The 72,089-nt window shown below is 43.5% G+C and overlaps 1 protein-coding gene across 1 annotated transcript; it reads right to left on the bottom strand.

The window, feature by feature from the left end:
- Positions 1-24,383: 24,383 nt before the first annotated feature.
- Positions 24,384-69,524, bottom strand: LOC124591664. The gene is made up of 5 exons (XM_047131758.1): positions 69,471-69,524; positions 69,043-69,350; positions 55,329-55,514; positions 29,244-29,474; positions 24,384-24,685 (listed from the first exon to the last, which is right to left on the bottom strand). The coding sequence occupies exons 1-5, from the start codon at positions 69,522-69,524 to the stop codon at positions 24,511-24,513; spliced, it is 954 nt and encodes a 317-aa protein (XP_046987714.1). The 3' UTR covers positions 24,384-24,510.
- Positions 69,525-72,089: the final 2,565 nt, after the last annotated feature.

The raw sequence follows: 72,089 nt of genomic DNA, 5'->3' as shown, positions 1-72,089 counted from the left end.
GGAAAATTATGTGCGCTATAGATGCTGAGATTGGTTCCAGAAGCACAGCTGTGAATTGCAGACATTACCTATGCATGGATCTGTGTCAGACTGTAGCAGCAATGGTAATATTTAATTGTAGTTACACTGGTAATAATTTAGTTCCTGGCTTCCATTATCCTTGTGAGTCTAGTATGTATTTGATGATCTATAGACAACTTTAGGGGTTTAACTGTGAATGCACTTTAGCGATCTGTGCAAAATAATTTTACCACTGAAAGTCTCGCCTGCAGAAAGAAAAGGTGGATGGTGCTTCGATACCGACAACAGTAATTTGGTGGGTACATTCGGTTAGAGGCAATCATAGTGCTCGATTCATTCACGTCCTTTGTGCTGGGATATAGGAGCCTCTACATAGCAGTGAGAACATTTGCGTATGTTGAGAGCAGGGAGCGTAACATGTGATGGAGTGGGTAGCACGTTACATCCACGAGGAAGACTGCATTCGACATTATTCTGCGTTATTTTCGTAAACAGGTTCCGTTAGGGCAGGAATTTTTGTGCATACAGGCTGAGACATCAAGAAAGCGAGCGTTAACTATTTCTGGGGCAGTATACAATTTGTGTGAGGTCAACCCAGTTATTGTTTTTTACACAGTCACGTGATATGACTATAAGACTGAGAACATTATTAGATGCGTTTGCGAAGGTTTGTGGCTACTCTGCCATCAACAGTGAAGACAGGCGCTGCCGTGAAGTGCCCCGCAAACAGGGGCTGCGCCTTGGAGTTCTGTGACTTCAGTATAACAGCGGCTGTATACCTGAAAATAGATGCAACTTCCAACTGCATTCGGCGGTGGCTCGCGTGTGTTACAGATCGTGGGTCCCTGGCTGGTCGCACCAGCACCAGTGTCTAGGTGAACACGTATTTGGATAGCAATTTCCCTGCTGTCAATCTCGCTTCCCACGCTCGGGTTCCCGGGTTCGATTCCCGGCGGGGTCAGGGATTTTCTCTACCTCGTGATGGCTGGGTGTTGTGTGCTGTCCTTAGGTTAGTTAGGTTTAAGTAGTTCTAAGTTCTAGGGGACTTATGACCACAGCAGTTGAGTCCCATAGTGCTCAGAGCCATTTTGAACCCTGCTGTCAAGTATGAAAGGGGCACCACCACCTCATGTGTGCGGGCCCTTATTGGGCGTCTGTGTGTGGTTTGACAGCTGATAGCTGCGTCACTTGGCAGGGGTTGTCGCTAACCTCCCGTGGGCTCTAGTGCATAGGGGGTGGCGGTGGTGCTTCTAAGTGTTGATTGCATTATTTTGCGCGTAGGGCTGTAGGCTGTGCTATGCGTTATTTGGACAGTTTATGAGTACTGAGCATGTCTACACATCACTGTGCTGCAGTTTTCAGGTCTGTACTGAAATTATTTCGGTAAATTAGGAGTTGTTTGTGTGTCTGCAGACTGTGTATTGTGACCCCAAGCACATCAGGGGGAGTGTTTTGTGTCAGTGTGATAAATATACTCCATCCATAAATAAAATGTTCCAAAATAAACAGAGCGCACTCCTTGCTTACTCTCCCCAGCAGCCCAGCACAGCCTGAATCATTTTTGTGCCATTTTCCCCCTACAGATCACAAACTGAGATAAGGTCGCAGGAGGGATGACAGTGCCCTCTGGTGGCAGTAATGTGTACTAGGTCAGTTGGAGTCTAGATCTAGTGGTGGAGACATTGCTTGCAAAATAAAAACTTATGTCCATCATAGGCAGAGGCGTTTTCCTGCCAATTCCCCCACCATCTTGGATGGCGCCATGTGCTGTGCACATTATCACACGTTAGTGCATGTTGCACTGAGATGTCAGTCGGTTGAGGATCCTGGTGGAGAGTTTAACTATTTCCTTCCAAGTCAAGGTGGGCAAGCCACTCACGAATGTTCATTACAAGTGCACAGTAGTTCTTTCTGGTGGTGTCAATATGTACTAGGCCTCACAATCTATGCCGCCATCTTTAATAACGGTAGTCGCATCATAAGATGACGTCATGGACGACAGCAACCTCTGGTGCAAATACTGTGTACTAAGTCAGTTAGGGTCTGCAGCTCTTGGTGAACACAATGTATGGCGCCATCTTGGATTATGTCACAGCTGACAGAGCCCTCTGGTGGGGGCGCTGTGTACTAAGTCAGTTGGAGTCTGGAGCTCTTGGTGAACACATTGTATGCGGCCATCTTGGATAATAGTACTTGCATCATCACCTGAAGTCACAGTAGCGCCCTCTGGTGCTGGTGCTGTGTACTATGTCAGTTTGAGTCCAGATCTCTTGGCGAACACACTATTTGCCGCCATCTTGGATTATGTCACAGATGAGGGCGCCCTCTGGTGGTGGCGCTGTGTACTAAGTCCGGAGCTCTTGGTAAACGCACTGGATGGCCGTACTGTATGAAAATGATTAAATAAAGACTTATGACCATGTCATTTTCCCAAGTATCTTTAAGAGGAGGTGGCAATCGGGTGACTGAGGTTAGTACAAGTGTCCTTTCTGTCACGTCATTTCCTTAGCTTAGTAGAGACACGAATTGACCTTTGTTTACCGCCAAAATTCAAACTTGGCGGCATTTCATAGGAAGAATTGACAGTCGGGAGTGGCCGAGCGGTTCTAGGCGCTACAGTTTGGAACCGCGCGACCGCTACGGTCGCAGATTCGAATCCTGCCTCAGGCATGGATGTGTGTGATGTCATTACGTTAGTTAGGTTTAAGTAGTTCTAAGTTCTAGGGGACTGAAGACCTCAGAAGTTAAGTCCCACAATGCTCAGACCCATTTGAACCATTTTTTGACTTAGTTTAGTGGAGGTGGTCCAAGTGACCTATTTTCCTGCGATTTTCTTCGGTGTCATGCACTGTCCTGTTTCTTCGTCATCTGCAGAGCTAGTTGGCATATGAACTTGTACTACTGTAGTAGGTGTGGGCTTTGTATCTATCTTGGCCACAATAATGCGTTCACTATGCTGTTTGTAGTAGCTTACCCGCATTCCTATTTTCCTATTCATTATTAAACCTACTCCTCCATTACCCCTATTTGATTTTGTGTTTATAACCCTGTAGTCACCTTACCAGAAGTCTTGTTCCTCCTGCCACCGAACTTCACTAATTCTCACTATATCTAACTTTATCCTATCCATTTCCATTTTTAAATTTTTCTAACCTACCTGCCCGATTAAGGGATCTGACATTCCACTCTCCGATCCGTAGAACGCCAGTTTTCTTTCTCCTGATAATGACATCCTCTTGAGTAGTCCCCGCCCGGAGATCAGAATGGGGGACTATTTTACCTCCGGAATATTTTACCCAAGAGGACGCCATCATCATTTAATCATACAGTAAAGCTGCATGCCCTCGGGAAAAATTACGGCTGTAGTTTCCCCTTGCTTTCAGCCGTTTGCAGTACCAGCACAGCAAGGCCATTTTGGTTGCAAGGCCAGATCAGTCAATCATCTGGGCTGTTGCCCCTGCAACTACTGAAAAGGCTGCTGCCCCTCTTCAGGAACCACACGTTTGTCTGGCCTCTCAACAGATACCCTTCCATTGTAGTTGCACCTACGGTACGGCTATCTGTATCGCTGAGGCACGCAAGCCTCCCCACCAACGGCAAGGTCCATGGTTCATGGGGGAGGGGGGGGGGGGGGAGGGGGGGGGGAGGGATTTCATATCGATTCCGTATTCCTGGATTTCCGGAAATCTTTTAACACTGTACCACACAAGCGGCTGGTTGTGAAATTGCGTGCTTATGGAATATCGTCTCAGTTATGTGATTGGATTTGTGATTTCCTGTCAGAGAGGTCACAGTTCATAGTAATTGACGGAAAGTCATCGAGTAGTGTTATAGGCCCTTTGCTGTTCCTTATCTTTATAAACGATTTTGGAGACAATCTGAGCAGCCGTCTTCGATTGTTTGCAGACGCTGTCGTTTATCGACTAATAAAGTCATCAGAAGATCAGAACAAACTGAAAAATGATTTAGAAGAAATAACGGAGTGGTGCGAAAAGTGGCAGTGGACCCTAAATAAGGAAAAGTGTGAGGTCATCCACATGAGTTCTAAAAGAAAGTCGTTAAAGTTCGGTTACACGATACATCAGTCTAATCTAAAAGCCGTAAATTCAACTAAATACCTAGGTATTACAATTATTAACAACTTAAATTGGAAGGAACACATAGAAAATGTTGTGGGGAAGGCTAACCAAAGACTGTGTTTTATTGGCAGTAAACTTAGAAAATGTAACAGACCTACTATGGAGACTGCCTACACTATGCTTGTCCGTACTCTTTTAGAATACTGCTGTGCGGTGTGGGATCCTTACCAGATGGGACTGGTGGAAAACATCGAAAAAGTTCAGAGAAAGTCAGCACGTCTTGTATGATCGCGAAATATGGGAGAGAGTGTCACAGAAATGATACAGGATTTGGGATGGACATCATTAAAAGAAAGGCGTTTTTCGTTGCGGCGGAATCTTCTCACGAAATTCCAATCACCAACTTTCTCCGCCGAATGTGAAAATATGTTATTGACACCGACTTACATACGGAGGAACGATCACCACGATAAAATAAGGGAAATCAGAGCTCGTACGGAAAGATATAGGTGTTCATTCTTTCTGCGCACTGTACAGGATTGGAATAATAGAGAATTGTGAAGGTGGTTCCATGAACCCTCTGCCAGGCACTTAATTGTGATTTGCAGAGTATCCATGTAGATGTAGAAGATGGTGCTTGAAGTGATCGCTGTAGCAAGCAGAAATCTACAGATACCAGAAATTCAGTGCTGGCACCTGGTTTGACCAGAACCGAGGTGGAATCGCCCTACACGTCAGGAGCCCGAAGATAGCGTAGTAAATCGCTGAAACTGGTAGCCAAATAAAATGTTTGGAAATTAGGCGGCTGAAAGGTGTTTGATTTGACATCCTGAACCGAACAGCCGAGTCCCGCAACCATCTCTGGAAAGATGAACATACAAAGACTCCATGCACTTCCACTTTCGGTAGTACAACTTGAATCGCAGAAATCTGCGCTCATTTCATTCTGGAATATTTTTCACCAAATGTCTCTCTTCTTTCGTTGGGCAATAATGCCAAGGCAGCTTTATAGATGTTTGTCTCGTTATTTGAAAGCCCAAAGTCGGCGAGAATGGTGTATACTTGCGAAAACTGTTTGCTACAACACTTGGACGTATCATCTGTTGACAAGTCTTATTTACTTCTTACAGCCTCTCTCCCTGCTCTTCCGGGGTAGCCGCGCGGTCTGAGGCACCTTTCACGATCCGCGCGGCTGCCCCCGTCGGAGGTTCGAGTCCTCCCTCGGCCATGAGTGTGTCTGTTGTCCTTAGCGAAGTCAGTTTAAGTAGTGTATAAGTCTAGGGACCGATGATCTCTGCAGTTTGGTCCCATAGAAGCTTACCACAAATTTCCAAAAATTTTCTCTTGTCTGTGCATCTTAGAGATGGGTAGTTCGCGAACGAACGGGTGCAAAGGAACGGTTCACCAAGATGAACGAAAGGACCGAGGAACGAATTCCAAGGAACGATCGGTTTATAGTTCACTTCGGTCGCGGCGGTCTACTTACAGTTCCCGGGAACGAGGAACGATCGGTTCATAGTTCACTAGTTCACTTCGGTCGCGGCGATCACTTGGGCAGTTCTCGTTCCAGCCTCGGTCGCGTGCTCGCCTCAGTCTCGGTCTCCCTCGGCCGCACTCGTCGTTCTTCGCATGACCACCTGTCTCAGTTCCACTGCCGACTGCTCCTAGTTAGTTCAGTATCCAGTTGCTCGTTTCGTTCACTGCGCTCGCCTATTTTACATGTGTTCCAAACTTTTCTTGCACTTGGCTCTGGCTATTCAGCGTCCACGACCGGTAATCAGAGAGTATTTTATAGTTACGTAAATTACATAAAAGTTACGTTGTATGTAATAGGTACGTCTTTTCAGGTAACAAAAGGGCATTTCAGCTCACTTCATTATATCGATGAACAGCAGAAGACATACTTATAACAAGGCAAGTTTTTTTTGTTATTCATATATTTTTTGGTTTCATCGACTTGATTTGGCAACTAACTTTCAATAATTTGCTTAATTTGTAGTGTAAGAAATTCATATAAAACGATTTTCGTGTATCTTTCATATACAAAACATTACATTTAGGAAGGCTCTAATTATTTTTAAGTTTAGTTGTTTCCAATTTGCATTACCTGCTAGTTTGGTTTCTGTGAAAAAAAAAAGTGGGTTGTGGGTCATTCTGGCTCAGTAGGAAAAGCGGTGCCTCTCCATTTGAAAAGACTCAGATTACCATAAAATCGTATTTACTTATTATCTCAAAAACAATTGTTCAGAAGGAGCTTTCAAACCAAAAACTTTATTACTGCGAACTTTATTATTATTATTATTATTATTATTATTATTATTATTATTATTGCTGCATTAACTTTAATAATGCGACATAGAAACCTAATTTTTACTAAGCGTGTGACGCAAGTATGATGAGAAAACCACATTTTATTTTATGCTTCCAAAGAGTCTGTCCTTCGCCTACGAACTCAGAGACAACGTGAAGTATACACAGCGTGTAAACGATTATTGTTTAGAACGTAGCATAGCTATGTAGCGGAAGCCGAAACGAAGAATTTTATACAAGACACTTGTGGTCTATTAAGTTGGGAAACAGCCACAAACAGGTTTACAAGACTACATGTGCTATATAGCCCATGCGCGTCGCGTGAGATTTTCATGTTCTCTTCTCCAGCTCTCTACACATCGACATCGGTTGTTTTGCAGTTGTTGCTTGCATTAGCTTATTATTTCTTCACTGCCTAATTATTATATGTTTGTCTGTTTGTTGTATCTGTTGTATCTGCTCGTAACGGGTAACACATCGCCCGTAATTGGCGAGCAGTCTGTACTCGGGGCCGGTTTTCCGTACGCCACCCTATATTATTTCCCTGCGATCAGCCACACAACGCTACAGTTGGCTGAACGAGAGGTTCTGCACAATCATAGAAATTACTTCTAAAAGTGTGTAAGAATTCTGTAATGAATTAAAAACTCTATACCCCCAGGGGGAGGCAAGTGCCCCCTCTTGGTGCCCTCCATCCTTCAGTCACCTACACTCCTAGTTTTCAGCTTTTCGTAAGGACCGTATACCAAGCACAAATGAACGGTGAACGAGTAAAAATGAACGGTTCGCAAAAAAGAACGATCAGCAGTGAACTAGTTCCCAAGAATGAACGAGTTTGCCCATCTATAGTGCATCTCTCTGATTTTCCTGCGATTTTGCCCCTGCTAATATAAAGTTCTCTTAGTTGGTTGCTGCTCATATCCTCGATTATGCAGGCAACCCAGCTCCTCTCAATATATTTTGGAAATAGAAGTCTCTCCCTTTCGTGCCCTTTTCTTTGCCTGGTTCAAAGTCTTCCTTACTTCCGACCGAGTGTCATCCAGAACTCCAGACTTCTATAATCACTGCATGGAACCTCTCCTGTGATGGCTTGTTTGTGATTTGCCAGGCCTGTTTACTGTATCCTTCGCACTCTCACATTGGTTGAAAAATGGTTCAAATGGCTCTGAGCACTATGGGACTTAACAGCTGTGGTCATCAGTCCCCTAGAACTTAGAACTATTTAAACCTAACTAACCTAAGGACATCACACATATCCATGCCCGAGGCAGGATTCGAACCTGCGACCGTAGCAGTCGCGCGGTTACTCTCACATTGACGGACAATACAGAAATTGTGTTGCTTTTGAATACTACATGCTTCAAGCCGATTTATTATCAAGTGACTTACGTGGCTACATTCACCAAATGGAACCTTTCCTGGGAAGCGAGTAGCTTGTTTCCAATGCACTACTGCCCATTTACTCTAACTCCCGCACACTCACATTGACGACGCGACATGCAGGCTTCTCTCCCAGCGACTAATACGGCTACAGTCACCACATGCAACCTCTCCTCAGAGTTCAGTAGCTTGTTTCCGATGCACCACTGCCCGTTTACTGCAAGCCTTGGTCCCTCACATTGACGATGTGACACACAAATTGCGACGCGGTTGAGTACTCAGGCTCCACGCCGACTTCCCTGCAAGTGACTAATGCGGCTACAGTCACTGCATGGAACCTCTTCTGGGTGTCCAGTTGCTTGTTTCCGGTGGACCACTGCTTTAACCCTCGCACTCTCACGTTAACGGTGCTACACAGAAATTGCGTCGAGGTTGAATGCTACGGTTTCCATGCCGATGTTTTCTCCAAGCAACTAATGCGGCTACCGTTACCGCATGCAATCTCTCCTGGATTTCCAGTAGCTTGTTTCCGATGCACCACTGCCCATTTACTGCAACCTTCGGACGCTCACGTTGATGATGCGACACAGAAATTCATTTGCGATTGAATACTACAGGCTCCATGCCGACTTCTCTCCATCGATTAACGGGGCTACGGTCTCTTGAATGGAACCTCTCTTGGTAAGCTATTAGCCCGTTTCCGATGCACCACTGCCAATTAATGTAACCTTCGCACCCTGTGATTGACGATGCGACAAAGAAATTGCGTCGAGATTGAATACTATAGGCTCCATCCTGACTTGTTTCCAAGCACCGCATATGGTATGGCAGACCAGTATTCGATCGAGAGGACACGAGGTACTTTGTACCGCAGCCTAAAATCGGCCTCTTGCCTCATGACGATAATAGGGATGTTTGTGATGACGGGATTTAAAGTCTCCCATACTTACACTACTCACTTGTAACGAGAAAAGGGCTGGGGGGAGTGAGAGGGAGCGAGCGACAGAGAGAGAGAGAGAGAGAGAGAGAGAGAGAGAGAGAGAGAGAGAGAGTGTCCGCAGAGTAGTAGTATAACACTTTTATCATATTGTAAGTTATTTTTGTGTGTGTGTGTGTGTGTGTGTGTGTGTGTGTGTGTGTGGGAAAATAAAGGGTAAAATAAGAAAAAGTGAAAAATTTATATATATGCACACCATGTGTGCGAAAGAAAGAATAACCATAAACAGAAAAAATATTAAAAAAGTAGAAAAATATATTTATATAGTTGTTCATACGCAATGTTATGTCTAGCCTCAAAATATACCGGGTGATCAAAAAGTCAGTACAAATTTGAAAACTTAATAAACCACGGCATAATGTAGATAGAGAGGTAAAAATTGACACACATGCTTAGAATGACATGGGGTTTTATTACAACAAGAACAAAAAAGCAACAAAAAAAACGAAGTATTGCTAGACGCGTGGAAGATCTCTTGCGCGCGTCGTTTGGTGATGATCGTGTGCTCAGCCGTCACTTTCGTCACTCTTGGCCTGCCAGGTCCCTAGACCTCAGTCCGTGCGATTATTGGCTTTGGGGTTACCTGAAGTCGCAAGTGTATCGTGATCGACCGACATCCCTAGGGATGCTGAAAGACAACATCCGACGCCAATGCCTCACCATAACTCCGGACATGCTTTGCAGTGCTGTTCACAACATTATCCCTCGACTACAGCTATTGTTGAGAAATGATGGCGGACATATTGAGCATTTTCTGTAAAGAACATCATCTTTGCTTTGTCTTACTTTGTTATGCTAATTATTGCTATTCTGATCAGATGAAGCGCCATCTGTGGGACATTTTTTGAACTTTGTATTTTTTTTGGTTTTAATAAAACCCCACGTCATTCCAAGCACGTGTGTCAATTTGTACCTCTCTATCTACATTATTCCGTGATTTATGAAGTTTTCAAATTTATACTGACTTTTTGATCACCCGGTATATTTACTCAGCATGTGCGTGTCGTGAATAGAATAGCTTTTAGATTTTTCAACTGCCACTAGTCATTCAAGTCACAATATTTTTTGAATGTACAGTCTTAGACATAAAAAGTGACCGCAGGCCGGCCGTCACAGAGACTGAGTCCGAGTCGTTCACTTAAGGTGGCCAATAAAACCGACCGCCCCTGACAACGCTAAGTCCGGCCATCCACACAATGTGGCAACACTGTTACATGCGGAAGTGTCAGCAGAAACTGTTGTCTACTTGCGAGAGATGGTTGTGTTGGGTGAGCCCGTGGTCTAGTGGTAACCGTCACGAATTCTAATCTTACAGTCGCGTGTTCGCGTCCAGTTCTATAATTTTCTTTTTGTCTCTTTTCGGCCGTCGTCTTAAGTTTTGAGGCTGATTGAGCATCGGAGATAATTGGCTTCACATTCTACCCACAAGCAATAACTAATACTTCCAGAAACAATTCCGCAGAACAGCTCGTGGCTGCGTCGCGATCACAACAGCTTACGCTCGAGTGTTTCCCCGCGCTGCAGCGGCTACCGGCCTCCGGCCAGACGCCACCCGCCGCCTGAAGTTGGGTGCCAGTGTATGTATCAACTGCCATTTTCGAATCTGAAGTTCTAGTTATCATCTTGCAGTTAAGCATTGGATTTTGCATACTTGAAAATCATGAACTACTGTTAAGCGTTGTAAAATTGGGTCGCAAGTGGAAAAAGGTGTAACATCTGCCACACAATATTTACTTTTGGTATAATAAAGGGGTGAATGCAGAGGAGGCAGCTCGTAAGATTTGAACTGTGTGTGGAGTGACTGCTTTTGGAAAAAAATATGCCAGATAAAGAAGTTCTTGCTTCAACAAAGATCGTTGTGGCTTGAATGATTTTCCACATTAAGGAAGTCTCGACTACTGATATAAGTGATGGATTACCATTTAACCATCATGCGACATTTACGTTCAGCAGACAAAGTCCAGAAGTCTGATGTAGGTGTACCGCATGCACTAATTCGAAACAACAAAAATCAACGAAGTGCCTTTTATTGCAGTTCTGCTTGACCGTCGTCAGGTCGCTCATTGAGCATTCCTACGCAGTACTGTTACTGGTGACGAGTTATGGTGCCTTTATCGTTAACTGCCTAAGAAGAAATGAAAGGCTGAGCCCCACCAAAAGACGTAAACTCGAGCAAAGAGTAGTGTGCACAGAATGTTTTGCATCTGCTAGCTCCAAATGTGTGTTTTGCACAACGAATTCTTCATCAAGGGTTTGTCCATCACAGCTGGAATTTGGTGTTAAGAATTGAGACAACTTTTGTTCGCAGTGTAAGAAAATCGGCCGACAAAACTACATCACGTCTGATACTACATGATAATGCACTCTGTTGATTTGAGAAACAAAACTAGCCATAAGCTTGATAGGGAAGTCATCTTTTAGGCACTTGTCCCTCTGATCGTTTACTCATAACCTTTTACCTTTCCCGCTTTTGATCAATCAACCGTGAAGGCAATTCATTTCTAGACGAAAATGCTCTTCAGACTACACTGGCTTAATGACATCGTTAGATCCAGTAGGTTTCTACAGGAGTAGAATTGGTAAACTACTTTAGCATTGTCAGATTGTTTTACATATTGTGGACGAATATACTGTTGCTGATTAATTTCTCTTTGATGATTACTGTTATGTTCAATAAACTAACGTAAAACGCAATTAAATATTCACTTTACTAAAAGCAAATTGAATTCAACTTACTACAGAAACATCTCGACGCCAGTCTACCTTAATAAAGCATTAAGCACTTGTAACACGATTGTGCCTATTTTAATACGAATTAGTAGGATATTACCGACTTTTGACGCCGAAAAGGTATGTATTTACTTCATGTCCTGTATCATACTCAAGTCTTATGAAAATGTGGCAGTTCATAATTCAAATTACGTATTCACAACAACAGAATATATGTCGGCAGAAGTCAAAAGTGGAATTATGAATATTCGTAGTACCATAAGGTTTTCGCTCTGACGCTAAGGGGGTACTGAATGTAGGAAGACGACTTTTGCTCGAGAGTTGTCTTACGATTGCCTTATTGAGTTTCTACCTACCTGCTTCTAGCTCTGCTACGAACGGAATTGAAAACATGGCTTTCAGCGAATCTCGAAAGGCGAACGAAAGCAACTTGCACCTGGTAGGCAAGAACATTACCTCGCAGCTAGCGAAAATGTGCGGCAGATGTGCCTTACTTATAGGCCCAGTAGCCCCCCCCCCTCATGATCCGTGGACCTTGCCGCTGGTGGGGAGGCTTGCGTGCCTCAGCAATACAGATGGCCGTACCGTAGGTGCAACCACAACGGAGGGGTATCTGTTGAGAGGCCAGACAAACGTGTGGTTCCTGAAGAGAGGCAGCAGCCTTTTCAGTAGTTGCAGGGGCAACAGTCTGGATGATTGACTGATCTGGCCTTGTAACAATAACCAAAACGTCATTGCTGTTCTGGTACTGCAAACGGCTGAAAGCAAGGGGAAACTACAGCCGTAATTTTTCCCGAGGGCATGCAGCTTTACTGTATGATTAAATGATGATGGCGTCCTCTTGGGTAAAATATTCCGGAGGTAAAACAGTCCCCCATTCGGACCTCCGGGCGGGGGCTACTCAAGAGGACGTCGTTATCAGGAGAAAGAAAACTGGCGTTCTACGGATTGGAGCGTGCAATGTCAGATCCCTTAATCGGGCAGGTAGGTTAGAAAATTTAAAAAGGGAAATGGATAGGTTAAAGTTAGATATAGCGGGAATTAGTGACGTTCGGTGGCAGGAGGAACAAGAATTTTAGTCAGATGAGAACAGGGCTAAAAATACAAAAACAAATATGGGTAATGCAGGAGTAGGTTTAATAATGAACAAAAAGTAGGAGTGCGGGTAAGCTACTACAAACAGCATAGTGAACGCAGTATTGTGGCCAAGATAGACATGAAGCCCATGCCTACTACAGTAGTACAAGTTTATATGCCAACTACCTCTGCAGATGATGAAGAAATTGATGAAATGTATGATGAGATAAAAGAAATTATACAGGTAGTAAAGGGAGACGAAAATTTAATAGTGATGGGTGACTGGAATTCGAGAGTAGGAAAAGGGAGCGAAGCAAACATAGTAGGTGAATATGGATTGGGGGTAAGAAATGAAAGAGGAAGCCGTCTCGTAGAATTTTGCACATAGCATAATTTAATCATAGCTAACACTTGGTTCAAGAACCATGAAAGAAAGTTGTATACATCGAAGAATCCTGGAGATAATAGAAAGCATCAGATATATTACATAATGGTAAGACAGAGATTTAGGAACCAGGTTTTAAATTGTAAGACATTTCCAGGGGCAGATGTTGACTCTGACCACAACTATTGGTTGTGAACTGTAGTTGACTGGAATACTCTCTTTCAAATTCTGAAGGTGGCAGGGGTAAAATACAGGGAGCGAAAGGCTATTTACAATTTGTACAGAAACCAGATGGCAGTTTAAGAGTTGAGGGGCATGAAAGGGAAGCAGTGGTTGGGAAGGGAGTGAGACAGGGTTGTAGTCTCTCCCCGAAGCTATTCAATCTGTATATTGAGCAAGCAGTAAAGGAAACAAATGAAAAATTCGAAGTAGGTATTAAAATCCATGGAGAAGAAGAAGGGATCGGTTGGTAGGACATGTTATGAGGCATCAAGGGATCACAAATTTAGCATTGGAGGGCAGCGTGGAGGGTAAAAATCGTAGAGACCAAGAGATGAATACACTAAGCAGATTCAGAAGGATGTAGGTTGCAGTAGGTACTGGGAGACTTGCACAGGATAGAGTAGCATGGAGAGCTGCAGCAAACCAGTCTCAGGACTGAAGACCACAACAACAACAACAACAACAGTCTCTAAAATAGATAAACCGCAACACAAGAGACGAGAGTAGCTGTATTTCTCGTGTGGAACGACGTGGACTACAAAGCATCAACTGATGTCCTTTTATCACATCTCAAGAGAAAATCATTCACATTATTCAATTGAAATGTCATGATAATATCAAGTGAATGTAGCAGGATAGTTCTGTACCATCAAGGAGGTAACTCGTCGGTCACAGAGTTGCCGTACATATTCAGTTATACTTCCAGGAAGGATACCACCTGATGTGTTCTGTGGGTGACCTCGAAAGTGACCACAGGATCGCGTCAAAGCTGTGGGTGGCAAGGGCCGGAGTACCCTCATTATAAGTCAGTGAGTCTTATTCGCACTTCTCTGTCTAGGTTTAGGGGCTAGAGTGTAATTACTTGTAACACAACGATGCACTAAGTGCAAACGATACGTCATAAATTAATAGCTCCGAAATTATTTATGTTTTACTGTCTTAATCGGAACAAAACCTTGGAAGCGTATTCACCAGAAGCGATTCACAATTTCGGATCTTCTCCAGTGGTTGACTTGACAACGTATCTTTGCTATACATTATTGTTATTGAGATACCTGACATTGGCACACCCTCCAGAACACAGACGTGACCTAGCTTCTTGTTGTTAGCTTTTCTGACGGATATTCTGCCGTTGCTCGAAACGTGAAGACTTTAATTTGAATTCGAACATCCCATACGGCGAAAATATGATGTTTCTATTCTTCTAACTTTCAAAAGACAGTTACAATAAGCGGCAGAAAAGCGCCTGTGAACCAACAATTAATAAAGCGGTCATAATTAGTGGAATGTGGCCAACTGGTAACTGTGAAAAACTACTTTTTTCATCTGCTCAGCACCGCAGTATGAACTTAAGAGTTTCGTAGGATTACTACACTTTATTGCGTTGTGATCGTTTTCAATGACAGTAGAGGAGGAACAAAACCATCTGACTTGAAATATACTTTTCCAGCGGGATTTGAATCTTTAGCTGCAGTTGCAGTAGTACATCCAGTGAGGTATCATGAATGTGAGCATTCACTCATTGCTGTAGTATAGGCCGAGGCGGAAAGAAGCAGCTTTCCCACAAAGTAAACGATGAGAGACACCCTAATTATCGCATAAAGTAACCGACCCGCAAACGAAAGTTTTCCAAAACCGCTGTCACTTATTAAACACGAATTGTTCAGAAAATTACAATTATATCCAGTGAAAAGAGTAGGTTAATGCAGCTCCAGTCCGTCACTGAGTTGCCACATACTTTCCGAACACCACTTAGGATACAGGGTGGTCCACTGACAGTGACCGGGCCAAATATCTCACGAAATAAGCATCAAACGAAAAAACTAAAGAACGAAACTCGTCTAGCTTGAAGGGGGAAACCAGATGGCGCTATGGTTGGCCCGCTAGATAGGTCAAATGGATATCAACTGCGTTTTTTTTAAAATAGGAACCCTCATTTTTTATTACATATTCGTGTAGTACGTAAAGAAATATTAATGTTGTAGTTAGACCACTTTTTTTCGCTTTGTGATAGATGGCGCTGTAATAGTCACAAACGTATAAGTACGTGGTATCACGTAACATTCCGCCAGTGCGTACGGTATTTGCTTCGTGATACATTACCCTTGTTAAAATGGACCGTTTACCAATTGCGGAAAAGGTCGATATCGTGTTGATGTATGGCTATTGTGATCAAAATGCCCAACGTGCGTCTGCTATGTATGCTGCTCGGTATCCTGGACGACATCATCCAAGAGTTCGGACCGTTCGCCGGATAGTTGCGTTATTTAAGGAAACAGGAAGTGTTCAGCCACATGTGAAACGTCAACCACCACCTGCAACAAATAATGATGCCCGAGTAGGTGTTTTAGCTGCTGTCGCGGCTAATCCGTATAGAAGTCGGCATGGAGCATGTAGTAGTCAATTGCGACGGAATCTCTGTGTTACATTGTCACTGTGGTGGAGCGAGGGTTACAGTAAGCGGGGAGTGGTTCATTAGAAACAACCTACCGCTTTCCCAGGAGAGCATTCGTGCGGTCACCGTAGCACCGTCACTCGCTTGGAGAGAAATCACCATAGAAACTGTAGCATTCAAGCTCGACGTAATTTCTGTGTAGTATCATTAACGTACGTGTGCGAAGGTTAAAGAAAATGGGCAGTGGTTCATCGGAAACAAGAAACTGGACTCCCAGTAGAAGTTCCATGTAATGACTGTAGCCGCGTTAGTCGCTTGGAGTGAAATCAGCATGGAGCCTGTAGTATCAATCACGACAGAAATTCTGTGTCGGATTGTCAATGTGATGGTGTGAGGGTTACAGTTAATGGGCATTGGTGCACCGGAAACAAGCTACTAACCTCCCAGGAGAGGTTCCATTTGATGAATGTAGCCACGTAAGTCATTTGATAAGAATTCGGGATGAAGCCTGCAGTTTTGAAAATCGATACAATTTCTGTGTCGTCCGTCAATGTGAGGGTGTGAAGGATACAGTAAACGGGAGTGGCAAAACAGAAACAAGCAGCTGGCACCCCAGGAGAGGTTCCATGCGGTGACTGTAGCCGCGTTAGTCGCTCGGAGAGAAGTCGGCATGGTGCCTGTAGTTTTCAATCGAGACAGAAATTCGGTGTCGCATTGTCAATGTGATGGTGTGAGGTTTTACAGTAAATGGGCAGTGGTGCATCGGAAACAAGCTACTGGCCTCCCAGAATAAGTTCCTTGTGGTGACCGTGGTGGCATTAGTCGCTCAGAGAGAAGCCGGCATGGAGCCTGTAGTATTCAATCGCGACGCTATTTCTGTGTTGCATCGTCAATGTGATACTCCGAGGGTTACAGTAAATGGACAGTGGTGCACCAGAAACAAACCGCTGGCCTCCCAGGAGAGGTTCCATTTGGTGACCGTAGTAACGTAAGTCACATGAAGATAAGTCGTCATCAAGCCTGTAGTATTCAACGCGACGCAATTTCTGTGTCGCATCGTCAATGTGAGGGTCACAGTAAACAGACAGTAGGGCATTTGAAACAACCTACTGGTCTCCCAGGAAAGGTCCCATGCAGTGACTGTGGCCGTGTCAGACGCTCGGAGAGAAGTCAGCGTGGAGTCTGTAGTATTCAATCGTGATGGCATATCTGCATCACATTGTCAATATGAGGGTGCGAGGGTTACAATAAACGGGCAGTGGTGCATCAGAAACAGACTACTCGCTTCACTTGAAGAGAAGTCAGGATGGAACCTGCAGTACTCAATCGCATTGCAGTTTCTGCGTCGCATCATCAATATGAGGGTGCGAGGGTAACAGTAAATGGGCAGTGGTGCACCGGAGACAAGCTACTGACTCGGAAGAGAGATTCCATGCGGTGACCGTAGCCGTATTAGTCACTTGGACAGAAGTCGGCATGGAGCCTGTAGCATTCATTTGTGACAGAAATTCTGTGTTGCATCATCGATGTGAAGGTGCGAGGGTAACAACAAATGGGAAGTTGAGCATCGGAAAAAGGCTGCTGGCCTCCCATGAGAGATTCCAAGTGCTGAAGGTATCCACGTTAGTAGCTTGGAGAGCAGTCGACATGGAGCCCGTAGTATTCAAACGAGACGCAATTTCTGTGACGCATCGTCAGTGTGCCGGTGTGATGGGTTAATGTGCATGATCTGTGGTCTGTCGGAAACAAGCTACTGGACTCCGAAGAGAGGTTTCAAGCGGTGAACGTAGCTGCCTTAGTTGCTTGGAGAGAAGTCAACATTGTTTCTGTAGTAATGAAACGCGATTCTTCTCCTTACACGAGGCATCACAACAACGTTTCACCAGGCAACGCCGGCCAGCTGCTGTTTGTGTATGAGAAATCGGTTGGAAACTTTCCTCATGTCAGCACATTGTAGTTGTCGCCACCGGCGCCAACTTGTGTGAATGCTCTGAAAAGCTAATCATTTGCATATCACAGCATCTTCTTCCTGTCGCTTAAATTTCGCGTCTGTAGCACGTCATCTTCGTGGTGTAGCAATTTTAATGGCCAGTAGTGTAGTTCGCGCACGAGAAATTTGCTTTGTGCAGGACCCTGGATTCTTGTTTTGACAAATTTTAAAAGGATAGGATGATCTCCTTCACATCATAGTCCAAAGGTGGTAGGTACATTCTTTATAAATTCATTTAATGTTGACTTAGTGCCATCAAAGGCCTGAGGGATCAACTGTAACGCATCGCTTATTGAAATACTGCTCTCAGTATCGGCAGAGTTAGGGGTCGTCATGACTCGCTGTGTTTGTGATGCGAAGTGCTGAGTAGAGGCAAGCTGGCGCTGCTCCATTGTGGTACGTGCAGATGCTGCCCTTGGAGCCGAGTTGCTACCACCTGTCCAGAGCTGCGCTATCTCGGGCCGGGCGTGGTGTCGTGTAGCCCGCAGCCGCTGGAGCCGCTGGAGGCGCCTGCTGACGCCCAGGCGGTCCTCCCAGGACCGTGATACGGATTTAGGGCAGTGGTTGCCGGAAGGGCCTACCACTTTAAGCAGATTGAAGGTTACGTTGGACTTCAGGGATGGGATTATTCTGGCAGAGTTTACAGGTGGAGGAGTCAGGTAACTGGCAGAGACCTTCCGCCTTCTATTAACTGTGATTCATAACAACAGTGGTGGAAGAACCTTTGTCTGCAGGTCTACATCTACATCTACATTTATACACCGCAAGCCACCCAACGGTGTGTGGCGGAGGGCACTTTACGTGCCACTGTCATTACCTCCCTTTCCTGTTCCCGTCGCGTATGGTTCGCGGGAAGAACGACTGCCGGAAAGCCTCCGTGCACGCTCGAATCTCTCTAATTTTACATTCGTGATCTCCTCGGGAGGTATAAGTAGGGGGAAGCAATATATTCGATACCTCATCCAGAAACGCACCCTCTCGAAACCTGGACAGCAAGCTACACCACGATGCAGAGCGCCTCTCTTGCAGTGTCTGCCACTCGAGTTTGCTAAACGTCTCCGTAACGCTATCACGCTTACCAAATAACCCCGTGACGAAACGCGCCGCTCTTCTTCGGATCTCCTCTATCTCCTCTGTCAACCCGACCTGGTACGGATCCCACACTGATGAGCAATACTCAAGCATAGGTCGAACGAGTGTTTCGTAAGCCACCTCCTTTGTTGATAGACTACATTTTCTAAGGACTCTCCCAATGAATCTCAACCTGGCACCCGGCTTCCAACAATTAATTTCATATGATCATTCCACTTCAAATCGTTCCGCACGCATACTCCCAGATATTTTACAGAAGTAACTGCTACCAGTGTTTGTTCCGCTATCACATAATCATACAATAAAGGATCCTTCTTTCTATGTATTCGCAATACATTACATTTGTCTATGTTAAGGGTCAGTTGCCACTCCCTGCACCAAGTGCCTATCCGCTGCAGATCTTCCTGCATTTCGCAGGAATTTTCTAATGCTGCAACTTCTCTGTATACTACAGCATCATCCGCGAAAAGCCGCATGGAACTTCCGACACTATCTACTAGGTCATATATATATATATATATATATATATATATATATATATATATATGTTGTGAAAGCAATGGTCCCAAAACACTCCCCTCTGCTTCCGCACCTTGGTGGGCCTGTCCTCCTTTCTCACAGCTTCAAGATAACACTGCAGTAGCAAGGAAAAATCTATATACACTACTGGCCATTAAAATTGCTGCACCACGAAGATGACGTGCTACAGACGCGAAATTTAACCGATAGGAAGAAGATGCTGTTATATGCAAATGATTAGCTTTTCAGAGCATTCAGACAAGGTTGGCGCCGGTGGCGACACCTACAACGTGCTGACATGAGGAAAGTTTCCGACCGATTTCTCATACACAAACAGCAGTTGGCCGGCGTTGCCTGGTGAAACGTTGTTGTGATGCCTCGTGTAAGGAGGAGGAATGCGTATCATCACGTTTCCGACTTTGATAAACGTCGGATTGTAGCCTATCGCGATTGCGGTTTATCGTATCGCGACATTGCTGCTCGCGTTGGTCCAGATCTAATGACTGTTAGCTCAATATAGAAGCGCCTGCGATGCTGTACTCAACGACGAACGTGGGTGCACGAATGGCAAAACGTCATTTTTTCGGATGAATCCGGGTTCTGTTTACAGCATCATGATGATGGTCGCATCCGTGTTTGGCGACATAGCGGAGAAAGCACATTGGAAACGTGTATTCGTCATCGCCATACTGGCGTATCACCCGGCGTGATGGTACGGGGTGCCATTGGTTACACGTCTCGGTCACCTCTTGTTCGCATTGACGCCACTTTGAACAGTGGACGTTACATTTCAGATGTGTTACGACCCGTGGCTCTACCCTTCATTCGATCCCTGCGAAACCCTACATTTCAGCAGGATAATGCACTACCGCATGTTGCAGGACCTGTACGAGACTTTCTGGATACAGAAAATGTTCGACTTCTGCCCTGGCCAGCACATTCTCCAGATCTCTCACCAATTGAAAACGTCTGGTCAATGGTGGCCGAGCAACTGGCTCGTCACAATACGCTAGTCACTACTCTCGATGAACTGTGGTATTGTGTTGAAGCTGCATAGGTAGCTGTACCTGTACACGCCATCCAAGCTCTATTTGACTCAATGCCAAGGCGTATCGAGGCCGTTACTAAGGCTAGATGTGGTTGTTCTGGGTACTGATTTCTCAGGATCTATGCACCCAACTTGCGTGAAAATGTAATCACATGTCAGTTGTAGTATAATATATTTGTCCAATCAGTACCCGTTTATCATCTGCATTTCTTCTTGCTGTAGCAATTTTAATGGCCCGTAGTGTATTACATTGCTTCTGCTGAAAGGCTGGTGTTCTGAGGAAGGGACAGGTCAAGCTGGAGGTAAGGAATTCCTGGATCGTGACCAGCGGCTGGTTAGGTGGAGGGTGGAGGGGGGGTGAGGATCATGGTTGGACAGTGCTATGAACTAGGAGAGACAGGGATCAGTGTTGGGATTACGTTGGGTCTGGTTGGAGAGACTGGTGGCAAAAGACGTGTTTCCATTTCATGAATCAGGAGAAGGAGAGTAGGTCTTTGACACATCATCAAGGTCAAGCTCAGGTGTCGGGCGGAAGGTGAGGCCTCTACCTACGACCGAAACTTCTGTGGGGCTGAGGGTTTTGGAGGAAAGGTTAACAACAGTGTTAGGGGAATGTTCTGGCTCTGGATTTGGTGCAGTGTTACCAGGAAGTTTTTGGGATGTGGCAAGTTGAAAAGATCAGCTAGGCAGGGTTTGGAGCGCTGTGGGGAGGATAGGGACTGGATACTGGTTCACTGAGGTGGCAGTAGCATGTCAGCAGGTTGGATGACTTATGAAAGCGGTGCTCATAATGCCGTTCCAGGTGCTGGACAGTGTGTGATTCAGTTTCAGAGACACGACGTATACAGCTTGTCTTGGAGGGTTGCTGAGGTAGTTCTGGCATGCCTGTGCCGTACAGATGTGTATTTGCAGTACCAGTTTAGTGAGGACCAGGGACCAGCACAACCTGAGAAGATGCTCATTATGAAAGCAGGGGTGGGATCCAGAGAAAGGAATTTTTGCAGTTAGACCATTGTACGGGTGGGGGGTGTACTGTGGTTTAGGCAGCGTTTAAGAAACAGGATGTGGGACTGGGTTTTAGCCAGGGAAAGGGATACTCTTCTCAACTGGTGCAGAAAGATGGAGCGGGTACATTGTGGTAGGGACACTGTAGGTAAAACGGGAAGGACACGGAAATGGGCAAATGAAGGAGTTAGATTGTCGTGAGGGGAGCTCAATAACAGAAAAGAGGAGTAAAAAAATACGACACGCAAAAACATGCACAGATACGTTAAAAATGTACAGAAACACGCGAAAAAAGGAACCGACGAGGAACGGGATATGCGTGCGTAAGGGAAAAGTGGGGGACGGGGGATCGGTTAGACTGAGGATCAAAGTTCGTGTGGCACAGGTAGGTGTGGAGAATAAAATGTAAAAATAAGTGAGGATGAGGGATAAAATGGGATCAATAGGAATAATTATTATTTGCAGTGGGAAGAACTTGGAGCATCAGATGCTGCACCGACACCCCGTGCAGTCACGAAGCCACATTTTTAGTGGAAGAAATCGTTCGTACAGAGTTGCTCGGAAGTGTGTGCAGTTTGAAAGGCGGTGAATAAACACTGGAAAGAAGAGAGGAAATGTACAGAGAGAAGAATAATACTATAGAGAATAGTAACAAAGGAAAACATTGCAGAGTTGTGCGATTGTAGAAAACCCGTTAGGCAAAAATCAAACAATGGAAACTCCAGGTTTGAATTTCAACAGTATAAGGAAAAGATAGATCTACTAACTGTAAAGATGACACATTGGCTTGCTGACAGGCACAATGAAAAGATGCTTACACATTTAGCTTCCAGTCAAAGCCTTCAGAAAGTGAAACACACACACATTCACTCACACGAGCAACCACACCACACACACACACACACACACACACACACACACACACACACACACGACCACCATCTCTGACAGGTGGGACAGGGATGTGGCTGTAATGTGGGATGGAAACAGCAATCTCTAGAGGAGGGGGGGGGGGACAGCAGCAAATGGGTGGGGGGGGGGGGGGGGGGGAGAGAGAGAGGAACGCTGACTGGCGGACTGTGTAGGACCAGACTGCCGAAAGGCGCAGTGTCAGCAGGTTGTGGGGTTGGGAGGTGAGGGGAAAAGGACAGGAGTGGGGAAGGGGGAAGACGGGGGGACGCATTGGCAGAGTGTGGCACACAAAGAGGGTGAGCGGGCGAGAACGGGAAGGAGGTGACGGGACAGAGGGTGCGAAAACTGTCGGACGGAGGGTGTGGGGACTGTAGGTTGACGGGAATGGAGAAACCGAAATGATGCTATTTGAAGCTAAATCGTTAAAAGGTAACATACGATGATTAGGATGTCATAGAAGCAAAACGTATGACGTTTTTACACCTTAAATCTCCAAAAATATCTAAACTGGAAGGCACACATTGACTACTTAACAGCTTAGTATTTTCAATTTGTATTTTGGCAGGTGCGAGAAACACAGACTAGAAAGGTAGTCTATAACTTCTACTTTGAGTCAGTTATTCATTATGGCATAATCTTATGGGGAAATTCAACAAATGAGACTCCTAGTATTACAGAAGAAAATACTTAGGAACATAAGTGTTACCAAACAACAGGTGTCCTGTCAACTATTGTTAAAAGATTTCAATACACTATCTATACCCTCCCTTTACATATATGAGGTGATGTTATTCTTATATAAAAGTCAGCATACAGTAAACTCTGTTTCGTCCACAACTAAAATACTCACCACAGAGAGAATTTTAAACTCTTGAAACACTACTGAAAACTTTTTACCCAAACACCAGGGTAGAAGGGACTTAAAATTTACAATAAAATAAAAGGCAGTAATATATTTAACATGGAGTTTGGTTCATTTAAAAGATTAGTTTTTACCATTCTAGTGGAAAAGTGTTATTAGTCTATTGACGAATTCAATGGGGACAGTTTCAGAGTTTTAAGATGGTAATTATGCATTTTATTTTTGTATACTGGAAACTGCAGTATGCATTTGTGTAGCAGTATCTCAGTAGTATACATAAAATAATGTAAACTATTGCATTTCTCTTTAAAAATGTTTCTTATTTTAAATCCTGACACGTCTCCCACAAATTGTGTATTACGAGACAAATAAGAATGACGACAAGGCGCGACGGTGAGTGCGTGTTTCCACCTGCTGTGGAGGGTCGCTTATGCTTTAGACTCACAGCTTTGCAGGTCTGTCAGCAAGCAAAATCGAGAATGGTGACCACAAGATATTTATAACGTGTAAGTTGGCACACACATCAGCAGGGTGACAGATCATTCATGGAGTGGATCACCAAACCCACACTTGTGCCAATCCACAATGTGTGCTGAAACCACGACAAATGAAATAAAATGACAAAAATTGTTTTCCTAATGAGCCCTCCAATTGTGATGTTGTTAATGTTTATGTTTTATAACTTCTAATTATATGTAAATCGTGAAATATAGATTAGAAATACTGAACAATGGAATGGCAGTGAAGTGTGACTTCTGGTGACACTGACTGTGCAGCAATGTGTTTCAGAACCTCTAGAATATGAAAACTGGTCAGATCTGACAGTTGAGCTCTGGATCAGTGCAACATGGAAAGCATGTAATGTATGTATGACTGACACTTTATTAACAACATTATGAGAAGGAAAGTTGCTACTCAACATATAGCGGAAATGCCGAGTTCGTCCTGGATTTTCCATTGTTTGACACTTTATTAATTTATTTCCATTTCGTCCCAAATAAAAATCGTTGTGTCCTTTCGTTAGTGTATTACTATCTGCAGGTGACATCAAAATAGTGCACATATGAAATAACTGAAAAGTGTGAAACAGGCATCTGAAAGACATTCAGGACACATGGAGGTAGGATTGCCTGCCCATTCAGATTTAAAGGACAATTTCATCAACACAAGGATATGGCAATAAAAGGTATGAATATGACATTCACTATGGTGCCAAAAATTCCCATTTGTGTAATGATAATTGTGACAATGAGTTTCAATATGGAGGGAAATAAAATCAGTTTCAGTGTCTGACATAATGAATTCTTTTGTGAAATAAAATTTTTTTAAACACGAAAAATTGCATTTTTATTTCGGCCAACACTTTCTTGGCTCTTATACAATAATTTCATAAATCCATATTTTGTCTTTTACTTGCTTTTCAAACAGTTCACTCATCCAGGGGCTCCAATGTTACATTCTGCAGTCTGAAAACCAAAATTATTTCTCAGTACCCTATGTCAGTGTCATCATCATCATCCGTTTCGTAATCTGTTAGGAAGTCATTATCTGTCCATCGGAAAGTATTAATTATCCTGAGCCGAGGCATTTGACTCTGCATCTCAGCAAAAACATTTTTGTAGAAAACCTCATCCTCTTCCTCATACGTCACATGTAGTTCTCTGGAAAAAGAAAGAGAAAAAGTAACTGCAAAATTTGTATTTCTGTATTTTATTACACCCTATTTCTTGTAATACTACAAACCATAAACATTGATGAACTGTGTCATAAATGAAGTGCAAAGGAAATTTATCAGAATTTTTAAACTTAGGAGATACAAATTCTAGTTAATACCTATCTTCATATTAAACAGGTTTTAACTGTGGAAATATGTGGGTAGCATATGGTGTTTTGACTGATATCTCAATAAAGGACTTGGAGAAATGAAGAACCTACAAAAACAGTGAAAACTGGTCTCAACATGCAGCTGAGGTAAGTACTAAATGATTTCTATTGTGTTTTTCATTCTAATTATTTCTCGAATACATCAAATCCAATGAAATTTGGAATAATGCACTATTTTGCGACTGATGATTTTAAAGAAAGTGTTTTTTTCCTCTGTGCCTTAAATACCTGAGGACCATCCTACAAGATATTTTCAAAATTTTCCCTTTTTTCCAGTCAGTCTTCTGATTGGTTCAATACAACCCACCACAAAGTCCTCCCGTGAGCCAATCTCTTGATTTCAGTTGCATCTTGTGTCCTCAATTATTTGTTGGATGTATTACACTCTCCTTCTACACTTTTTACTCCTCACAACTCCTCCTAGTACCACGGAAGTCATTGCTCAATGTCCTAACACATATCCTATCATCCTGTTTCTCTCCTATCATCCTATCCCTCTTCTTGTCAGTGTTCTCCACACTGATTCTGCACATAACCCATCTCTCATTTCTTATAACAGCCCACCTAACTTTCAACACTCTTCTATCAATTTTCTTCTCTTCCAGTTTTCTCATAGTCTGTGCCTCGCTTTCATACAATGCTGTACTCCAAACGTACATTATCAGAAATTTCTTCTTCTAATTAAGGTTGATGTTTGATACCAGCAGACTTCTCCTGGCCAGAAATGCCCTCTATGCCTGTGCTAATTTGCTTTATACGTATTGTTTGGTTATAATTAAAGTTCAGCCACTTACACAGGTCCAGTGTGGGCTGAATTATCATATGGCAGTGAATCTTGGTAGGTATGCTAATGTGTTAATGCAGGACCAATTTATGCTGGAAAAACAATTACTTCCAACTACGGCCACTACGAGCAAATCTGGCACAGTACACCGTTTGTACGACATCCACACTATCGTTTGACAAGCTGTAACGTGAGTGAACAGTAGTGATAATTGAGGAGAAAGACTGTGTGCTGTTAGTGAAACAGTTTCATGTGAACGGCAGCAATTCCAGTGCTGCACTGACAGAGGGGCCAGATGTCATTAAATGCTTTAAAGAAAATGACGATGAAATTTAAAAACGTGGGTGGGCTAGGTGTGGCACCTGGAAGAGGAATGCATCCTACCGCAGTGGAAGTTATTGACACAGTTATTGTTGCTGCAACTCAGTATGCAGCACGTGTCCCGGCTAATGCTAGTGTTTGTGCCCTTCCACGAGAATTGTCCATCCTGTGGTCAATGGTGTGGACAGTTTTTGTGTGGTGTCACCGCCAGACACCACACTTGCTAGGTGGTAGCCTTTAAATCGGCCACGGTCCGTTAGTATACGTTGGACCCGCGTGTCGCCACTGTCAGTGATTGCAGACCGAGCGCCGCCACACGGCAGGTCTAGTCTAGAGAGACTCCCTAGCACTCGCCGCAGTTGTACAGCCGACTCTGCTAGCGATGGTTCACTTACTACAGACACTCTCATCTGCAGAGACAACAGTTTAGCATAGCCTTCAGCTACGTCATTTGCTACGACCTAGCAAGGCGCCATATTCAGTTACTGTAACTAATTACTTCAAGACTGTATTCTGAACAAATAATATTGTGAATCATGTACCGTCAACTTTAATCAATGGATTAAAGTTAAGTATGAAAGTAATTACGTCCGCTTTCTGAATTCTCATTCCCTGTCATGTTCCAGACCTCACGTCAGCATAGTCCTTCCCTCCTCACGCCAGCCTGCGTGAGCTAAAACGCGTGCATTTAGACTGGTGCCCCTACAAGATCCGGACGGTGCAGCAACCAAATCATCATATCTGCAGCAACGTACTGAATTAGCTCTTCAGTTTTCGGACAGATAGAAGTCGATGACATGCGACCAGGCAATTTTCTATGGAGTGAAGAGGCACATTCTACACTACAGGGTACAGTAAATACACAGAACTGCCAAATTTAAGGGTACTGTTAAACTGCATGTTGTGCACCAAGAACCACTGCAGTTGCTGTATATGACTGCTTGGTGTGGAGTCACAAGCATCTTTATTCTTCGTCCGTTCTGTGAAGAGGATACATCCATAGCGCCTGTCGGGGGTGGTGGGGGGGGGGGGGGGCCCTCTGTGATGCCTTTACGTTATGGAGACCTCCTTGTACAGCACGTGATTCCTGCTTTGGAAGAGCACAACTGTGTGGAAACCATTCTTTTCATGTAAGATGGGCCAACATTGCATGTCACTCACCCAGCGAAAGATCTGCTTAGTGCAACCTTCCTTAAAACATATTATATCGAGAGGTTTTCAGATGCATTGCCTGCAAGATGACCTGATCTGAATCCATATGACTCTCGACTCTGGGAATACCTAAAAGAATACCTTTACCAGAGGCACATTAGGTCTCTACCTGATCTGAAGGCCAGTACGCAGGAACACATAGCTTAAATTCCACCGGAACTACTGTGAGCAAGTGTTGATCACATCGTTTTACAGAAGTAGCATCTCATTCGACATCTCCAGTGCTCGTACAGAATGAATTAACCCTTTAGTGACCAAATTATTTCTGGAAGTTGTAGATTTTTTATGAACACTTTATTGGGCTAAGAAACCGTTCATAAAATCATAGTTTAAATCTTGAAATGAGAGTTTAGCCTATGAGTGTAAAAAAATTAGTGGGAACTATTGGAACTGTGGAGTAACTTCACTTGCTAATTTAAAACAAATGTATTTCCTTTATTTTTTAGTACAAAAACATGTTAAACATTACATTTATATTTGTATTAGTTCATACTGTCCTTTGAGTTCACTAAGGTGATGTACTATGGAACTTAGAGAAGCATGGTGCTACATACAAAGGTACACGACAGTTGCTACTCATTACTTTTGTTCGCTTTTCTTTGTTCTTGGTGCTACATTGGCGGCATCTTCTGTTTGTTGTACCTTTTGTAGGGAAATGAGTTCCAACTTTCTCCAGACGAACTTCATCTGGTACTCCAGACACACCTCTTATTGGTGTTTGACCTTCCTCTTCTCTTACGACTTGAGAAGCCAGAGATAAGCTGCCTTGCCAAGTGCAGTCTAAATGTTAGCTGGTCTGCTTTTGTCTTCTGTAGCCTCCACATAACGTAGGAACTGACAACTGCCAAATGCACAAGAAAGGAAAACAGTTTGTGCCACCACTTCCACGAACGACGGCCTACAGCATACCGTTGACGCAGCTGATCAAATCTATCGACTCCTCCCATTATTTTATTATACTCTGCCACAGCCAATGGGCAGAATACTTCAGTTCTGCTTCCACTAACTTACCTTGTAATATTTATGTAATTTTCAGTCAAATGCAGCAAATATCCACGAATACTATCTCCCTCATAAATACAAAAATAGATGAATACAACACAAGTCACCTCACACGCAAAAGGAAAGCACACTATCCAAAAAACGCTGTAGCGGTCGAAACAGTGGCTCGTTTTCACACGGGAACTGCGCTTCTGCAATGATTGACTCACAAGGTAGAAAAACAACAGCTTTAGCCTAACTGTTGACAATCTATACATAGTTAGCACACTCTAACAGAGATGGTAGCATAAGTTAGAAGTGGGAACACGGATTACCACTGAACTTAAAGAGAAAACAAATAAGTGGGAACCATTTGCATTCGCAGCACCAGATTCGCACCTGGTCGCCAAAATTGAAACTAATTTTTCTCCAGCGTAAAACTGTTCTGCGTTAACGCATTAGAATACAAATCGAGTTTCGCTTCCATATGATAATTACTGGACATCTGCGAGTATCTGCACTTTAATTACAGCCATTTGGTATGTCATCATTGCTTCATGCATCGTGTGTTACTTTATTTCCAATGTATCAGAACTGCATCACTTCTTCATGGACACCAGTTTTGATGTTAAATCCATAACTAATCTGATATAGCTAAAGCTCATTAATTTAATCTTTCCTGGTTTCTTTCTCAATCTGTAGTGTGTTCTCATTAGACTGTTCTTTCCATTCAACAGGTTCTGAAATTCTTCCTCCCTTTCACAAGCCAATAGGAGTATCATCAGTGAATGATATTATTAATATCCATTCTCCCTGAATTTTAATCCACTCTTCCATCTTTCTTTTGTTTCTTTCACTGCTTCTTTGATATATAAACTGGAAAGTTGGGATTGAAAGTTTATATCCCTGCCTTACACTCTCTCTAATACTAGCACTCCGTTCCCAGTCTCGTGGAAGTCATCGAGGTCGCGCGGTAGAAACGCAAAGTCATCAGAACCGGGCTCGGACGGTGAACAGAAGCAGCAGGAGCAACCTACCTGAGGTTCACGAGCCTCACAGAAAATTCTTCAAATGGCACAGCTCTGATGTGGCCGCTGTACAGGATATCGAGGCAGCGCAGTTGCTTCAAGTCCAGGACGTGCCGTAGGCTTGGCTGCAGATCTGTCAGGTCGTCAATGTACTGGAGGAGCAGCGTGCGGAGGGCCGGCAGCTGCGCCACGTGCGCCACGGCAGATCCGCCCAGCCCACTGCATCCGGAAAGATCCAGTCTAGAAGAACAAACAGAAAAATAATGTAACACTTTAAGATGTTGCTGACAACATGAAATTTGCTGTGTAATACACAGTACGACAAAAAAGAAAGGCAATGAATTATCCAAATGGGACAGAAATCAGTACATGTACAGACAAACAAATGGTTACATGTTGTATACATAGTTCCGTGTAGTCGGCGCGTACACAACTGTAACACTAGAGCGCACCCCGCTAAGCACAGCAGCGCAGGCGCAGCGCTCGTCCGTCTCCGCACTACGAGATGGCGCTGCCTTAGAGACGGACCAAATTCTGCTTCCGTCGATCTGCGTATTAATATGTAACGCAGCCAATGAGATTGCTGCTAACGTAGAACCTTTTCTCCTCTCGGATCACACTCGCGCAGTGATACCTGAACGAGCGAGGTATTATAACGAGTGTACAGACCTCCAATTAGTCAGTCTGCATTAGTCTGTACCAGTCTATAGTCAAGTTTCAGTGTGCGCCTAATAAGATTATCATATTCCTGTACATAGCCACGAAGATAAATGTATAGACACTTTGTCAAGTATCAGAGATATGTGAGAATAAGATTAACGTACCAAGACCAAAGGAACTTCAGATTGTCAATTGTAAATAGCATCCAGAATCAAGTTACGTAATGTTTATGCTTGTTATCATTTCAATAAATGTGTGAGAAAATTAATCAAGTTCTGTTTGAAGTCGGTCACCGTCAACCTGCTACTCTAAGCGTGCAAGTGGCATATCTACCGTCCGACCTAACGGCAGAAGATAAACACGCCACAATAAGACCACGAGACATATTGCTGACACTCGCCTACTTCGTTAGATCGACAAGTCAAATAATCTGATGGTGTGTGTACCGAATGTCTTACAGTACGCACACCACATTACAATTTCAGAAAAAACTGGATGATTCATTCAGGAGAGAGAGCTCCACAAATTGAGCAAATCAATAGCGCATTGGTCCATCTCTGGCACCTGTGCAAGCTTGGCACTGATGACAGAGTTGTCGAGTGTCCTCCTGAGGAATATCGGGCCAAATTCTGTCCTATTGATCCATCAGATCGTCATAATTCTGAGACTGTTGGAGGACCCTACCCATAACGCTCCAAATGCTCTCAATTGGGAAGACATCCGGCAAACTTGTTGACCGAGGTAGGGTTTGCGAAGCACCAAGAAAAGCAGTAGAAACTCTCGCCCTGTGGAGGCAGGCATTATCTTGCCGAAACGTAAGCCAAGGACAGCTCGCCACGAACGGCGACAAAACGGGGCGTTGAGTAGCACCGACTTACTGTCGTGCCGCAAGTGTTCCGAGGACGACAACCGAAGGAGTGCTGAAAACAAATGGCACCTCAAACCGTCACTTCCGGTTGTCGCACCGTATGGCGGGTGACAGACACGTTGATATCCCTCTGCTATCCGGGGTACCTCCAGACGCGTCTTCAGTCTGGAATAAAATTGTCTTCAGTGATGAGCTCTGCTTGAAATTGAGCCACAGTGACCAGCAAAGACCTGCCTGGGGACACCCCGGAATGTAGTGGGGTACCAACCGACAGCAAAACAACCGGAACTGATAGTCTGGAGTGCCACTTGTTTTCGTAGCAGGTCACTTTCGGTTGTTATCCTCGGAAAACTTGTGGCATAGCAGTAAGTCGACACTATTTGGTTGCCATCCACAGCACCCTTACAGCACAGTGATACGTCAACGATATTCTACGCCCCTTTTGATTGCCCTTCCTGCTCTTACATTTCAGCAAGATAATGCCCGCCCGCACACTGCGAGAGTTGCTATTGCTCGTCTTCACGCTCGCCAAACTCTACCTCGGCCAGCGAGGTTGCCGGATCTCTCCCCAACTGAGAGCATTTGGAGCATTACAGGCAGGGCTTTAATGATGTCAGGATTTCGATGACAGAATTGGGCACCCAATATCCGTCAGGACGACATCCGACAACTCTGTCGATCGAAGCCGAGCCGAATAACTGCTTGCGTACAGGCCAGAGGTAGACCGACGCGTAGTCGAATTGCTCAATTTCTGAAGCTCTTTCTCTCGAATAAATCATCCAACTTTTCTGAAATTTTAATGATTTGTTTGTCTGTGCACGTACATCACATCTGCCAGTTTCCATCCCTCTGGACAATTCCTTCGTGGTGTGACGTTTTCTTGACTTAGAGCGGCATTTACACGTGAGTAATTTCCTGTGCACACTAAGTGCAGCAGCTGTTGCAAGTACATGCACGGGAACAGACTTTCACTCAGCTCTGTCCCGTGGCACAATCTTCTGGGCCTTTGCAGCTAAGGGGAAAAAGTACAGGGTCTTCATTAATGAGTGGTGCATTTTCATACATTTATTGATTTATACGGGCACATTTTACATCATAATTTTACATCACTACATGACTACGGAGAGCACAGGCTCGCTGTGTCGTTGGGACCGGAACACGGGTCCGGGAATTGCGACGGACGAGCCCGGACGCGGTCGGGGTAGTATCTGGAGCTCAGCGGGAACGTGACACGCACACCGACAGTGGCCCCAATGCCCGATGCGACGACGGTGGGCCCGGGAGCTGTGACGGGCAGTCGGCCGACGAGACGGGAGGAGACGTCTGGAGAACTGAAGACGAGATCACAGCCAGTGAAGTGGCCTGCCGGGGACAGTGTGTTAAGAGCAGATGGCAGGCAGGGTGCAAGCTGGCCGTGTCGTGTGGTGTGACGTCATTACGGTGCGGCACGGGCATTCGAAATGGACGCGGCGGCCAGCTCGCGTGACGCAGTCTGCCGGCTGCCGGAGTGCCCGTTTGGAGCACGGTCTCGGGGGCTGCCCGGCCAGGTCGGGGACGGGACGAGGTGGGTGTGGCTGCGCACTGGCAGCTGGCGGTACCCGTGCACCGCTGACGGCTAGGGGAGTGGGCTCTGCCTAACAGGTCGCACGGGGAGTGTCGTCCGTGGACAAGTCCTCCACTGAAACTTCCTAGCAGATTAAAACTGTGTGCCGGACCGAGACTCGAAGTGCTAGGAAGTTTCATATCAGCGCACACTCCGCTGCAGAGTGAAAATCTCATTCTGGGAACATCCTCCAGGCTGTGGCTGAGCCATGTCTCCGCAATATCCTTTCTTTCAGGAGTGCTAGTTCTGCAAGTTTCGCAGGAGAGCTTCTGTAAAGTTTGGAAGGTAGGAGACGAGATACTGGCAGAAGTAAAGCTGTGAGGACGGGGCGTGAATTGTGCTTGGGTAGCTCAGGGGTAGAGCACTTGCCCACGAAAGGCAAAGGTCCCGAGTTCGAATCTCGGTGCGGCACACAGTTTTAATCTGCTAGGAAGTTTCATATCAGCGCACACTCCGCTGCAGAGTGAAAATCTCTTTCTGGGAACATCCTCCTGGCTGTGGCTAAGCCATGTCTCCGCAATATCCTTTCTTTCAGGAGTGCTAGTTCTACAAGTTTCGCAGGAGAGCTTCTGTAAAGTTTGGAAGGTAGGAGACGAGATACTGGTAGAAGTAAAGCTGTGAGGACGGGGCGTGAGTCGTGCTTGGGTAGCTCAGGGGTAGAGCACTTGCCCAAGAAAGGCAAAGGTCCCGAGTTCGAATCTCGGTGCGGCACACAGTTTTAATCTGCTAGGAAGTTTCATATCAGCGCACACTCCGCTGCAGAGTGAAAATCGCATTCAAGTCCTCCACTGGTTTGAAGAACTGAACGATAATCGGAGTAGTTGAGGTGAAAGCTGTCTCAATTCTGTCCACGGAGACTTTAGTCGGCTCGCCATTACATTTGATCTGCAAAATGTTCTCGTCACGGTGATCGTGCGGTGCACTCTATGGCAGCGTAAGTGGTGGCCGTGCCACGTCTACGCACAATACCGGGTCAAAAGTATTTAATGCGACAAACTCCTGGAGGTTGTAGGGGACGTCAAAACAAATATTTTCCCCTAATGTCATTTTTACCTATGAGGATTATTTAAACTGGTGGAGGCTGTATTATGCTCGTCAGTTGTTAGACGCCGTATTGCGATCTTGAGATGTTAGAGGGTTTATTACGCTCTTCAGTTGTGGGCAACTGCTGTCCACCAGTGTAGTAGTGCATTGTCTCTGTTTACTAGTAGAGCGATACACCTGGAGTGAGTACACTGACACGGTTGGTGCGTACTACGTAGCGCACCACAACGGACGAGCTGCACAGCGGGTTTAGCAACAGCAATATCCTAATCGCCGTATCCCGCATCATACGACCTTTGCTGCTGTGTACCAACGTCTGCGTGAGACCGGGTCATTTAGCACATTACCTGGACAGGGACGCCGTCGCACGGTAAGAACACTGCAGTTTGAGGAAGCTGTCTTGTAGCATGTGGAGCCGGGTGCTTCAGTCAGCACTCGTGCAATTGCACGTGACATTGGGACTAATCAGACGAATGTAAGAACAGTCCTTCGAGAGCAATTGTTACGTCCATTTCACTTATAGCGTGTCCACAACCTGGAATCAGTTGATTATCCACCCAGAGCACAGTTTTCGCAGTGGTACCTGGAACAGTGTGAAATGCATCCTACATTTCCATCCTCTGTGTTGTTTAGCGATGAAGCAACGTTCGGGCGCGATGGAGTCTTCAACATGCACAATTCGCATGTTTGGAGTGAGGATAACCTACATGCCACAGTTACTAGCGCTCATCAAGTGCGGTTCTTCGTTAATGTGTGGGTCGGTGTTGTTGGGGACTGTTTAATTGGGCCGTATCTGCTACCTAGGCCATTAAATGGCAGGCACTATTACAGTTTTCTCGCCAGAGCATTGCCAGAATTGCTGGAAGACGTGCCGCTCCCTACAAGACAACGCATGTGGCGCCGGCACATTTCAGTGGTCGCGTGCGTCGATTCCTGGACCGACGGTTCCCAGAAACGTGGATTGGCAGAGGTGGTCCTGTACCGTGGCCTGCTCGATCCCCAGATATGTCCCCTCTGGACTTTTTTGTGTGGGGAGAGATGCGCAACCTTGTTTACGCACCTCCTGTTGCATCAGAAGAGGGTCTGGTTGCCCGGATAGTAGCAGCAGCAGGAACAGTTCAGGATACTCCTGGGGTTTTGCCCGTGTCAGACATAACATGATCCGATGGTGTAACATTTGTTTACGTGGGTCAATGGAGGCATTTCTGAAAATCTACTGTAATTGAAATTGGGTTGTGTTAATGTGTTGTCTCTTGGTCATAAAAAAATGGAAAAGTGTTTCTTGGTTTAATTAATTTGCCGCCAGAGAAATCTTCCTCTACCGGTTTAAATACTCCTCATAGGAAAAAATGACATTGGGGAAAAATATTTGTTTTGATGTCCCCTACAACCTCCCAGAGTTTGTCGGTATAAATACTTTTCACCCTGTATAATGTGGAACAGTGTAAATCGGCTCGAGCAAATACCCACCGGTACTGTGCCGTGTCGGCGCGTGCAGTCGGAGGTCGGCTGTACGACTGCGCAGATGTTGTGCCGGTGTCGGGCACCGAGGCAGCGTGTGACGGTAGTACCTCCTCCACTAATTCACCGGGAATGGCGAGCGAGTGAGCACAGGCGAGGTGTACAGGTGGAATACCGATGTCGTCCTTGGGATTATTCGCAGGCCGAGAAGTACGAGCCGAAGTGCGTCCGTCCGGGTGATGCCGTGACACGTCAGGGATGCTTCCGGTATACAGTGGAGCCGTTCCGGGTGGCTACGCAGACGTCACGTGCACGACGACGAGTCCGGAACTGTGTCGGACTGCCGTCGCGTGCCGCCCAATGTGCAAACTACGTCTCATCTCACTGGCTCAAATGGCTCTGAGCACTATGGGACTTAACTACTGTGCTCATCAGTCCCCTAGAACTTAGAACTACTTAAACCTAACTAACCTAAGGACACCACACACATCCATGCCCGAGGCAGGATTCGAACCTGCGACCGTAGCAGTCCCGCGGTTCCGGACTGCGCGCCTAGAACCGCTAGACCACCGCGGCCGGCTCATCTCACTGGCACCGTTTGATTCGTGGACACGACAGGACGATGCAAACAGTCGGCACTCGTTCAAATCCGTCAAGGTGTCAGTGGGGCGCCACGCATTGTACTCGATCCGCGTGGTCCGTGGCTGACAGAATCGGAAATAGGCGTAACTGTCCACGAGGCGTGGAGGTCTAGCTCGCACTGGCTTTTGCTTCGCTGGGTGCTCCACCGTCGTCACAGGTTGGCCCGGCCATTAAATCTCCTCCCACAGGTAAACACTGACGTGCTGCTACCCACGTGATTCTGTGGGATGCCTGCCACAAGTTTGGCATAAGCTACGTTTAATATTTTTTGTGGGATCTGAAATTTAAAAACTTCTCTCACACCGGCCCGATTGAGCTTCACAGATCAGGATAGTAAAAAACACGCGAATATTAAGGGAATTTTCATTCACAAAGCAGGCTTATCACATTCACACAGTTCAATGCTGTCCTATCCTGATTAAATTGAGCTTAACTTAAATTCCATAAGGCAGTGAAACAATTTCGAAGTCTCGGTGCGACGAAAATTGTCAGTCGATCTTCTGAAAACATTTGTAATAATTATTAACTTTCAGTGATCACACGGGGAAGACCGGAGATGTGCTGGTAAGACCGTGTTAGCCCATTTATTGGAAGTAATAAACTGGATATCTCGAGCGTACAAAACGGCAGGTTCGTCCAGTGTAAATCAGACGTTCCCCACTGATCCCGTGCAACACAGCGTAGTAAGCAGACACTGTCAATAATAATCAGTCAAATAATACGCGAACACACTTACTTTAGTTTAGTTCATGTATTAAATTCCTTATACAGAATCTCATCAAGATGGCTACTAGCTCAACAATACATACATATACATCTTCGTTCTTTCACGGCTAATCGGCAAGATCTCCTTCATTCTTTTCATAAGAGAAAACATAGATAGCAGAGAAGGTATTCCATGGAGTAAATGCACGCTCCAAGGAATAATAGGGCTTGAAACTACTTTGCATTGATAAAAGATAAGAAGAGATATTTCGAGATATGTACTGAGATATATTTTTATAATATTTCTGAAAATATCGCGTAGAGACCGCCGCAAGAGACATTACATACGGTAGTGCTCCGGTGATCATTAGTGACAACGTCGGATTTCAAACAGAGTCCACAAAGTGGGTACCCCATCTTCTCACCACAGACGACAAATTTCATCACCTTGAGGCGTACAAACAGCTACTGGTACGCTACCAAATTGAAGGGGAACATTTTGTGCACCGGATTTTGATCTGTGATGAAACGTGGGTACACTGTTACGCACGGGAATCGAAAAAAGCAGCCCAAAATGGCACAAAAAAGACCAATCTACACCCACTGACGAGTTCTCATCAGTTTTGTCCAAGAATGCTGTACTGTGAGCGCCGTATACTACTGCCATTTTTTGCATAGATCGGAAAAGTTTGCGTTTACGGACCCCATACCCGATGATGAAAAATGTTCTATTTACAATTATCTATCGATCCCTCCAATTTCGAGTCGATTGCTCTTCACAACTTTTAGGGGCGATTTTCTCAAAAATGCGGGGGTGTTGACCCAAAATAACTTAGATTCCTTCGTTTTAGGTTGTACACAAGCGACCTGCCAAATTTGAGCCGAATCGGTTGGCCGTGTCTGAGGCCTTCCCCTTGTAAGCCGCACTTGAATCGAAGCCGCACCTGAAAAATGAGACTCGAAAGCAAGGAAAAAAATTTTTCCCGAATCTAAGCTGCACCTGAAATTTGAGACTCGAAATTCAAGGGGAGAGAAAAGTTTTAGGCCGCACCTCCAAATCGAAACAAAGTTGGTTCATTTTAATACGAGACACAATTTAGGTCGAATGAATGACGATACAGCTACAGTAGTTTGGTTCGAGTCGTAAGCTTAGCAATTAAGCTTTACCAGGTAGCCATTGCTATGCGTCAGGCGCTCCGTCGGTATTTATACGGGTACCCTTCCTTTTTCACGTGCTTCGTCTGGTTTGCATTGATTGCTTATATTTCTTTGATCTCGTAAGTGCCGTTCTCTTTGTTATAGGTGTTTACGTCACTCTGAGCGGAAAATGCATTAATGTACTGTGTCACGCATTGTTTGTAGCATTATGATAGTGAGTGTTTACGGCCTGTCGCCGCTCGCGGCATGGCTTGCTTATGTGCGCGCTACCGCCGCTTACAATGGCAGCGGGGGGTGGGGGGTGGGGGGGGGGGGAGGGGGGAGGGGGCGGGGGAAGATGTTCTGAACGAGAGTTTAGCGAAAACTTTTCTCCGTTTGAAAATCTTTGCAGACGCCTCTTTAGTACATTACATTCTGCACAGAAATTAGAGTCATCTTAGATTTAAAAATCTAGTCAATTGCCGTGCTTCATTTCTGACTGTATCACTAATAGGCATAAGAATAATACGAATAGGTCTAGCGGTTCTAGGCGCTCAGTCCGGAACCGCGCAACTGCTACAGTCGCCATGCCTCGGGCATGGATGTGTGTGATGTCCTTAGGTTAGTTAGGTTTAAGTAGTTCTAAGTTCTAGGGGACTGATGACCACAGATGTTAAGTCCCATAGTGCTCACAGCCATTTGAACCATTTAATACGAATATAAACATGACATGATATGTACATTCTTCCGCGTTTGCTGTTGTCTCACTCTAGTTTCGTAGTTTATTACGCAGACAGGATTTAAATGAGATAGCAGCAAACACGAAAGAATACATGGCAAAATGTTTATATATTAGTATTATTATATTGTGGTGAAGAGAATACCGCATGTGATTCACAATTCATAAAATTTCCTATTAGCAACCATCTCTTCTCACAGGTAGGTAAAAATTCAGAATGTAGAGTTGGCCATATTGACAAAAACCCCAAACAGTCTTGCCAGTCGGATTTTCATAGTACATTGAAATGCTGCTACATTCGAAGATGAACAATACGGTATTTGTATTTACTTCGTTGGATAATGTATGAAAATGCAGTGGTCGAAACTCGGGGCGGAGGAAAAAGCTCATCTTCCATTTTTTTTTTAATTTATTTACTGACGCAGAGGTTTTGGCACCAGTATTTATCTTTGTGCCTGCAAAGCAAGCCTGTGTAGCACTACATATATTCGACGCAGAAGTTAGTTGTGGCGGCACCTATCAACATTTTTCAGAACTTCCGCTTACTTTGCACTCAATTCTAAGCCGCAGGCGGATTTTTGGATTACAAAAACTGGAAAAAAAGTGTGGCTTAGATTCGAGTAAACACGGTACACAGGGATGGCTAGAGGACAAATGTAAGGAGGTAGAGGCTTATCTCACCAGGGGTAAGATAGATACTGCCTACAGGAAAATTAAAGAGACCTTTGGAGAAAAGAGAACCACATGTATGAATATCAAGAGCTCAGATGGAAACCCAGTTCTAAACAAAGAAGGGAAAGCAGAAAGGTGGAAGGAGTATATAGAGGGTCTATACAAGGGCGATGTTCTTGAGGACAATATTATAGAAATGGAAGAGAGTGTAGAAGAAGATGAAATAGGAGATATGATACTGCGTGAAGAGTTTGACAGAGCACTGAAAGACCTGTGTCGAAACAAGGCCCCGGGAGTGGACAACATTCCATTAAAATTACTGACAGCCTTGGGAGAGCCAGTCCTGACAAAACTCTACTATCTGGTGAGCAAGATATATGAGATAGGCGAAATACCCTCAGACTTCAAGAAGAATATAATAATTCCAATCCCAAAGAAAGCAGGTGTTGACATATGTGAAAATTACCGAACAATCAGTTTAATAAGTCACGGCTGCAAAATACTAACGCGGATTCTTTACAGACGAATGGAAAAACTAGTAGAAGCCGACCTCGGGGAGGATCAGTTTGGATTCCGTAGAAATATTGGAACACGTGAGGCAATACTGACCCTACGACTTATCTTAGAAGCTAGATTAAGGAACGTCAAACCTACGTTTCTAGCATTTGTAGACTTACAGAAAGCTTTGGACAATGTTGACTGGAATACTCTCTTTCAAATTCTGAAGGTGGCAGGGGTAAAATACAGGGATCGAAAGGCTATTTACAATTTGTACAGAAACCAGATGGCAGCTATAGGAGTTGAGGGACACGAAAGGGAAGCAGTGGTTGGGAAGGGAGTGAGACAGGATTGTAGCCTCTACCCAATGTTATTCAATCTGTATATTGAGCAGTGAAGGAAACAAAAGAAAAATTCGGAGTAGGTATTAAAATCCATGGAGAAGAAATAAAAATTTTGAGGTTCGCCGATGACATTGTAATTCTGTCAGAGACAGCAAAGGACTTGGAAGAGCAGTTGAACGGAATGGATAGTGTCTTGAAAGGAGGATATAAGATGAACATCAACAAAAGCAAAACGAGGATAGTGGAATGTAGTCGAATTAAGTCGGGTGATGCTGAGGGACTTAGATTAGGAAATGAGACAGTAAAGTAGTAAAGCAGTTTTGCTATTTGGGAAGCAAAATAACTGATGATGGTCGCAGTAGAGAAGATATAAAATGTAAACTGGCAATGGCAAGGAAAGCGTGTCTGAAGCAGAGAAATTTGTTAACATCGAGTATAGATTTGAGTGTCAGGAAGTCGTTTCTGAAAGTATTTGTATGGAGTGTAGCCATGTATGGAAGTGAAACATGGACGATAAATAGTTTGGCCAAGAAGAGAATAGAAGCTTTCGAAATGTGGTGCTACAGAAGAATGGTGAAGATTAGATGGGTAGATCACATAACTAATGAGGAGGTATTGAATAGGATTGGGGAGAAGAGAAATTTGTGCCACAACTCGACTAGAAGAAGGGATCGGTTGGTAGGACATGTTCTGAGGCATCAAGGGATCACCAATTTAGTATTGGAGGGCAGCGTGGAGGGTAAAAATCGTAGAGGGAGACCAAGAGATGAATACAGTAAGCAGATTCAGAAGGATGTAGGTTGCAGTAGTTACTGGGAGATGGAGCAGCTTGTACGGGATAGAGTAGCATGGAGAGCTGCATCAAACCAGTCTCAGGACTGAAGACCACAACAACAACAACGGTACACAGATCGCTCTGGAGCGCTGCACACGTGTGGAACTGGTAGTGAGCGGTCACGAGGCGGTGCAGTAAGGCGTGCTGAGCAGGAGACGTGGCAGAGTGGCGCAGAGGAGGTGTCTCGTCTGCAGGTGCCCGTGACCACACCGTCAGCGAAGTTGCCGCATTTATTGGGGTATCGACACAGAGCGTCTGCTGTGCCTACAGAGGCTACTGCACAACTCACAGCATAATAGAACAGAGGTCCTAACGAGATTCTAACTGACAGGGAGACGAGTGTCGCGCCTTTTCGACGATAATTTCGTACCTGACAAGAACTGCTGCATTTTCGAGATGAACATTGTAAAGAGAACTGCACGTAACGAACGAACGGTGTTTGGTGCCTCACAGAAGGCCGTCATTCAGAGCTGCACGTAAAGCTCAAAGTTGCAGCTCGAGTTACGCACTGTAATTGAGTCGACAACTTCACGAGCGGTCCGTCATTCGAGTATTATTCTCGATGACTTTTACCTCGATTGTCTTCTCACACAGTTGCCTTTCTCAAATTTTCTCGGTGCACAGGACCTGCTACACAATGCCAAATATTACAGTCTGACTTCTTCTCCGTCTACAAAATACCGAGGGCGGGAAGAGAGCTTTGTAGTATTTACACTACTAAATGATGTAACAACTCTTTGAAGAACCATTATGTTTTCGGTTGTTCTTTCTAACAATTACAACACAGTGTGAGGGTAGTGGTGTGTAGTATCTGTAAGTGGTTGTTCTTTGGTGGGCGACAATGCCCAGTGGCGCAGAGAGTCGCTAAGTAGAGGCAGTTGTCGAGAGGCTGTGGACGGTGTAGGCTGCGTGAGCCGAAGGCGGTTACGTAGCGAAGGATTTACCTCTGTGTTTAATAGTAGTGGCACAGTTTGATTAATAGTGTGTTTATGTTTGTGCAGTGTGAGAAGGGAAAAAAATTTAATTTTACCATTTCTTAATGCGTCTCCATCAGTTAGTACCACACCACTGCATGTAACAATGAACGAAATCTCGATATACACGGTCAACTAAAACAAGAGGAATGTAACATAATAATCATTAGTTAAGCCATATAATCTCCAAGGAGACGGGAGCTTATAATTGCATCTCTTGTTAATCAGAAAAACATATCCAAAAGGAATCTCAGAACAGATCAGAAGAGAATGACACCTTTCTTCAGCTCCTTTCAACCGTCCGTCTGGACGTCGTCATTCTGGGTGGCCCGTCTCATTCTCTGCCTTCTGAGACACAGCCGAGCCACGACGCAAAGCACGAGTGACGCCTACACTACAGGTGGCGACACCTGACCGCTATCGCACCCTGGTGACATTCTGTGCTAGCTTGGCTCGCTCCGACTCTGCACACTCGTGAAACCGGCACGAACACAGTGGAAAATTCTCTGCAGCCCAACCACCTAAGCAATAGTTTTACACTGACACCTTCCATCTGACCGTGAGGAAGAGGTGGAGCAACCGCGAGCTGCACACATTCGACGAGCCAAATGACACGGACTAGACAGTACCCAGTTGGAGTTGTACGGTTTGGTCCAGTGGGTCGTGATACTGCTCATTTTTGTACGACACGAGGTATCGAGTGTACTGGTGACCCAATGAGGTGTTTAATCTGCAGTATGTACCGTGACTTGAGCACTTTTGTTGAGGTTACTGTGAACATTAACAGTGTTTATTTCCACATTCTCAGTAACCAAACGTTTTCCTTCTGTGTATGTTCCTGATCAGTATGCTGTGGACCCTCCTGTCATTTGAGATGACAACAGCCATGTTCACAGGGCTGTAAGCATACATACCCAGTTTCATGAACATTCAATAGCCCTGCCACACCTTGACTTCTCCTCTATACCAGCCAGTATAAATCCCATTGGAGAATATGTGGGACTCATACAATGTAGGCTTTCACAGCCGGTGTTGTCTTCAGTTGAAACTTCCTGGCTGAGAGGCCGTGGTCGATGTATAAAATTTCCACCTGACGTTTCGTCTCCATCTGCGGGAGACGTCTTCTGAGGTCGACCGGCTACTGCCACTGAGGCACCATGTACTCTCGCATTTATAGAGCGCATAGAGGGCACCACCATTCGTCACGTGATGCCGACGGTATGCCTATCTTTGGGAGGCGTCATCATTCTCGATTAAGAGTAATTGATTGTCATTCTGCTGGCGCAACGTCGACATCCATATTTTGTCCAACTTTAAAACTTCCTCTTTTCTATTAAAGTTGTTATGGTGTTTGTGAATTTCTATTGCTTCTCTACACATGTGAGCATGATAATGGGATGTTCGTGCTAGAACGCTTGTCTCATTAAATTTAATTTCGTGATTCCCATCTCGAAAAACATGCTCAGCTACGGCCGATTTTTCGATGTGTCCTAAGCGGGTGTTTACACTTCTTTTCGTTGTTGAAATATATACTTGTCCACAACTGCATGGAATTTTGTATACCCCAGGTGTTGATAGGGGATGTCGGGCGTCTTTTGCAGTTCTTAAATATTCCTTAATCTTCTTGGTGGGTCTGAAGATTGTTTCGAACCCATACTTGGCCAGAACTTTCTCGATACGGTCCGTGACCCACCATGAAGTTTAAGGAATATTTAAGAAATGCAAAAGACGCCCGACATCCCCTAGCAACACCTGGGGTATACAAAATTCCATGCAGTTGTGGACAAGTATATATTTCAACAACGAAAAGAAGTGTAAACACCCGCTTAGCCGAACATAGAAGTAACTGTCGCTTAGGACACATCGAAAAATCGGCCGTAGCTGAGCATGTTTTTCGAGATGGGAATCACGAAATTAAATTTAATGAGACAAGCGTTCTAGCACGAACATCCCATTATCATGCTCGCATGTGTAGAGAAGCAATAGAAATTCACAAACACCATAACAACTTTAATAGAAAAGAGGAAGTTTTAAAGTTGGACAAAATATGGATGTCGACGTTGCGCCAGCAGAATGACAATCAATTACTCTTAATCGAGAATGATGACGCCTCCCAAAGATAGGCATACCGTCGGCATCACGTGACGAATGGTGGTGCCCTCTACGCGCTCTATAAATGCGAGAGTACATGGTGCCTCAGTGGCAGTAGCCGGTCGACCTCAGAAGACGTCTCCCGCAGATGGAGACGAAACGTCAGGTGGAAATTTTATACATCGACCACGGCCTCTCAGCCCAGAAGTTTCAACTGAAAAATATGTAGGACTATCTCAAATAGTGGTGGGAAGTAGCAATCGATATCCCCACATTTTTTGTAGCTCTTTGTTTTTTTTTCTTTTCTTTCTTTTTTTTTTTTTTTTTTTAATCTCATTTTGTTCGTTGCATTTGCTCGGGGCGGACGTCGTAAGACGTCCATTGAAGTTCGTTGTTGATCGATTAACTCAGTTTTTTATTACAGAGGGCAGCTAACCCTCTGGCCGAACACGCTGAGCTACCGTGCCGGCGTAGCTCTAGATGATCTGAGCATTGACGAGTGGCTCCGGCTGGGTTTGGCATACCTGAAACAGCGTCTGGACTCTCAGCCACTGTGAAGGTGTTAATGTGATGTCTTTATGGGGTGAGTAACTTTGTGTACGGTGCACTTAGAATGGCACTCTCTGCTGGCACACGCAAATGTTCACTTAGGTCGTATCAAAGCCAATCACAAACTTGTGAAACTTGAATTTCTGCTGATGTATAAGATATTCAAACAACTTGAGGGAGCACAGTCAGGAGATGTTTTAGGCAACCAATGACACGTAGCCAGGTGAACAGCCCTTCATTTTCGCAGCACAAATGCAGTAGGGCAGCATTGTGTGAGGAAGTTTAAAACCTCAATAGGCAGGTCACATTCAGATAAACACTGTGATGATAGATGTCAAAAGTTATCAATAGCAAATACTAAATGGTGACGTCTCTAGAAATGGAAGTTTTTGCTTAAATTCCATTTAAAATCCAGCTCTCTCCCTCTCTCTCTCTCCTGAAACAACAGAGAGACAGAGTTAATGTTGCTTCCTCTCCTGCTGATAATTAATATTCACAATCAATAACTTCCGGTGTTCATCATCTTTGGTTGTGCAGTGGAGCTAGTATTTACTCTCTCTCTCTCTCTCTCTCTCTCTCTCTCTCTCTCTCTGTGTGTGTGTGTGTGTGTGTGTGTGTGTGTGTGTGTGTCCTTTTTGACCAGCATACCGAGGTTTTAAACTTCCTTGCACAGCACACTCTCATCTCTCATTGCATATGTGGCTCTCAAACGGTGGGGTGTGTGCCTATCGAAATATTGGCGGTTGTCAAACACGTCACCAGCTGTGTTCTAATAAGACATTTGAACAAGTACACTCTCGAATAGTACCAAATACGAGAGTCGAGGAAAAAAATATTTGGTTTTTGGTTCTCCAGCACTTTTCATTGAAGATAATTGAAGAAAACTTATTTTACAACATATTTTGGTAGCTGAGCTACTTTTCTATGTAGCTGCCACTCAAATTTAAATACCTGTCACAGACTCATTTGCCATCAAGTTGTTGAGCCAGTCACTACTGACCTCTTTCAGTTTGTTGTCATTACCATTGTGCTCTCAGCTCTCAGTTCTTCATTTTGTGAAAAATATCATAATCATTTCATGACCAGATCTGGGCTATGACGTCGCTGTTCAAAAGCTTTCCACGTAAACTGCCATGGCGACGCAGCAGAATGCGGCTGAACATTATCGTGAAGAACCACAGTGCTGCCGGAAAACAACCCATGCATCAGTTTTGATTTGCCTGGCACAGTCTCCGAAGGGTCTGACGGCAGGCTGCAGCATTTTTGTTCTCTCCTTTAACCCTACAGCCAACGAGCAGGATGCCCATTCAATCCCTAAACACTGTGGCTGTAGCCTTTCTGGTGATCAGAATTTGTTGATTTTTTTTTTGTTTTGATGTAAATCACGAATGGTGCCATTTGAATGACACGCACTTTGTTTCTGTACTTTTACATGGAACCCACGTCTTGCAACCAGTGACAATGCGGTTACAAAAATCCCCACCATACTTGTTATGCTGTGTGAGAAATGTTGCTGCCAAATGTCAAGAATACCACCTGGTACACACTTTCTATAGCCGAAATCACCAGAATCAGTTTGATAAAATCCATGTGGTACACACTTTCTATAGCCCAAATCACCAGAATCAATTTGAAAAAACTGATCATGAAATTTCAGGAAAGTACAAGTTCAGTCCATCAAAAGTGGAACGTTTATGGCATCGAATTTTTTTCCTGGGTTTGTCAGTAGCAACTGCCAGTCTGGCTGATCGTTCTTCATCATAAATTTTCCTCTGTCTGCCACTAAATGTGATGCACAATTTTTGAACTAAAACTTCATTCAACACACTTCCATAATGTTTTGTTATGTGTTTATAAATTTCAATAGAGCAGACTTTTTGGCATTCAGAAACCACATTATGCTAAGAACCTCACACTTCATGATCATTACAAGGTGCTGTGACTATTGCCTACTTGCTGACACCATTTTCCATAGGTCAACTGCTTCCTGCGCTGGAATTTTCCTCTTTTGACTACATCCTACATTTTTATTCTACTCCTTCCCACTTTCTTCTGTGCTCTCACTGAACCTTCAAGAGCTGTTGTCAGAAATCCTTTTACTCATTTTATGTGTTCCACTAAATCTCTTCCCCTTTTCTTAATGAAGTTTAGGAGATTTCTTTGCTTCTTTATGCTTTTCACTACCCCATTACTCCTCACTTTACCCACTCATGTTGTTTTCTCCATTCTTCTTTCAACCTCACATCTCAAATTCTTTAAATCTCCCTCCCTCACACACACACACACACACACACACACACACACACACTCTCTCTCTCTCTCTCTCTCTCTCTCTCTCTCTCTCTCTCTCTCTCTCTCTCTCTCTCTCTCTCTCTCTCTACATCTAGATCTACATCCACATAGATATTCTGCAAGTCGTCATATGGTGTGTGGCAGGGGGTGTTCTGTACCAATACTTGTCATTTCTGTTTCTGCTCTATTCGCAAATAGAGCAAGGGAAAAATGATTATCTACGTGCCTCCATATGAGCCCTAATTTCTCTATCTTATCTTCACGGCCCTTCACACAGAGTATATTACTGACAGTAGAATCGTTTGGCACCCTGCTTCAAATGTGGGTTCTCTACATCTTCTCAATAGTGTTTCTCGAAAAATAACTTCACCTTTCCTCCAGAGATTCCCCTTTGAGTTCCTGAAACATCTCCATAACATTCACGTACAGTTCGAACCTACTGGTAACCAACCTAGCAGCCCACCTCTAAACTGCTTCGACGTCTTCCTTCAATCCGGCCTGATACAGATCCCAAACACTCGAGTAGTACTAGCTTCCTATATGCAGTCTCCTTTACAGGTGAACCACTCTTTCCTAAAATTCTCCCAATAAACTGAAGTCGACCATTCAGCTTCCCTGCCACAGTGATCACACACTCGTTCCACCTCGTATCACTTTGCAACGTTAATCCCATATATTTAAATGACTTGACTGTGTCAAACACGACACTAGTAATACTGTATCTGAACATTACAGGTTTGATCTTCCTACTCATCCATATTAACTTACATTTTTCCACATTTTGGGCTAGCTGCTATTCATCACACCAACTAAATTTTGTCTAAGTCATCTTGCATCTTCATACAGTCACTGAACTTTGACAACTGCAGATTGCCACCCACCCTGTCCACGAAATCATTTACGTATACAGAGAACAACTGTCACACTTCACTGGGGCACTCCTGGAGAAACACTTGTCTCTGACAAACACTCACCGTCGAGGACAACATACTAGGTTCTATTATTTAAGAAGTCTTCGAGCCACTCACATATCTGTGAACTCATTCCATATGCTCGTACTTTTGTTAACAGCCTGCAAGGGGGTAGCGTGTCAAATTCTTTCTGGAAATCTGCATGTTGCCCACCATCCATAATTCTCAGTATGTCATGTGGGAAAAGGGCAAGCTGACTCACACAAGCGAAACTGTGCTGATCCGTGTACATAAGCTTCTCATTCTCAAGAAAGTTAATTATATTCTTCTTAAATTTATTATATTCTGTCTCTCTCGCCTTCAATTCCCAGCTTTCACAGCCATACAGAAAAACACTCTACACTCTCACTTGGTGGGATCATTAATTTTGTCACACGTTTAAAAATCATACAAATAAACAGTAAATGACACATGCTGTTTGTGTCATACTGGCACTGAAGACAATGAAGGTGTAAGACACAGTGGCGGGATTGGGGGTAGAATTGTGCAGCTCTCAGATCAAAACATTCTTTACTTTTTTTTGAAAGACCCTCTATTTCCCTGGATAAACTGAAAGAACCAGAGGATGTAGAGAGCTTCAGGGAAAGTATAAGGGAACGATTGACAAGAATGGGGGAAAGAAATACAGTAGAATAAGAATGGGTAGGTTTGAGAGATGAAATAGTGAAGGTAGCAGAGGATCAAGTAGGTAAAAAGACGAGGGCTAGTAGAAATCCTTGGGTAACAGAAGAGATATTAAATTTAATTGATGAAAGGAGAAAATATAAATATGCAGTAAATGATGCAGGCAAAAAGGAATAGAAACGTCTCAAAAATGAGATCAACAGGAAGTGCAAAATGGCTAAGCAGGGATGGCTAGTGGACAAATGTAAGGATGTAGAGGTGCATATCACTAGCGGTAAGATAGATACTGTCTACACGAAAATTAAAGACACCTTTCGAGAAAAGGGAAGCACTTGCATGAATATCAAGAGCTCAGATGGAAACGCAGTTCTAAGCAAAGAAGGGAAAGCATAAAGGTGGAAAGAGTATATAGAGGATATATACAAGGGCAATGTTCTTGAGGACTATATTATAGAAATGGAAGAGAATGTAGATGAAGATGAAATAGGAGATACGATAATGCATGAAGAGTTTGACAGAGCACTGAAAGACCTCAGTCGAAATAAGGTCCCGGGAATAGACAACATTCCATTAGAAATACTGACAGCCTTGGGAGAGCCAGGCCACATAAAACTCTACCATCTAGTGAGCATGATCTATGAGACAGGCGAAATACCCTCAGACTTCAAGAAGAATATAATAATTCCAATCCCATAGAAAGCAGGTGTTGACAGATGTGAAAATTACTGAACTATACGCTTAATGAGCCCCGGCTGCAAAATACTAACACGAATTCTTTACAGACGAATGGAAAAACTGGTAGAAGCCAACCTTGGGGAAGATCAGTTTGGATTCCATAGAAATGTTGGAACGCGTGAGGCAATACTGACCCTGTGACTTATCTTAGAAAACAGATTAACAAAAGGCAAACCTACGTTTCTAGCATTTGTAGACTAAGAGAGAGCTTTTGACAACGTTGACTGGAATACTCTCTTTCAAGTTCTGAAGGTGGCAGGGGTAAAATATAGGGAGCGAAAGGCTATTTACAATTTGTATAGAAACCAAATGGCAGTTATAAGAGTTGAGGGGCATGAAAGGGGAGCAGTGGTTGGGAAGGGAGTGAGACAGGATTGTAGCCTCTCCCCAATGTTATTCAATCTGTATATTGAGCAAGCAGTGAAGGAAACAAAAGAAAAATTCGGAGTAGGTATTAAAATCCATGGAGAAGAAATAAAAACTTTGAGGTTCGCCAATAACACTGTAATTCTGCCAGAGACAGCAAGGGACCTGGAAGAGCAGTTGAACGGAATGGACAGTGTCTTGAAAGCAGGATATAAGATGAACACCAACAAAAGCAAAACGAGGATAATGGAATGTAGTCGAATTAAATCGGGTGATGCTGTGGGAATGAGATTATGAAATGAGACACTTAAAGTAGCAAATGAGTTACTGATGATGGTTGAAGTAGAGAGGATATAAAATGTAGACTGGCAATGGCAAGGAAAGCGTTTCTGAAGAAGAGGAATTTGTTAACATCGAGTACAGATTTAAGCGTCAGGAAGTAGTTTCTGCAAGTATTTGTACGGAGTGTAGCCTTGTATGGAAGTGAAATGTGGACGATAAATAGTTTCGACAAGAAGAGAATAGAAGCTTTCGAAATGTGGTGCTACAGAAGTATGCTGAAGATTAGATGGGTAGATCGCATAACTAATGAGGAGGTGTTGAATAGAATTGGAGATAAGAGGAGTCTGTGGCACAACTTGACTAGAAGAAGGGATCGGTTGGTAGGGCATATTCTGAGACATCAAGGGATCACCAATTTAGTACTGGAGGGCAGCGTGGAGGGTAAAAATTGTAGAGGGAGACCAAGAGATGAATATACTAAGCAGATTCAGAAGGATGTAGGTTGCAGTAAGTACTGGGAGATGAAGAAGGTTGCACAGGATAGAGTAGCATGGAGAGCTGCATAAAACCAGTCTCTGGACTGAAGAGCACAACAACAACAGTAAAGTGGAAAAGTGAAGGGACACATACAGCACAAAAGCGTACAGGCTGACCTCGTCTGTTGACTGACAAAGACTGCTGACAGTTGAAGAGGGTCGTAATGTGTAATAGGCAGATATCTATCCAAACCATCACACAGGAATTCCCAACTGCATTATGATCCACTGCAAGTACTATGACAGTTAGGCAGGAGGTGAGAAAACTTGGAATTCATGGTGATAAGCCGCACATCACACCGGTAAATGGCAAACAACGCCTTGCTCGGTGTAAGGAGCATAAACATACAATGGATGATTGAACAGTGGAAAAACATTGTGTGGAGTGACAAATCACAGTATGCAATGTGGCGATCCGATGGCAGGGTGTGGGTATGGCGAATGCCCAGTGAACGTCATCTACCAGCGTGTGTAGTGGCAACAGTAAAATTTATAGCTCGTGGTGTTATAGTGTGGACGTGTTTTTCATGGAATGGACTTGCACCCCTTGTTGTTTTGAGTGGCACTATCACAGTACAGGCCTACATTGACGTTTTAAGCACCTTCTTGCTGCCCACTGTTGAAGAGCAATTCAAGGATGGCGATTTTATCTTTCGACATGATCGAGCAACTGTTCATAATGCACCGCCTATGGCAAAGTGGTTACATGACAATAACATCCCTGTAATGGACTGGCCTGCACAGAGTCCTGACCTGAATCCTATAGAACACCTATGGGATGTTTTGGAGCACTGACTTCATGCCAGGCCTTACTACTGCCATCGATACCTCTTCTCAGTGCAGTGCTCTGTGGTGAAGAATGGGCTGTCATTCCCCAAGAAACCTTCCAGCACCTGATTGGACGTTTGCCTGCAAGAGTGGATGGTGTCATCAAGACTAAGGGTGGGCCAACAACAAAGTGAATGCCAGAATTACCGATGGAGGGTTCCACAAACTTGTAAGTCATTTTTAGTCAGGTGTCCAGATACATTTGATCACATAGTCTGTCTTACAACCTGCCTCATAACTGCTTGACAGAAAGTCACCTCAATTTTCTGCTCGGTCTATGTGACTAAATAATCTTAATCGGGGGCCAGTAAGCTCTATCTCACACAGCAATCCACACCTTTTATTTCTTCGCTTATGCTGTTATTATCAATTATCGGCACTTCTGAGCACTAGACTTTCTCTCATCTCTCACAGTTGGTCCCGTTCAACTCGATGTATTTCTCTTTAACAGCAGCATTTCTCCTGGAAGCAAAGAAGTACTGAGTTTTGATGTCGTCTACTCAAATGCTCAACTCTTCTGCTTTCTTTTCTAGTCTGCCAAATACTTGTTCCAGTTCTTTCAATTTTCTGGACAACATGCAATCATCATAGGGATATGCTCGGTTTTGGTTCACATGGTTAAACAGAGTACCACATGGGTTATTGATCTTTCCCCTTCTCATCACTTTCTCCAACACTATGTTGAAAGGTAGTGCAGATAGTAGATCCCCCTGTCGTAACTCTTGGTTAACTTCAAATTTTTAGAAGAATTTCTTTCTATTTGCACTTGGCATTTCATGCTGGTGAGGACCAATTGTACCAATCTCATTAGTTTATAATGAAATTTCATACCCATTACAATCTGATATAGCTTCTTCCTTTTAAAGCTATTGTAAGCCTTTTTGAAACCTACAATGAGCTGATGTACATCCACATTATGTTCATAGTGCTTCTCCATTATTTGCCTTATAGTAAATATACAGTCAGTCACTGATCTGCCCTGTCAGAAATCACACTGATGGTCTCCAAGTATCTCTTCTGCAAATGGAATGAGTCTCACAGGAATGACTTTGGCTAAGACTTTGTACACAACATCAAATAAGGCGATACCACAGTAATTTTCACAATCTGCTTTCTCCTTCTTCTTATAAATCGGGCAAATAATGGCCAAGTTCCACTGGTCTGACATCACTTCTTTTTCTCATATTTCAAAGATCAGCTGGTGGACAGGGTGTGTCAGATGTTCACCACCACCTTCAGTCATCTCTGCTGAAATGTTATTGTTCTCCGAGACCCCATTATTCTTCAGGCTTTTAACTGGCAACCTAATTTTCTCTACTATTGTTGTGGGTGCAAATATTTCATCCTAGCTACCACTGTGCATGGCCGACTGTGCCCTGTTTCATTTTCTTCCAGTATTACTACAGTGAAATCTCTCTATGATATTTTTTTTCAAGGGAACACGAATTCTCAACACTGCATCGAGGTAAACACTGTAAAGGTGAAGACTTCTAATTGATGATTATAAAAGTTGAGTCAAATTTTACTGAGGTTATACTACATAAGAAGACAGTAAATAGTAAAAATTAAAAAAGAATTAGCTACAAATAATTACTTTAATAATGAACTTGTAAAATACAACTTGTCAGACTTTCGCAAAAATCTATGAACTGACACAAATTGAACATCCTGTACCCAGGGTTCTTTGAAGTAATCAAGCAAACATGTTTGCTTCCTATTTCCTCTGGGCTGTATTAGAACCATTTCTTGCTCCAAATGAGAAAGTTGTGCTATTGTTGTACCCGAGGGGTCATCATAAATCTTCTGAATGTTTTGAATGTTTCAAATCCTTCAGCCACCTTTGTATAAATGGATCTTCAGGCCCCAGATTCCTTCTTCCCATCCAGGGTGAACCCAAAAACGTTTGTTTTTTTCATCACAGTCATTGACATCATCATCCTGCCCTCATCCTAATGGTTACAGGCACTGCCAGGGAAATATTCGAAAAACGGCTACGTCTACCGTGTGTAAATTTATGGCCTGTGTGGTTGTGTGTACTACTGCTGGAAGAAGAGTAAATGCTCAAAAGCTAGGATGAATGTTGTTGCTTTTAAGTGTTTCTATGTTCCACATACCAATCTGTTAGACCGTAGGTAATTGCCTTTCCCTTATTTTACATATTGCTCCATCCTGGAATTTCCATTATTGTTATAAATTTAGATAAAGTGTCCTTGAGCAAACAACCATTATAATACAAAACAGTTGGGTCATAATTCAGAACAGTAATAAAATAATTTTGTGCTAGCTACGTAACAGAACAACAATTACTTTAAAAAATAGGAACCTCAAGGTCACACCTGTCAGAAATTTTTAATTCAAATGAATTATGTTACGAAAAATCACTAATTCTCCTTCCATTTTCACATTTTATTCCATCTAGTGTAAACACGCAGATTCGTGCCAGGGATACCCTGTGTGTACTGTGTAATTGGTTGACGTGAACCAATCTGCAGTTCCAAACACGTATGCCTGCAGTGCACCTCAGGTGTATAGTGTAATTGAGGTGGAGTGTTAAACACACCGTACAGCTGTTCACCATTTGCTCACACGAAAAACAAAAAAAACAGTGCCGACGAGACAAACGACAAGCACAATGTGTGTCACATCTCACATCACGCGGGCACTGACGCTGACGTGTGGCTCACGCCCAGTGTGACCTTTCAGAGCTTGTGCAAGTACACAGGACGGGAAATGAAGCACCTCCACCAAAGGCTTAAATGCTATGAGGAGAGAAATAATTGGTTAGGGTTCCAAAAATATGAATGTTACATGGAGGAAAGTGTTGTACAGAGTAAACATACTAAAGAGGAAACTTTAGCAGTGGGCAAACGGGCTTTTCGTCGGGACTGGAAAAGAAAGACAGAACACGGGGGAAACATTATCTGAGGGAAAGTTATAAAGAGGTTTCCGTATATCTCTGATCAGCAGTTTACTAAAATATTCAGCCCACCATTCTAGAATCTGTTCTTCTCCTCCTATAAAATTTCCTCCTTTAGCACTGCAGAATACAGTACACGAATAAAAGCCTTTATTTAGTTCACGAACCCTTTCATAGAATTTTCTTACTTCTTCGCCGTTACATTTTTATTCTAGCTCCATACTTCGTGTCTTCTCTGATTTTCATTTCTTTCTTCTGTTGATTCTGTTTACTTCCTCCCTTTCCTTTGTGAAATCTTCCGTATTAGATTTTGTTGCCCTGTTTATCATTTTCTTTCTTGCCTCATTTCCCTCTGTCATTTTCTTTTTACAGTCTTCTTCAAACCATCCTGACACTTAACAGAGTTGGTACGAGGGTGAATCAAATACAAATGGGATTTTTGTTCCTGAGCACCAACAGTTGGTAGGACCGGACCTGTGCTGCTAGTATTGTCGGGTGGTTCCGTGAGGAGCAGGGAGAGCCGGCTATCGCATACCTCCGACAGCTCCGTCCGTAATGCGCAAGATATCTGAGTGACAGGTCTACCTCTCCACTGCGCGATGCATAATTATTACAAAAATTCTTGCTCGTGAAAGAGTTAGAGTGATAGAAATCTTCCAGAGACTGATTGCACAGTTTGGTGATCAAATACTGTCAAGGATGCGTGTGTTTGCTGGCATAAAGATTTTGAGGAAGAATGGGAACGTGTGGAAAATCAGCAATACGATCATCATCCTCGGACCAGTATTACAAACTGAGACATTTGTGCAGTTCGATACATTCTCGAAGGCGACCGATAGGTGAGAGTATCAGAAATAAGTTACGGGAGCTTTCGAGTGATCGTCACAAATTACCTACAGCTCCGGAAAGTTTGTTCCACATGGGTACCTCGCCTTTTGATCAAAAATCAGAAGCTGACACATTCGGAGGTCTGTCAAAGTCTTACAGCAAGGTTTGAGAAATAAAGTGATGCACTTTTCAGTCGGATCGTCAGCTGTGACCTGTGTGTCGGTCCACCACTGCACTCGCACATCCAGACGGGCCAGTAAGGAGTGTTGGAGGAAGGGGGAGGAAGCCCCAGGGAAAGACAGGGCTCAGCTGTCAGCTGGCGTGGTTCTTTCCACCATTTTTCATTTTTACCGGTAAGCCATTTTGCTCACTGCATTTTTACACGAGCAATGCACAATCGGTGCTGCACGCTACTGTGAGCTGCCGAAGAAGGTGAGGGCTGCGTATCGCTTCAAAAGACGAGGTCGACCGCTTTGACAGATCGTCGTCCTCTGTGACAGTGCTGGACCCGATACTGCAGCTCTGGTGATCTCCAAATTACAGAAAATGCACTGGACTTAACTTAGTCGTCCTCCTTACAGCCCGCACCTATCACAATGTGATTTCAATTTATTTAGACAGCTTGAAAAAAGCTCTAGGAGAGCACCAATTTGAAGATGACGGGGGTGTGGAGGAATCCGTGCGCAGTTGGCTTCTGACGTGACCAGCTGCATTCTATAATGCTGCAATAAAGAAACCTTCCTTCTCCCTGGGAAAAATGTACTTCTAAAGCAGGGAATTATGTGGAAAAATAAATTGTAACTGCCTTTTTTTCAATAAATGAATTTTTTAAAAATAAAATCTGATTTATATCGACTCAGCCTTGTACCTATAAATAGTGAGGAATGACTTACTGGAAGGCGAGAGAGATGAGGCGAGGCCGGTGCGGGCAGAGCTGGTTGCAGTGCAGTTCACACAGGTTGTGCAGCTCTCCGAGATCTGCAAACGTCGTGGCCTCCTCCTCGGGTGCCACGTCAAAGAGGCGCAGCTGCAGTTTCTCGAGAGAGCTGGCGGCCTCTTTCAGCACGGGAACCACACATCTGTCAGCAAGTGACACACTTTAAGCTTTTTAAAAATTTTTATTATACGGGATGTACAGAAATACCAAAATTTCCAATACCGGCTGTATTAGAGTGGAAAACATATTTTAGGTATTTATTAAGTGGACAACCTTACACTGTGTGTGCCCTAATTTTACGTCTGTGCAGATGAACTGTAAATAATGTCAGCTCCAGACATCAGCAAGGCACGACGGTGAATAAAACACTCCACCTGCCGTGGCAGAGCACTTTTTCTTTGGGATGTCGCAGCTCAGTGGTGGCTTGAAGGACGAGGAGTGAAAAGAAGTGTGCAAGAAAGTCAACAGAGAAATCAAATGATGAAAGTTGTTAGAACTGTCACTCAGTCATTGGCTAATATCAAAGCAAGACTTATGTATGTTGAGACTTCCTGAGATCTGTTCACCTAGAGTGTCACTGAAGTTGTACACAGAGAAGTAGTGAACATATAATACAGAAGATTTAACGATACACTGTTTACATCTTTGTGTAAATAGTTGACGTACATCTGCACTCTCTTACAGACTGAGTAATTTTTCCTCCTATCTATGTAATTATGTAGTTATGTAGTTCTCAATTCGTTCAAGCAATCAGTCATTCATAATAGGAAACACAATCATATCTCAGTCACTCAAATGATTCAGAAATTTTACTTGTTAGAACGAAATCAGGCGATGATTCTTCTTCTCTGCAGGCTCGTGCTTTGTGGCAGTCTGCTAATCTGTACAAATAAAATGCCTCGTAATTTTGGGAGCGTTGTATAATCAGTCGGGAAACCGCAGATTATGCGGATATTTGGCTTTGATGAAGTTTAACCTTCTGAAGAAGTAATGGAGCTCTTGGATTATTAAATGCAGGTTCGTATCCAGTCTTTCGGAAGGTCCCTTCTGATTAACAACTACGCAATATATTGATGGATATCATTAATTCTCAAATGTCAAATACACACCTTTTGTATAAAGGAGCAATATATATATATATATATATATATCCCTTTTAATCGTACAATTTCGTATCAGTTATCTTTTGTCATAAATTTCAATATTCAGATTACAATTCTTCAAACAAAGCTCAGGCTAATCGGCACGAAGACAATCTCGGAAGCTTTTTCTGACAACCACCAGAGAGAGTACTACAAAGATTAATTATGTGCTCATGGCATAGCTATTGTATGAAACTACTTTGCGCGTGGATTCTGGAAGTATGAAGATAGAAAGTTAGTAAACATCATTCAAGGGTAGAATTGTATCATAATAATTCATCGAATATAAAGAGGTATTACAACCTCGACCTTCTGCAGGAGGAGTCGAAGTCACACGGCCAGAAGTAGTGGCACTGTGCAGCATTTCCACAGCGTCGAGAGAGCTACGAGAAGGCAAGCGTCGGGCTCAAATGAGACAAAGGTGATCGCGTGAAGCATCAGAATGACAGACAGAACTATAAACAAGGACTCGGTTACTACCGACAACCGGAGACCATTTTATTTCACTTCAGAACATGAAACTAACATGACGCTTGAGAATTATAGATTTTTGGGCAGGGAGAAACAAAATTAAAAGACATTCCTAAAATAAACACATTCTTGAGCAAAGTATTATGGAATGATCAATGTACAGTTGAAATGTTAGTGTGGTTGGGCACTGGTGAAGTCAATGAATGTGAATGGAAGAAAATGATCACAGTACACAAGGATCTGTAGTGTAGCTATAAGCCTAGGCTACTTTGGAATGTCACAGTTTGGTTGCAAGATGGTGAAGCCAACAAATGTGAATCAAAGAAAACTCACTGTGATGACAAACACATATGTAGCATAGCCTGAAGTTTATGTTAATGTGGAATGTTTAATTAATTGTCAGTTGGGGAAGCCATCAAATGTGAATGGAAGAAAACTGGCTGCCGCGGCAGACTGATCTGTAGTGTAGCCCAAAGTCTAAGTCACATCTGAATGTGGGAGTTTAAATAATAATCTCAAAAACGTAGCGTGGTTTTTGTTTTGTTTTGGAATGCTCCATTTTCCAAGGTCGTGATTTCGCAGGAGCCTAAAAGAACAGCTTAAATATTACACAGCATTAAATTTCATATGTCAGCATTCTGCACACCTATATTTCATTATACCGCCCTGTATTTTCAGTTACTCACCATGATTACATTTATCATACGCTTTTGTCTCACTGGTTCCCATATTTGATCTATTTCTCTTAAAAGATACTTTTCAGTGCACTGCTTAGCAATTTTGGTGATTTATATAAAATGACGTACTTCTTACAATATAGCAGAGATGCTGAGTTGCAGATAGGCACAACAAAAAGACTGTCACAAAATAAGGCCTTTGTAAAAATAGACAGACACACACACACACACACACACACACACACACACACACACATGCACGCACGCACGTGTCCACAGTCTCTTCAGCTTCCTGGATTTTTCATTGTTCGATGTACTTCTTACCTACATGTCAGTGCCTAAAATCTGATTTTGATATATGACAATCTCTTTTAATTGGATTCAGATATATTCTTAAGTTTTATCACACTGCCCCCCACACACTCTCTCTCTCTCTCTCTCTCTCTCTCACACACACACACACACACACACACACACACACACACACACACACACACATCTTTCCCTGCTAATGAAGTTCGTGTGTGTGTGTGTGTGTGTGTGTGTGTGTGTGTGTGTGTGCACGTGCGTGTGTGTGTGTGTGTGTGTGTGTGTGTGTGTGTGTGTGTGTGTGTGTGTGTGCACGTGCGCGTGTGAAGGGGGATTTTGCTTGGTAAGTATATTTTTAATTTTTTGCGTTTTAAGAAGAATGTCGTGGATTTATTTGATATAGCAGAATGTGATTCAGTTGTATACCTAAATATATGAGTGTCAGGGCCAGTGAATGCTGTGTGTCTGATGCTCATAGGTTGGCAATGTGTCAGTTATGCATGTACATCAAGTGATGTTTTCAGTAACAGTTTTTGCAGCATGTTTTGCTTTCTTGGTACTGAGGACAGAATTCTAGTTATATAGGTCAAGTGGAGGTTTCAGTGCCAATTTTTGTAGCAAGTTTTGCTTCCTTAGTATCGTGGACTTCTTTCTAGCTATGTGGTCAATTGAAGTTTCCAATATGAGAATTTGTAGTGAGGTTTGGATTTTTGGTTAGACTTTTTTGATACATTTTCTTACAGATTTACTCATTAATTGGTATTATAAAGCTCGGTTTACCTAAACAGGTTAATAAAAAATGACAATACCAAATTGTGTGGGTTTTTGTGGCCTTCATGCAATGTAGATGTTATTGATTCCTGTGTATTATTTTGCTTGGGTATGTGAGTTAACACAGAAAGTCATTTGTTTTGTTTATCACTACCCAAAATCCCCTAATTCCTACGTGTTTCCTGTTACTTTCATGTTATTCTTTAAATTACTATAATCAAATTTTGTATTTGTTTTTGTTTTGTTAATTTACTGAGTTTGTCAATGTGGTGGACAGAGGTAATATGGCTAAGTATGCTATATTCGTGACTTCTTGGATCAAAGGTGACAGCCAGTAATGTCTCGACATTTCCACTGTCCACATTTCTCGTAAATTTTAACGACTATAACTCTGAAAGTAAGTTTCATGAAATTAGTAATTTTTGTCCCAGGTTGCTTTATGGAAATACTGTTTTGTATGCTTATTGCTTCAGCACTTAAAGGTAATTAGTAATACTTTTAGCTTAACAAATCCAGAAATTAAAAGAGAATCAGCAGACTTATTTTAAAGTTATTTGTTGCTGTTTAGTAAAACATTGCACCCGCCACAACGGAGCCTCACTGTGAAGGCTGTTCTCAAACATGGGATGAGATAGATGGAAATTGCCTAACTATTGTCAAACAATTGGAAACTGCTTTGAATATGTGTGTTGGGAGAGCTCCCCAGAGTTTTGTACCAGAGGTAACAAAGTTACCTCCAGCACTATCCTCTCCTGTCTCCTCTACAGAAGACTATTCATCCACTCGGCTGTGGGTGACGTGTCAGTGGGAGGGCTAGGCAACATTTCCAGGGGAGAAAGGAACCAGGAAGAACTCCGTGTGTTAGACCCATCTCAATAACAGACAAGTTCAAAATGCTGACTTCCCCTGAAACTACACTCAGCCAGTGAGACTCACTTTCACTGTCGGAAACCTGTTCTGTCTCAGGTCAAGAGAAGGGAAATGTGAAAGTGTACAGTCTATCACTAATTTGTAGTTCAAATGTATGGCAAATAATGGTACCTGTTAGGGAAATGTCAGCTAGGGATGTAAAGGAAGATAAGATTCACCTGCCTGGGGGGTCTCATTCAGCATACCGAAGAGGCTAGTCTGGCAGCCGTTGACAAAATGAGGTACAACCGAGAACCGGTTGTGGTGGGTGTTGGAACAAATGATGCCTGTCATCTTGGCTCCGAGGTCATACTCAAATTATCCCAAGCAGATGGCAGGAAAGGCTGAGGAGACCATCCTTGTTCAAAGGTCACGGTTTACAGCACTGACCCCAGAACTTACTGTGGCACCACAGTTCTGAATGGAGTGGAAGGGTCGAATGACAGGCTTCAAAGGTTCTGAAACTTTCTGGAATAGCAAGATAACATCGAGAACTGTACGGTCCCCCTAAATGGATAAGAAATGCACTACATATCAGAGGCTGCTACCCAGGTAGCTGAATGTATATTGAGTGCACCCAAGGGCTTTTTAGATTAGGTAACCCAATATTCACTCCAGACAATGACAGATGTAGGGGACGCAGAAGTGTCCGTATAAGATTCAAAGAAATGCCTCGTACAGGTGAGAGTCTTAAAATCCTACTGATTAATTGCAGCAGGATTCAGATGAGAGTGACTCACATAATGCTAGGTGCAGAAATCCGGTTAAAACCGGAAACTGATGGCAGTGAGATTTTTGTGAAAACTTTAAATGCGTATTGAAAGAGTAGGCTAATGTAAATGGATGTAGTGTATTTCTCATAGTAGATGAGAAGAATACAGTTTTATAAGTGGTGGGCATGGCAGGGTACCCTGCAAAACATTATTAAACCACCTACTTCATACTGTCTGGAAGACCAGTCACGATAGAAATATGTTGGATATAACAATAATAAATAAACCTGAGCTCTTTGAAGATTTACACATAGGCCAGTATCAGTGACTGAGGCAGCTGTAGTAACAATGATTAGCAAAATACAAAAAGCACCAAAATGAGTAGAAACATTCACAAATTCAGTAAACTAGATAGAGATGACGTAGTGCCATATCTCAGTAAGGAACTCAAAACATTGAGCTCTAGTGAGAATACTGCAGACAAACTGTGGCTTAGGTTTAAAAAAATAATTGCCCATAAATTTGACAGATATGTACCTAGTAGAGCAGTTCATTTTCTTTAAACATTGGGCTACGGACAGAGAGGCGCTACAAATTTGGCTGCCAAGAGAGCAATGACTACCGTCACAGAAATTTATCGAAGGCCTGTCGAGAAACCAAAAGAAATTCAGATCGCGAGTAAAGGCTGTTGCTGGTATGTCTCCAGACACTCGTGGGCACGACAGGGACTGAGACTGAGAGTAGCAAAGCAAAAGCAGAAATGCTTAACTTGATTTTCAAATGTTCTTTTACAAAGGAAAATCTACGGGTGCTGACTCAATTTAATTCTTGCACCACTGAAAAGATAAGCAATATAGATTTCAGTGTCAGTGGTGTTGAAAAATAACTGAAATCACTAGAACTGAACAAATCTACAGGGCCTGACGGAATCTCCATCAAATTCCATATCAGACCTGTGGCTAATTTACAATAATCTATCGCAGATCACTCAAACAAAAACCTGTGCCCTTAGTTGGGAGAAAGCACAGGACACACACTTCCACAAGAAGGATGGCAGAAGTGATCTACAAAACTACCATCCAATATATTTAGCATCCATCTGCTGTAGAATCTTAGAATATATTCTGAGTACAAATGTAATGCTGTATGTTGAACAGAATGACCTCCTCCATCCCAACCAGCATGGATTTTGAAATCATTGATCGTGTGGATCCCAACTCATACTTTTCTCACAGGAAATCTTAAAAGCCACAGATCGAGGCAGTCATGGAGATGCAACATTTCTCAATTTCCGAAAAGCGTCTGACTCAGTACCGTAGCTATCCTTATTACTGAAAGGATCATTGTATGGGCTGTGAAGTGAAAGTTGTGAGCAGGCTGAGGAATTCTCGGGAGGGAGGACACAGTGTGCTATCTTGATGGAGAGTCACTGTCAGGTGTTGCAGTAACTCAGGGTGTGCCCCACAGAAGTGTGTCCAGACACTTCTGTTCATGTTGTATATTAATGACCTTGAAGACAATATTAACTGTAATCTCAGACTTTTTGCAAGTGATGCAGTTATCTATAATGAAATACTATCTGAAAGAAGCTGCATAAATAATCAGTAAGCTCTTGACAAAATTTCAAAGTGGTACAAAGATTGGCAACTTGCTCTAAATGTTCAGAAATGTAAAATAGTGGACTTCGAAAAACAGAAAAAATGTAGTATCCTATGACGAAAATATCAATGAGTCACTGTTGGAATCGGCCAAATCATACAAATACCTGGGTGTAACACTTTATAGGGATACGAAATTGAATGATCACATAGGCTCAGTAATGAGTAAAGAAAGCAGGCAGTAGAGTTCAGTTTATTGGTAGATTACTGGGGAAGTGCAATCAGTCTATAAAGGAGATTGCTTACAAATCATTTGTGCGACCTATTCTAGAATATCGCTCAAGTGTGTGGGACCTGTACTACGTAGGATTAACACGAGATGCTGAACGTATACGGAGAAGGGCAGAATGAATGGTCACAGGTTTGTTTGAGCCGTAGCAAGAGACTGTCACAGAGATGTTGAAAGAAGTGAACTGGCAGGCTCTTGAAGTGAGACATAAACCATACCAGGAAAGTCTACTGAAGTTCTAAGAACTGGCTTTAAATGCTGACTCTAAGAATATACTACAATGCCTTACATATCACTCACACAGGAAGATTTTCACTGTACAGCGGAGTGTGCGCTGATATGAAGCTTCCTGGCAGATTAAAAAGGTGTGCCGGACCGAGACTCAAACTCGGGACCTTTGCCTTTTGCGGGCAAATGCTCTACCAACTGAGCTACCCAAGCACGACTCACGCCCCGTCCTCACAGCTTTACTTCTGCCAGTACCTTGTCTCCTACCTTCCAAACTTTACAGAAGCTCTCCTGCAAACCATGCAGAACTAGCATGGAGTGTGTGCTGATATGAGACTTCCTGGCAGATTACAATGGTTCAAATGGCTCTGAGCACTATGGGACTCAACTGCTGAGGTCATTAGTCCCCTAGAACTTAGAACTAGTTAAACCTAACTAACCTAAGGACATCACAAACATCCATGCCGGAGGCAGGATTCGAACCTGCGACCGTAGCGGTCTTGCGGTTCCAGACTGCAGCGCCTTTAACCGCACGGCCACTTCGGCCGGCTGCAAAAGGCAAAGGTCCCGAGTTTGAGTCTCGGTCTGGCACACCATTTTAACCTGCCAGGAAGTTGCAAGATCAGAATAATTACAGCATGCACAGAGGCATTAACAATCATTCTTCCTGCACTCTGTACAAGAGTGGAACAGGAAGAAACCCTAATAACAGGTACAGTGGGAGGTACCCTCTGCCAAGCACCTCACAGTGATTAGTGAAATCTTGATTAGATGTAGATGTACGTTAGTGATGCTAAAAGTGCTGGGCACTATCTGGATTCTGACTGCCTCTGAACTGAGAATTTAAATTCAAAACAGTTGTGTGTGCGTGCGCAAACTACTGCAAGACCGCCTTACATTGATTTCGAGTCTGGACAATGGCTAGATTTCAGAGATGAAATTAGCTTCCACACTGCCACAGAGAGGAGAGGGACAGATATAGAAGAGATAAAAGGTTTCACACTTTATGCAACACCATCCATAACTTATCAAGCACCTCTCGTCGAGCTTGTAGTCGACACTGGAATGTATGTGCCAGCCAGCTAACTAATGGGCTGCTTCAAGTACAGACTACACAAACCTGCAAAGCTCAGATCCAGCAAAAATGTCTATTGGCACAGCTTTACCTTTCTTAGTAGATATGACACAGCTGATGAGGTAAGCTCTGTTGCCTCATCTCTGAGACAACTACATGCTCTCATTAATACAAGGGTTGCCCAGAAAATAATGCAAAGCATTTTATTTTTTCAGCCAGAAACAATGCTACAAATGCAAAACATTACATACGTATTATTTGAAGTCTCCCGAGAGAGTGTGCCAAGTTTCAGTCACTTCCGACGGATAGCGTAGCTTCGGGACAGTTTCAGAATGGCGTCTGTAGGTGACAGACGTTACGAGTGATGTGCCATCATCGAATGACTCGCTGCAGGAAAAGAAATTGTGGGGAATACTCAAAAACGCTTGTCCAGAGTTTAAGGAGCACCTGCTGTTGACAGAAGTACAGTCAGTTGTTGGGCACTGAGGGTGAAGTGACACGAAGGCAGTTCGGCAGAGCTCCACGATTTTCAGCGGTCGGGGAGACCGTTGACAGCTCTCGCACCTGACCTAGCCCCCTCGCACTTCCACTTGTTTGGGCCATTAAAGGATGCAATTCGTGGAAGACATTTTGAGGGCAATGAGGAGACGATTCAGACAGTGAAGCACTGGCTCTGGCCCCAGAACAAGGATCGGTACCGACAGGGCACACACGCCCTCGTCTCGTGCCGGAGGAAGGCTGTAGAACAGGATGGAGATTACATAGAAAAATAGGGTGTGTAGATTAAGGAAAGGCAAACCTACGTTTCTAGCATTTGTAGACTTACAGAAAGCTTTTGACAATGTTGACTGGAATACTCTCTTTCAAATTCTGAAGGTGGCAGGGGTAAAATATAGGGAGTGAAAGGCTATTTACAATTTGTATAGAAACCAAATGGCAGTTATAAGAGTTGAGGGGCATGAAAGGGAAGCAGTGGTTGGGAAGGGAGTGAGACAGGGTTGTAGCCTCTCCCTGATGTTATTCAATCTGTATATTGAGCAAGCAGTGAAGGAAACAAAAGAAAAATTCGGAGTAGGAATTAAAATCCATGGAGAAGAAATAAAACGTTTGAGGTTCGCCGATGACATTGTAATTCTGTGAGAGACAGCAAAGGACTTGGAAGAGCAGTTGAACGGAATGGACAGTGTCTTGAAAGGAGGATATAAGATGAACATCAACAAAAGTAAAACGAGGATAATGGAATGTAGTTGAATTAAGTTGTGTGATGCTGAGGCAATTAGATTAGGAACTGAGACACTTAAAGTAGTAAAGGAGTTTTGGTATTTGGGGAGCAAAATAACTGATGATGGTCGAAGTACAGGGGATATAAAATGTAGACTGGCAATGGTAAGGAAAGCATTTCTCAAGAAGAGAAATTTGTTAACATCGAGTATAGATTTAAGTGTCAGGAAGTCGTTTCTGAAAGTATTCGTATGGAGTGTAGCCATGTATAGAAGTGAAACATGGACGATAACTAGTTTGGACAAGAAGAGAATAGAAGCTTTCGAAATGTGGTGCTACAGAAGAATGCTGAAGATTGGATGGGTAGATCACATAACTGATGAGGAGGTATTGAATAGGATTGGGGAGAAGCGAAATTTGTGGCACAACTTGACCAGAAGAAGGGATCGGTTGGTAGGACATGTTCTGAGGCTACAAGGGATCACCAATTTAGTATTGGAGGGAAGCATGGAGGGTAAAAATCGTAGAGGGAGACCAAGAGATGAATACACTAAGCAGATTCAGAAGGATGTAGGCTGCAGTAGGTACTGGGAGATGAAGAAGCTCACACAGGATAGAGTAGCATGGAGAGCTGCATCAAACCAGTCTCAGGACTGAAGACCACAACAACAGCAACAGATGAAACACCATTATTTTGTGTGTGTAATTCTCATTACGTTCAATAAAGAGTTGTTGAAGAAAAAAAAATGTGGTGCATTACTTTCTGGGCAACCCTCGTAAGTCGACGTGGAAGGAATCGTGCAATAGAAGGCAGGACCCGACCTAAAAATAGTACAAATCAATGCAGTCCAACCAGTTTTATTCCAAATACCTTAGTATGGGGGTATGCTGGAATGGTAGAGTGGTGATTCTGAAGTTTAACGATGTTGCTTACTTAGCCTCATAATTGTGTGACACACTACTGATCCTCGTGTTAGCACATTGACGAGATATCTCTGAGGAAGACGGAGGTGAAAAATTGGCTCAGTCAGTCATCCAACACTCCCTATTCCAGTGCTGTCACCCTATCAGGGGCCAGGCCTTCTGTGAAAGCAGCCACGCCATTTACCAGCTCTGTTGCAACCACTCCACAGCTTTTCATATCAGTACGACTACCAGCCAGCTGTCCACCGGGAGGAACGGCCACTGCCAAACTGTGGCCGAGAGCGAAGTGGACCGCCCTGGGGCACGGCGTGCAGCTGAACATAATTTGCTCGATTTCGACGCCTGCATCATTACCTGGGGCATCTGGGTCCTCCCATTCACTACCAGCCTTTCCGAACTGTGCTCCTGTAACTATCCCAAACTCAACCTACAGTAACATACTGTTCCTGCACTCTGTATCCGACAGTTTCCACTCCCCTACATTCTGTTATCTCCTCTCCATTCCCATCTCCCACCCTCCTTGTTTGCTATTCTCTGCCATTACACCTGCCCACGTTTCCTCGCTCCTCTCCTCGTTTGCTCCTTGTTTTCCCTACCTACCTGTCCCACGACCTCCTAACGCCGCACTCGTCAGCATTCGAGTCCCCACTCACTCCGCTAGGCAGCGTTCGTCTCTCTCTGCACTCGTACACTACCGCCCCTTCCACTTCCTTGCCCCTCCAGATTGTCGCTCGTATCCCACATCGCAGTCGCATTCCGGCCCGAGAAACTGAAGTCGGTGGTCGTGTCTGCGTGAGGTATGCTTTCTTGTACGTACGAATGGCACGTGTCTCTCTTTTACTGATGATGGCTGTGGCTGAAAGCTTTATATAAATGTCTTTAAATTGTGCTCGTCTGTAACTTAATATGTCTTCTTTACGGTAAGTAGCAATCTGTCTTTTCCTACATTGTCGATATTCCTACCCTGAGTTTCCATTACAACAAATCTTCTCGAGAGAGAAAAGCTCGTATCCAAAAATCGATAGGGATCTAGATATCACCATTCCGGTGAAACTCGGCTCGTCCTCTTCTCACACGATGTCCTGCAAACTGTAAATCGAGGGCAACAGGCAAACTGCAAATTCCTAGATCTGCAGGAAGCATTCGACACGGTGCCAAACAGCAGACCATTAATGAAGGTTCGAGCTCGTAGAATAGGTTCTCAGATAAGTAAGCATCTCTAAGAGTGTTTACGTAATAGAAAAGTTAGTTAGTTCATTTCGTGTTCCACGGATCATTTTTGCATGATAAATCGTAATCGTCAAACGAGTCTTATTTGATGTTCGCACTGCAAATTAATTTGTAAATATGGCTATATGCTGAACATTTATAAGTTTTTTTTATTATGTATTAAATATACAGATGTGAGTTAGTAACTCTTACCCACAACATTTTACATGTTACAATAATGGAAATTCTTGTACAGAACAGGAGTTGTCAAGTAGAAAGTTTTTTAATTTCTTTTCAAATTTTACTTGGCTGCCTGTCAGACATTTTATGTCCTTTTGTAAGTGATCAAAAATGTTAGTTGCAGCACTGTGCACGCCTTTTTGTGCAAAAGACAACCTTAATGTGGAGTGATGAATGTCATTTCTCCTTCTCCTATTGTAATTTTGTACATCATTGCTCCTTTCGAACTGTAGTGGATTATTTACAACAAACTTCATGAGGGGATAAATACACTGGGAAGCAGTAGTCAGAACTCCTTAAACAGATGTCTACAAGTTGATCACAGGTGAGCAACACATATTATTCTTACAGCCCTTTTTGAGTTATGAAGACTTTATTTTTTAAAGATGAGTTATCCCAGAAAATTATTTCATATGACGTTATAGAATTAAAAAATACAAAATGTCAGCTTACTGTTTTGTCTTTCCGTGGGATTTTCAATGTTTCTAAGCGCAAATGTGGGTGAACTAAGTTGTTTCAGGAATTCCAAAATTTGTTTTTTCCAATTTAAATCCTCATCAATGAGGACAGTGAATGTTCCTCACAGAGAAAGTAACCATCAGGATTTCCCCAGGGAAGTGTGCTAGGACCACTCTTGTCCTCTGTACATCTATATACACAAATTACCAGACAGATAGGGTGAACAGCAACAATTTTCTGACAATCTCAGTCGGTCCGTTGCAATTAGGGGACATCGGCTAGTATGTACTTTTCAATGTCAATAAACCTTACCGACAGCTGTACACTTTAAGATATTTTATTTTATTTTGAAAGCAACCAGTTTCGGCAATTTGTGTTCGTGTTGCCATCTTCAGGCCCCGTACACTATACAATAAGTTCTGCACGGTTCACAGAAGAGTTTCTGTGAAGTCTGGAAGGTAGGAGATGAGGTAATGGCAGAACTGAGGCTGTGAGGATGGCTCATGAGTCGTGCTCGGGTAGCTCAGACGGTAGAGCACTTGCCCGAGTTCGTGTCTCTGTCTGGCACACAGTTTTAATCTGCCAGGAAGTTTCATACAATAAGTTCATTGACACTGAAAATTTTCTGATGCTGTAGTTTATGGAAAGTGTCATCTTTGAGTGATTGTAGGAAGATTCAGGACGTCTTAGACAGAGTTTCTATTTTATGAGATGGATGGCAGCTTGCTCTAAATGTGGGGAAATGTAAGTTAATAAAAATGACTACGAAAAACAATTCTGTAATGTCTGAATACAGTATTAGTGGTGTGTGACCTGACAGAACATCTAGGCATAATGTAGCAAAGTGATAGGAAATGGAATGAGTGTGTAAAGAGAAGGCAAGTGGTTGACTTTAGTTTTTTGGGAGAATTTTATGGAAATGTAGCTTAGCTATAAAGAAGTCTGCAAATAGAATACTTGTGTTTTGAATGCTGCTCAAGTGTTTGGAATCCGTACCAGATTGGATTAAAGGAATACATGCAATTATTTCAGATTTGAAATCTGTTACAGGTTTGATCAACGCGTATTGCAGAAATACTCTGAGAACTGAAATCCGAATGCCTGTAGGGAAGAAAATATCATTTTTGTGAAGCACTATTGAGAATATTTAGATAACTGGCATTTGTGACAGACTGCAGAATGATTCTACAGCAAGCGACATACGTATCACGTAATGACCACAAAGGTAAGGTAAGAGAAATCGGCACTGGTACAGAGGAGAACAGATAGCCACTTTTCAGCTTGCTCCATTTACAAGTGTAGCAGGAAAGATAGTGACTAGAGGTGGTAAAAGGTATCCTCCGCCACGCACCGTACACTGGCTCGTGGAGTATTTTACGTCTGTGTGAATTTAGGTGACGTACCAGAACGCGGAGAAAGATGCCGACAGGCTCACCTCTTCCCCGCCATGGTCCAGCGCACGGTGGCAGAAGTGAGTGTGTCCCTCTTGGCCTTCACGAAGTACTCGACGTCCTCCAGTGGGTGGTAGTCACAGCTGAGGTTTATCTCCCGCAACTTCGAGCAGGTGTCTGCCAGGAAGCGCAGCAGCACGGGCCCCGCACCTCTCCGATTCTCGAACACTTCCAGGCTCTGCAAGTGTTCCAGGCGTGACACCAACTCCGCGTACTGTCGGTCGGCCAGTAAGTTGTTGGCGATTATCAGCTTCTCTATCTTTGGACACTTCTCAAATATGTACTTCAGGAGCTGCAGGGAGAACAAATTGCAGTGTATTTGTTAGTACATCAGTATTTTCCATAGATTACATCTCATTATGGGGTGTAACTATTCCTTTACTATTGTCATATTTCATACACTGAAACCAACCTTCTCAATACTAGTATTGCTATTAATATTCTCTACGGATTTATACAGCTGCATTCTCGTTAATGTGAAAATGAGTGTAAGAACACCATCTACATCCACACTCAGCAAACCGCAGTGAAGTTGGAGCGCGCCGGGACATGTATCGTGTATTAGTGCCACTTAAAGTTCATGTCACAACTGGATGAACCGGTTTTGAAACATTTCCTCACCCAGTAGATAGTGCGCAGTGTTCTCGACCTACCTTGCTTTGCTTATTCAATATTGTCTTCCCGGTAGCTGCGTCTGTCTCACCTAAATCACACTGAAATTAAGAAGCCAGGATCCTAGGTTAAGTTTTCCAAAATCAAAAGTCAAGATCGTATTCACTGTTGAACATTTATGTCAACCACAGTGCGATTTATTTGTTATCACTCGCAAACACAATATTCATGTGACCAGGCCTCTTACACTTAATCGTCAAGTTAATATATCATACTTTATAATTTCCCAGGGTTAAAATGATCCTTTCTAATTGGTTTTGAAGTTAACTATAGGGTTTTATTACTTAAATAACATGAGTGAGCTGTATCAATTTAAATACAGGGAACTAACTTATGCATCCGCCGTGGGAATTCCCGACTTATAACCATGGCACGTCTTGAACAATAATTTTTACATATTCAAATTTACTTAATTCTTAATTAATGCACTTACAAAGTTGAGACTGGAGTCATTTTACGAAGAAAATATAGGTAGCAAAAGTATCAAAACAGATCTCGGAATTATACAGTAGTTTGGTCCCAATTGGCACTTAAAGTCATACAGGCTGCAGATTTCAAGTCTTAATATCTATTTAATTAATAGACTTTAGGTTAATTTAAACACTTTGCTGGAATCAGTAAAATTTAGGCTTTCTTTTGGATGCAGTCTTCTAGCTGAATTCGATCTATTAGCTCACTCAAATTTTATTTAATATGTATTGCACAATATATGTCATTGTTCATAACTGTTAATATGATGCATTTCCAATAAAACTAATTAGCTCATTACTTTCAGAATGGACATTAGAATGTACTGAAATAATAGATTTTACAAGGGGAATTTTATTTAAACTATTTCTGAATTCTGTACGATGAGGCTGAACGTCACAGAATCTGTAGTCGGAATCTGAGTAGTGAAAATGAAAAAAAATACAAGTTCATTGCTTAACTAAGTTACTAAAGCAGTGTAAAACCAAAACAGGATATCAGTGGGCAACCCTGCTTCATTACAAAGTGAGTGGAAGAGGGGATGACCCACTGTGTCATCTATTAGGGTTTCTTTCCATTCCATTCATGTACGGAGCACAGGAAGAATGATTGTTTGAATGCCCCTCTGCATGCTGTAAATAACCTACTCTTGTTCTCACAATCCTTATGTGAGCAATATATATAAGGGGATGTAGTATATTTATAGAATTATCATTACAAGCATGTTCTTGAAGCTTTTAACAGGCTTTCTCAAGATATATGTAAACTATACGAGTTGGTCGACGTTCAGAAGCAGTCGGAAATTACCACGACTACTGACAAACGATTGACAGCTGCTGCGAATTGGTGTGTCGGAAGAACTCCCGAGAGTCGTGTACCTGTGATACCTCTACCAGAGGTACCTCTACCAGAGGTACCTCTTCTCCTGTGGATCCTGCCTCCTCTGCAGAAAGTACAGGATCTGTCATTACCTGTCCAACTGACTTTGCGTGGCTTGTACAGGGCGGACGGTGACCAAGGAGGACTCAGGCTGTCGTACCGATCCCCCTAACCGACAAGTTCGAAGTGCCGTCTTTCACTGAAACTGAGCCAGTGGGACCCACTACACCTGTTGTGGGGAAACCTGTTTTGTCCAGTGTCGGGAGGAAGCAAACGCAAAAGGGTAGGGGTCAATTAATCGTCAGCACTTTGAATGTACGGTGAATGGTGGTACCCCTCAGGGAAATGGCAGCAAGGGACGGGAAAGAACATCAGGTGCACTCAGTGCCTGGGGGGGGGGGGCCTCATTCAACATGTTGAACGGGCTGTTCCAGGAGTCATTGAAAGAATAAGTTGCAGCCAACTACAGACTGTGGCACACATTGGAACAAATGATGTCTGTCGTCTGGGCTCTGAAATCATTCTTGTGTCATTCCGACAACTGGCAGAGAAGGTTGAGAGGACCAGCATTGTGCGTGGAGTTTCAATGAAGCTCACAATTTGCAGCATTGTCCCCGGAAGTGATGGTGGCCCTTTGGTTATGAGTAGAGTGGAAGGACTGAACCAGAGAATTCAAAAGTTGTGTGACAAACTAGGCTACAACTTCCTGGACTTGCACCATAGGGTTGAGAACTGTAGGGACTCCCTAAGTAGGTCAGGCATGCACTACACATCAGAGGTAACTCACTGTGTGTGGGATTCACACAAGGGTTTCTCAGGTTAGGCGACTCTCCATCCAATCCAAATAACAATAGATGTAGGAAACCCAGAAGTATCAGTGTAAGATCGAAAGAAATGTCTCCCACAGGTGAGAGTATTGAAATCCTAATGGTTAACTGTACAATACAAGAAGAATGGGCAGCTTTGAGAGATGAAATAGTGGAGGCAGCAGAGGATCAAGTAGGTAAAAATA

This window comes from Schistocerca americana, unplaced genomic scaffold (genome assembly GCF_021461395.2).
Source record: "Schistocerca americana isolate TAMUIC-IGC-003095 unplaced genomic scaffold, iqSchAmer2.1 HiC_scaffold_86, whole genome shotgun sequence".
NCBI classification, from domain to species: Eukaryota; Metazoa; Arthropoda; class Insecta; order Orthoptera; family Acrididae; genus Schistocerca; species Schistocerca americana.
This window is presented reverse-complemented; position numbering and strand designations above follow the sequence as displayed.

Excerpts from the sequence above, each read along its gene's own strand:
- LOC124591664 (XM_047131758.1), bottom strand. The coding sequence starts at position 69,524 with ATGCAGCTGTATAAATCCGTAGAGAATATTAATAGCAATACTAGTATT. Across the intron at positions 69,351-69,470 it reads GCAATACTAGTATTGAGAAG|CTCCTGAAGTACATATTTGA; the intron begins GTTGGTTTCAGT and ends TTCTCCCTGCAG. Across the intron at positions 55,515-69,042 it reads TGGACCATGGCGGGGAAGAG|ATGTGTGGTTCCCGTGCTGA; the intron begins GTGAGCCTGTCG and ends ACTTGCTGACAG.